This window comes from Bactrocera dorsalis, chromosome 2 (genome assembly GCF_023373825.1).
Source record: "Bactrocera dorsalis isolate Fly_Bdor chromosome 2, ASM2337382v1, whole genome shotgun sequence".
NCBI classification, from domain to species: Eukaryota; Metazoa; Arthropoda; class Insecta; order Diptera; family Tephritidae; genus Bactrocera; species Bactrocera dorsalis.
In genome coordinates, this window is record NC_064304.1 from 7,736,864 (window position 1) to 7,805,500 (window position 68,637).

Consider the following 68,637-nt stretch of genomic DNA (forward strand, 5'->3'; position numbering starts at 1 on the left):
TCAAAATATTCTTCATTAAGATCTATACACTTTTTCATGTGTTTGAATCAGTTGTCAAAGCTCGTTTGCCACTCTGATTGACATATCTCCAAAACATGCCTTTTGAACGCATCAATCTCCTCTTCAGGAACGGGAAGAAAAAGAAGTAATTTAGCGCCAGGTTTTTGTTGTTGTTGTAGCGGCAGAAATCTGCCAAGTCGACAGTTCTTGGCCATAATACCGAGTCCGTTCCGGTTACGTAGACCCAACTGTCGTGAGATTGGTGTCACGTCAGGACTATACGGTGGATGACTCATTAAATCGTTGTTTTAAGTGCTAAAAATGCAGTTGTTTCAGTTGATGTGTGAGAGCTCGTGTTGTCGTGGTTAAGAGTGATCCGTCTTCAGGCGATGGTTTTCCTCATTCCTTGAAAGACAGCTGACGAACAAATCCACTCAGAATTCACTGTTCTACGTCTATATTCTAGTGGTAGGGAGTAGTTCTAAAACAAACAGGCAACAATTTGCTTTGAAGTGCCTCATGCGCGAAGAGCTTTTGGTGGATTCGGTTTATTTTGAAATATCCATACAGTCGACTGCTCTATACTTTCGGGCTCATACGCGTAAGTTCACGTTTCATCATATTTCGTGATTTCACAGACGTATTTAAAAGCACAGTTATCGTATTTTGTCTCTTTATCTATCGACAAGAGCCTTTTAAGCAGTTTCCACAACAGTCGGTTCTACGCTACCGGAATTGACCCGGATTTTATTCGGAAATCTAACCTCGTTTGGATGAGTTAATTTTAGAATAAGCTTTTTTGAAAAATTGCTTCTTCAGTCAAATGTTTATACAATATCGAATGTTACTGTTACTGTACTGTTACTAATGCCTGCAGTTGTCTCTATCTCACGATAGATTACATGATGATTTTACGATATTAGTTTGCGCACAGGATCAATAGTTTATGGAACAACAACTGATTTTGAACGATCTCCACGAAATTCATTTTGGAGCGATTTTCGACCTCGTTCATCATACCTGCGATATATACTGGTCCTTGTAGGAGTTTCATCGTTAAAAATTTAATTAAATTGAACGATGAATTGTTGGTTAGATTATCCAAGTCGAAAGCTGTAAAAAATAATTGCCTGAAAATGTTCGCGATTTAATACAATTTTTTGGGTAGATGAATATTTCGACTTACTATAAATAGTGCAAATAGTGGTCATATGTCAAAGCGTTCTGAGTATGTATGACTTCAAAAATGTCAAACTTTATGAAAAACCTTTTTTTCCCAGTTTGCAAGACTATGGTTGCTAAATCCTGAAATACTATACTATAAAAGGCAAACTACGAAGTGGCAATCTTATGAATTTCAAGTGGAAACTTCTAACCTCTACACCATGGCGGTGAACAATAAAAATCCCCGTATGTAAATTTCTAAGATGTATTGAATACCACACATGAATCCAATGGAAAAATAGAAGAGTTATATAATTGTAAAAGCACATACAGACATAATATTATATGCACATATTAATTTACTGAATGATTCTGCAAATTGCCTGGCGGCCAACTCAACGCCTTTTCAGCGCAAATGAAACTGTGAGACTCAACACTTGCAAATTGAACTCGTGATGGTCATACGAGATGAGAGGAGCGCGAGTCAATTAAAAAAACATTTATTAGCACAACGCCAAGTTGTTAACAAACGCATTTGACCATTTTCGACCGTTAAAAGCAAACAAAACGAGCAAACAATAAAACAAACAAACACAACGCAGCAAACATAAACATATTAATATTAATACATATAATATACATACATATAACAGTTCAGCAACTTGCCCCACAACCCAGGCAGCCGGAGGGATCACTTCTGCAAGGCTAAATGCAATCGCAAGCGGCAAAGTGCTAGGCTTTCAATACTGGGAGCGATGTAATTGATGATCCTGCGTTGTGAATTGTTTGATTTGGATCAAGGCAGGACACACACATTGGTCGACAAACTCAATAACAACAACAGAAAAGGAAACAGTCTGACGCTAGTTCGCGTGGTCGGCATTGACCGAACCGCTCGCTGGCGGTCGCATGTCGCAGTGTATTGAGCAAAATGGCTGGGAAGCGGCAATGGATTTGTGTGGGACGTCAATACTGTCATAGCTGTTGAAGCGTTCGGCTATATATAACTTGAATGCTGGTATGCGCTTAAGCTAGCGGACATCCCGATAGTGTGCTGCAGGACCGCAGCACAACTAAAACTGCGACAATACAACAAAACAACAGATACTAAGCAACAAGCTGATGCTGAGGCTGGAGCGTACCCAATTCGAATTGAATTTTGGCAGTGCAATCATTAATCATTTTTTCAATCATGAAATAAACGTACAAACCCACCAGCACCACCAAGAGTGCTATTATTTTTTTCACCATTTTCTACATTCGTTTCTTTTGTTTTGTGTTATTGTTGTTGTTGGTTGTTTGTTGTTTTGTTGTTCAAGGCAAAGCTTATGAGTTCTAACATCAGTGCAGCCGTAAAACAACGTCTGAGATCTGCCCGCCCATTCAGCGATGACGAACTCTTACGAGTTGTGTAGCGCGATGCAACGCCAAGCCGAAAGATGCGCGCACTGTGAGAGTCTGCAGCCTAGAGTGAGTAGCCCTAAAGATTGATAATCTTTCCAATATCTTTAAATTTAATTAGCTACAATCGTAACGCGCTGCGAGCGTTGAATGCCGTAAGGAAAAATTACATTACATGCCTATCCAAATAAGCGAAGTGTATGCATGCGCTCGTGTGTGCTTCGGCAGTAGCACCTATTTACCTACATACCACATATAAATATAACTGTGTGAGTGTGTGGCAATAGCCGCGGCGAATTTGTGTGCGTATACAAATCTACACTTTCATTGATACACGTATCGAATGCTTGTGCAACAGATGCGGTGGCTTTTGCTTTCGCTCTTAGCCATATTCTTTCCAAGTCGAATAGTCATCAGCTAGATAGCCGCGGGGCGCTGCTGGACGCGGCACACCAACTGTGTACTGTGGCTTTTATGGCTTTCGGCTTTAGTTGCTGATTACAATATTTTACAATGTAAACTTATTAAAAATTTGTAAGCCCATTTTTTTTTAATTTCAGTCTACCATCTTTGTTTTTGGCCTGAGCTTCAGTTACGCATGTGAATGGGAAATTTCGACGTTCCTCAAGCGCGCTACATTCATATTACATGTTTGTATGTTTGTTCATGTATGTGTGTGTGTTTTCATTATGTATGTTATTATTTTACATGTTTCCGAAAGTGTCGGCTTTCGTGTTTTTAATGAAAAATTGCCGTTGTTACTAATTATGATTGACACCGACGTTATTGGAAATTTGAGGTTCAATATGGTTCCGGTAAGCAAATTAAAGGCAAGAGTTAAGAATTTCCAATGGTAAAATGAAATTTTACCTTTTATTTTTAGTAGTGTGTGAACTAATAGGTCATACTAAACCCTTAAATATATATATTATGATAAATATATGTTAGTCTTTAGAAAATTTAAAGGTCTATTTTTAGCAAACGACAAAAATCGAACTGACAAAATTTTAAGGTATTTTAATCCCAATCTCTAGTACAGCTTTCAAAATAGGATCATTTTGAGCCAATATAAGCACGACAACGCTTAAGCTGATTTTACATAAACTTTTTATAAGCCTTGGCTGAGTTGGTCTTCAGTGCAAGGCTTTTAATACACTCATGGCACATTTCTCGAGGCGGATTTTCCAGTTGCGGAAACATAAAAAGGAAACATGGAGCCAAATCTTGCGAAAACCGTGGCCGAGAGTTGACTCTCGTTTCATCTTCTTCTTCTTTATTGGCGTAGACACCGCTTATAGCCGAGTTTACAACAGTAGACTTTTTTTTTTTTTTGATTAGTTGTGTTTTTTACGTGGCGGGTTCCAAAAATAAGCGTACAATTCTGGTGAGGGGATGATTCGCTTTCTCACTTTAGCTCGCCTTCAAACGAATGTTTTTTGGCTACCCAGAAGATAAGTGAGCTGCTTGAGCCATATGTAAAAGAACCGTTTCTGGTCACTTCCAAGTGAATGACGCTCAGAGCTTTCCTCACTTGCGTGAACTTCCATTCTCATTTCATGTTTAGCCAAAAAATTAATCTCAATCATGTAAGTATGTGACAGAGCTTTGTTCTGTTGAAATAACAACGAATTTTCCACAATCTTCTGCCCTCAAATCCGGTCGAACGCTTAGCATCGCTTTCATTTTGAACCGACTTCGATGAAGTTCTTAGGTTGCGGGACATATTTAGAACGCCATCCTGTAGATTGTTGGACAGTTTTGGCGTCATATTCATAAACCTATGTCTCATCACCAGTAATAATGCTTTTTTTGAATGTAGGATGCTCATGTATTTCACACTAACATAAAAAAAACTGTACGAATTTAGGGAAACTAACGGGTGATTTTTTTGAGGTTAGGATTTTCATGCATTAGTATTTGACAGATCACGTGGGATTTCAGACATGGTGTCAAAGAGAAAGATGCTCAGTATGCTTTGACATTTCATCATGAATAGACTTACTAACGAGCAACGCTTGCAAATCATTGAATTTTATTACCAAAATCAGTGTTCGGTTCGAAATGTGTTTTATCGACAAATTTTGTTCAGCGATGAGGCTCATTTCTGGTTGAATGGCTACGTAAATAAGCAAAATTGCCGCATTTGGGGTGAAGAGCAACCAGAAGCCGTTCAAGAACTGCCCATGCATCCCGAAAAATGCACTGTTTGGTGTGGTTTGTACGCTGGTGGAATCATTGGACCGTATTTTTTCAAAGATGCTGTTGGACGCAACGTTACGGTGAATGGCGATCGCTATCGTTCGATGCTAACAAACTTTTTGTTGCCAAAAATGGAAGAACTGAACTTGGTTGACATGTGGTTTCAACAAGATGGCGCTACATGCCACACAGCTCGCGATTCTATGGCCATTTTGAGGGAAAACTTCGGACAACAATTCATCTCAAGAAATGGACCCGTAAGTTGGCCACCAAGATCATGCGATTTAACGCCTTTAGACTATTTTTTGTGGGGCTACGTCAAGTCTAAAGTCTACAGAAATAAGCTAGCAACTATTCCAGCTTTGGAAGACAACATTTCCGAAGAAATTCGGGCTATTCCGGCCGAAATGCTCGAAAAAGTTGCCCAAAATTGGACTTTCCGAATGGACCACTTAAGACGCAGCCGCGGTCAACATTTAAATGAAATTATCTTCAAACAGTAAATGTCATGAACCAATCTAACGTTTCAAATAAAGAACCGATGAGATTTTGCAAATTTTATGCGTTTTTTTTAAAAAAAAAAAGTTATCAAGCTCTTAAAAAATCACCCTTTATTTTAATTGATTCGGTTTGCGCGCATAATGTAGAAGGACCAGTCCGGGTCAAATTTGATCAGATGATATATTACATAGAAAAACTAGCAATACCGCAGCTGTCTCCCTTTAAGGGAGCTTACGGGTTTCAAAAAATCGAATTGTTTTATTGTATTATTACAACATCTCTATGAATATTGATCCGAGTAATAGTTTCGGAGATACAGCCTTGAGAACTTGTGCGCTCGAGGCTAGCTAGGCTAAGTGCGCCGTCTTTAAACGCGTTTTTCTCGAAACTGTGTTTTTGAAGTCGGTTGGCAAGATTTCTCGAGAACTACTCAACCGATCTTCATGAAATTTTACACAGGTCTTTGAGATACAATTCTTAAAGACTTGGACGAAGGATTTTTTTCGATTACAACTATTTGAAAAAAATGTCGCGAAATTTTCACTGAAATTTTCATTTTTTTGTAAAAATGTCTGCCAAAAATCCAATTTTCAGTTTTTTCCTTCGTCCAAGTTCTAAGTTAAGGTTTTAACTAAAACACATATTTTTTCACTTTAGATGATCCTATAAGGATTTCTCCTACCAACAAATCTTTTTTCCACGGAAATGGCGTCGCAATGGCCGAGTTTAATTTATTTTTTTCCAAAAATTTCAGAATTTTTTTGTTAATAGTGTATATTTGTAACAATAAAAAATTATAATAAAATATTTCATTTATTATATGAAAAAAAAAAAAATCAGAAAAAGGGCTGTCTTTTACCCGAGGAAAGCAAAAACCCTTAAAAGGATCAGTCCGGGTCAAATTTGATCAGATCGTATACTACACTAGCAATAGTTTTTGTAAGTTTTTAAGTAACTAAAGCAACCACATATTAATTTTAAATTAAAAAAAAATTATAAAATTTCATTATTAACATAATTTGTAAAAATTAATCGACAAAATAATTAAATTGCATTTTCGCCAAAAAATTTCGACTAGCAAATGCAATCCGCATTGTTTTTTGAGAATGACGATTTTCCACAAACTTTTACTTTTGAATTGTAGTGCATTTTATGTCTTTTTTTTTGCATCATAAACAACAACAAAATACATTTGAATACATTCCGTCCGTCCGCGTGTCTGTCTCGACATGACTTTGAGAATTCTTTCGGATAATTAATGATGTTTGTTGCTCCACATACCCGCATTGTATGGCACTCTTCCCGATTACCAACACATAACAATTCACTAAATGAGCGTTGGTGTAGGTCTGCCTGTAGCTGCCATTGTAGGCTCCTTTATCTCCTTCTGCCATACATTCTAGATTTTAATTTCTTATTTTCCTTAAATGTCACTTTTGTATTGCCGTGACATGTCACGGGTATGGTATGTGAGAGCAGGCTGAAATTAAGACTTTTGGGAACAAGAGGCACTTAAATTTGCATTACCAACAACGCAGCGCACACACATGCATACATACATGCATGTATCACATACATACATCATATACATATGTACGTAAGTACTTCGAAGCAGCATTACTTAATAATTTAGCGTTATTCGTTGGCTGCTTCTTCATTTTTGCATGGCAGCGCACTCCATTTGCAAACTTTTAGAAAAATTTACACTGCGGTCGCAGTGCTTTCTTCATATTAATGCCATTTTATGGCACGCAATTTTTCTTAACGCTCGATGCCAGCCCCATGTCAACGCGGGACTGTCACTCCAGCCACTCAACAACCGACACCCATCAGTTTCAGTCACTCATCTTATCAACGCTTCTGTGAAGTGTTCGTTCGTATATACATATGTATGTATGTAAATAGGCAAATGTCCCTCATCAAATAATATCGCCATTTTATACATTTTTATATTGTTTCTTCTGCCGATTTTCTCCCTTCAGTATCTATTTTTTTCATCTGAAATCGTAGCTTTATCCCTGCCGCGTTGTGAAATCTTTTAGGTAATTTTCTTCCCTCCGTTGCTTTTTCAACGCCGTTCTTCAAACTCTGCATGTAGACATTTCTTCTTTGTAATGCCTTCAACTTTTCTTTTTTACTCTGGCAGCGTATTGAAAGTGTAAGGAGAGTGTATGTTTGCTTTTTTGTCATTCTTTAACATAAAAGGACACGCACCGCGCCGCATCATGAAAGGATTGATTAATGATTCGTTGATTTTCGCCCTTATTCTCTTTAGTTACACTTGGCCAGGCCAACTAATCCCCGATTGTCTTGCAGCTCTGCCATCTAATGCGGAACATAGTGAAAAATATATATTTTTGCGTAAAATGGGTTCTAATAAATAGTCAACATGCTTTACTAAAACCAACAGTTGTTAAATTATAGTAATCAAAATTTTAGAAAAATTTTTGAAACGAAGCTCATCGTATTTGATACCCGAAAATGAAGTTAGGATCTCGGGGTCATTTGGTTTCAACAAGACGGATAATTTCACGTTTTGGGCCGATTGGCCACCATGAACATGTGATATCACACCATTAGACTTTTTCCTGTGGCGATATGTAAAGTCTAAAGTCTATGCGGACAGTCTTGCTTCGTTTCAAGACTAGAACAAAACATTCACCAGTTACCCGTCGAAATGTTATAATAATAATAAAAAATTCCCATTAAATGGGGATCAAATATCACTTAAATAATAGCAACAAAATAGAACCGATGTATGGTTGACATTTTTTCGTGTCATCGTCTTCATCTGAATCCGAATATTGATTAACCGTTGCTATAATTAATTAGTTTTCTTTTTGAAGACTACTTAGGAAGCTCGGTAATTGAAAATAAATATTTTACTTTTACTCCTAATTTTTTTACGACATTCTCAACCAATCTTAAACATTAACAGTAAACATAGTTTTTAAAGTTCAATGTTCTTCAGAATCGCGTTTGCCAAGAAAATGTTCGATTTAATATTTTTAATGATAAAATTTAAAAGAATATGCAGGAATATTGCACATAATAGCCCCAATGAAACAACATTTAAATCTAACTCGAAATCAAATGATTTCTTTCAAATTTTATATTTAGTAAATAAACCAAATCTGAAACACGTTTAATTAGGTAACACAATTTAACCAATAGAAATATTGCTTGTGCAATAGGCCTTTATACGTGTTGGGACTTTCTGTTGATTTCCTTACAAGAACGTTTATACTGGGAAATATAGTTATGCCCATCCATGAGCAGAGAACGTATAAAACGTGCAGAGAACGTACATGATGTACAGAGAACGTACAGAGAATATGATAAACGTTCTCTGAATATGATATACGTTCTCTGTCCAAGACATACGTTCTCTGATAAAAATAAACAAAAAAATTTCACCACTTTAATAAACAAACATTTTTGTTTAATATGGCAACGCTATTTGCATCCCTCAGAAAATATGTCAAATTCAACTGTCAAATGTGTATATTATAACCTTAAAAGCTTTAAATAACATCATTAGTACTCGTAGATTTGCGACTACCCCTCGTGGGGAAAGAATTTTTGTAACAAAATTACATAAATTGCTAGACGTGTAATCTCGACTTGTTTCTTTAATTACATTAATAAAAATATTAAATTTGAAATTGCTTTAAATGTAAGTGCTGACAATACGTGAAATATAGTTAGAAATTGTTTTAATTATGCAACAACATTGACCCACTACATAGGGATGTAAAATCATATGACCCAGTTTAATAATAAACATTAATTAATTATAGATTGATAATGGGTAATACAATCACAAGCGTCCGTATGGAGGCAGCACCACAAATGCCTAAAGATCACATTCACATGGCTGCCACGGGCGCTGCACCACCCCCAGAGTGTCCAATGCATCAGAAAGGCGGTGCTGTTCCTACGAATCCACCACAAAAAGAAAAAATTACAACTACTGCCACTGCACCAGCATCCGAGTGTCCGGTTCAACATGGTCAAAGTGATATTAACCCACTCAATATGATGCCACCTGCCAATCAACAACCAGCACCGGATCAACCCTTTTCTCTATCAACAGACCGTCAAACATCGAGCATACCAAAAGTGACAGAAGACGGTAGTCAGCAATTCTGGCAATATCCAAGCCAGCAAATGTTTTGGAATGCAATGCTAAGGAAAGGTTGGCGTTGGAAGAATGACGATATTTCACAGAAAGATATGGGCGACATTATTTTCATTCATAATGCCAACAATGAACAAGCTTGGAAAGAGGTACTTAAGTGGGAAGCATTACATGCTAGGGAGTGTGGAAATCCACGACTAAAGAGTTTTGGTGGTAAAGCTGCCGATTATAGTCCACGTGCACGCATACGCAGCTGGCTAGGGTATGTTTATTTCTTTTCTTACGACATTATTAGATAAAAAAATATATATTTATATTTAATAGCTATGAATTGCCGTTCGATCGTCATGACTGGATTGTTGATCGTTGTGGTAAAGATGTTCGTTACGTTATTGATTACTACGATGGCGGCGTGGTGGACAAGGATTATAAGTTTGCAATACTCGACGTTCGTCCTGCAATGGACTCGGTCGGAAATGTTTGGGATCGTATGAGAGTCGCTTATATGCGTTGGAAGTTTGCAGCATTGGACTCCCTTGCAGGCAATCGAACAGAAACTGACAGCGGCAAAGTTGACCAATAAACTGAATTGACATGTTCTCATAGCTCGTTTTTAAATGCAGGCGATAGTTTAATTTATTTCAAAACTACTGGACTACACTTACTAATTATGTATATATTTAACTGATAGGATATTCAAATAAAATATTTACGAATACAAAAAACGTTAATATAGTTTTGTTTAATTTTTGTATAAGTATTTTTCAGTACAGTAATTGTGATTATTATACTCTGTTCAGGGTATATAAAGGTTGCCAGGAAGGAACGGCCGAGTCCTATAATATATATATACAAGTGATCAGCAATATGAGCTCAGTTCATTTAGACATGTCCGTCCGTCGATCTGTACATACGTGAGTCTCTCAATTTTTGAGATATCGCTCTAAAGTTATGCACACTTTCCTTTCTCCACGAGAAGCTGGTGCTGGAAGCGACATCGACATACAAACTGAACGATCAAATACAAGTCCTTGTGCGAAAGCTTTTTTAGTTGGACGAAATATCTCCACGAAATTTGACACGGATTATTCTCCTTGGATTGCTCCAAAGGAGGAATCTCGTTAGAAATTGTTCAAATCGCATCACTACAGCATATAATTGAGATCAGAGATATATTTATAGATTTTTATGTTATAAGAAATGTTCCTGTGAAGTCTTTTGGTGCAACGGTAGCTAACAGCTGTTTTTTGTTTGATATTTAAGATTATTAGTGGAACATGAGTAGAACATTTAAAGAATGAAAATAATTCACAAAACTAATTAAATAAAAATAAAAATCACCAACTTTTTCAACCTTGTTACTATTGCGTATGTGTTTCTTCCTTTATTTCTTTATCAACATTACAACAACTTGATCAATTCTTTACATTCGGAATGCGCAACTAAATCAACAATTATAAATTAGTGGTAATTTCAAAACAAAAAAAAACTATGAAAAATTAATTTTAAATAATTATTTAAAGCGTTGATTTAATTTGCCGGATAAGTGTAATGTAAATACAGTAACTGATTGATACCAATGACTTCCGCATGCAATCGATTTTTCTTCATCTTTTATGGTTTAAGTCAATTCAATATTTTAATTTACAAATATAACAGGCCACTTGCAGCAGCATGGGCCATTAACGTATTGGCAGCTTGTTTGGTTTCCAGCGTTAGACGCGTTTCATTTAACCAATCACATGCAACACGACGTGCACCACCTTGCAACAGATTCATGTACTTCAAGGCCTGCAGCAGATCTCCACGGTCAACGAAATACCTGAAGCAAGAATCAATTATATCAGTGCATATTTAAGGTATAACCGCAATTCTACTTGCCTAGCTCTGTTCAAAATATCATAGGTGTCCAATTTACTGTAATCAAATGGTTTGTTTTGCAATTCATCCTGAGAAATGGGATCGTCAGGCTTCAAAATGAACAATGATTGCAAGTATGACAGGAAATAGATGGGGAGGCTAGCTCCGCCTTCCGGTACCAGCGCTAGTTTGCGTGCAACGCGCTCTACATTAATGAAACGTTCACGCAAAGCATCTTCTGTGAACACGCCACGCTCGCTGGCGGCAGTTGGTAGGTTTTGTATGACAACAGAAACCAGCTCGTCGCCCTCTAAAACAAAATTAAATAGATATTTAGAAACGGTCACAATTGATAAATCGTTTTATATAATTACCAGCCACTTTGGAAATCGCCTTGATTTCACTCTTCAGCGGACGCAATTTGTTGCGCCAGTGTACGCCCGGTTCGCCAGTGCTTACTGTAGCCCACAAAGCCTGGCAGGCAGCCCAAAGTGCTTGCGCTTGATGGGCAGAACGCTCCGACTCAGCTCGCGCTGTAAATATAAGCAATTTATTATTTATTCATACTTCGTGAAATTCAATATCAATAATATAATAAAATTGAAAGGATTAATTGGGTAAACTCTGTACCTTTCAGCTCATCATCAATTTCTTATTAGTAGCGTTTATAAAGAGACTCGTTATAAATTTGCACATTATAAACAATGAACCAAGTGTGCTTACCTTGTAGAGCAGCATCCATACCGCGCATTTTGCCAACCATAGCCGCTAGTTGTAATTTATAATTAGCCTTTTCGGTGGCCAGTTTGTCTTCCAATTCACGTGTGAAGTTACGCTTCATTTCGCTTTCCTTCATGGCTATCGCATCGTTCAAATGATCACTGTGTGCTTCAGCTTGCTTTTTCAATTGTTGGCGCAATTGCTTTTCGGAATCAGCTCGGATTTGGAAAATTTTCTTCTGTTGTTCGAGTGCCAGTTTTCGCTTTTCAGCTTCCAAGTGGTAATCCAATTGGGCTTTAACTGCATCCGATTCGTTATCACCGCGGAAAGAATCTATGACACGTTTTAGTCTTAGTTCACCATCAGTTTGCAAACGTTGCAGTTCCTTTTGGTAAGCCAGTACATGGGAGTAAGCATGCATGATAAACAAATCCAAATCTTCCTTTGAGAGATTTAGTTTTTGATCCGCCAAATTTAAGCCGGGGAATATGGACTCAATTTCCTCAACGAAGTAGTTGCGTGCTTTTTCCACCTATAACCAATATTATAATCGTTTACTCAACAGTGATAGCTTTTGCTTTGTATATTATACTTACGTTTCTCCAATATTTTTCGGACACGGTGGCAAGATCCTTATGCTGATATAATTCATCTTTGACGTGGTTAATGTGATCCACCAACGTTTTAATTTTTTTGCGTATGGTAGTGATCTGCTCATGATTATCAGCGGTCGCAGCTTTGCTTAGTGCAATCTCACACTTTTCTAAATACATAAAATTGTGAGTTTGAATAATATATCGAAATATTTAACAATTTCAAGTGCTGTGTTTGATTACCAATTTTGTCAATAGCTTCACGTGCTGAGTTTTCTGCAGTAGCAACGGAAGTATCGCGAGCACTCGTCTTGTTCCTTAAGGAAGTCCATCTCGAGGTGTCAACGTTATCTATGGCATCATCAACCACTTTGCGTACATCATTGTTAAAGCTGAAATGGGAGTTAAAACTTATATTACATGGCAAATTGAAGAAAATCATTGACAAATACCTCTTGAGAATAGCAATGGCTTTGTTGTATTCTTTTACAGCTAGAGCAGCTGCAACTTCTACTGCATTTTCCAAGTCGGTCACATCCTTCGGCAAAGGTTCAGGTTGTTTACTTATTTTGACAGGTTCGCTAGGTTTGGCAGTAGCAGGCTTTGCGGCAGGCGACGCTTCTTTAGCAGCACTTGCTGTAATCTAAATTGATAAAATATTGTGTTGAAATGGAACTTGTTTATGAATATATACTTATGTCTATAACTCACTGGTTTTGCTGGCGGGGAGGTTTTCGTTGGGGCAACTTCTGATTCTGTGCAATTTTATAATTTATTATTATTTACCAATAATTATCCCATTTAGAATTTAACAAACTTACGCTTAGCAGCGGGTTTTTCGGAGCTTCCAAACCAACCAGTGACAGTTGATGTGGCGCTGTCAATCGTTTTCGTAACATTGTTGAATTGTTTCTTGACACCATCAAACTGCTTATTTATATCTTCAAGAGGATCTTTTGACTCTAAAGCAACTTTTAAAACGTAGTCGGCACCAGGAACATTTTGTTCGACTTGTTTTCGAAATTTCGGGTCGTATCTGAAAATTTATATTATTTATATATGTAAATAAATGGTACTTAAGTGTGGTATTAACTGACTTCGCATATCCAATTACTCCACCGACAGCGACAAGGGGCGATAGAAATACCAGCACTTTGCCAAAACCGGCTTCTCGTACATTAGGTGGCAGGCCATTGCTATAGTTTTTTCGGCTATATTGGCTCAATGTGATCTGAAATACGAATTAAATTAAATAAAGAAGTGATCTCAATACGCAAACGTTAGGTGATGGGTATCTAGTATTAAATTTATAATAACAACCAATTGTCATTACTGTGGTGTAGCTATTTGCAGAAAGTTTACGCACCACATGCTACAAAAAACGAATATGTATTGCAATTTAAGATTCATATCCATTTCCATTTTCTTTTGGAATTTGGATTATATTTGGTCAAAACGTACTAATAGATGACATAACAATCAATTTGTCTACACGGGTGTTAAGGTGAGCAGAGCGCTCGCTGCCCCTTTGCTTTCCGTTTTGTTGAGTGATAGTGGTTGTAGTACCTCATGCATAGATGTGATGACGGCACATAAGCATTTTTATATCTTTTACAACACAATTCTTTAAAATAGTTACACTAACCTGTATGGCGTCTCGGCATGGTCGCTTCAGTGCTAGACGATACATTTTGGTATAAATTTTGGAATAATTAATATCGTGGGTACAATTCCAATTCCTTTGCGAGCCGGTGCTTAACGTCCTCCCGCGATCTAGACAAAAACGAAAACTTTTTTCTGCTTTGCTCCAAATTGAGCCACTATTTTGCACAGAGAGTGGAAATGTTACGATGACAATTGAGGAAAGATAATTGGAAATACAATAATAAAAACTGACATCTACATGTGTTGGCAAAGTAGTGCGTCAACGTCATGGGTAAATGTCAATATCATATGTGTTTTTTGGTTATATTCTACGGGGTTATGGAATCAATCTGAATTATACATATAATATTAGACCACACAAATAACACAAAATATGCTTCGGACATTATTTTCTGGAGGTAAATTTGTAAATATTTGGGAATAAATCAATATGTCAAAGTAATCTTTTAATTTTTCAGCCGTCCGTACGGTCACTCAGCTAGCCAATCAAAACACCGCAATCGCCCCCATCAAGCGTGGATTTTCTTACCAAATCTGTAACCAGTGGGCTAATACAAATTCCACACTTCTTTCTAAACTACCATGCATAGTTTCAACAGATTTGTTAAAAGCTATAGTGCCAGCATACAGTGCAACTCAACAACAAACGCGATCGTTAACGAAATTCTCGCTTAATAAGGGAAAACGAAAATCCGTAAAGGCTGTTCTTAAACGTTTTAAACGTCTCGATTGGGGAATCTGGGTACGCACTCATACAGGTCGAAATAAAAAATTGTTTAAGAAATCCCCCGAGCTGCGCAGAAGACTACGTCAACACATTTTCACAAATTCAACGCAGAGTTACATGCTGGACAAAATGGTTACTAGTTTCTGGCGTCGTCCAAAATATTACATAGATGACCCATACACCCCATACCATAAAAGAGATGAATTCTTTGCAACAAAAAGTAAAACATTTAAAGTTTAAAATACTTTTGTGTAGAAATCTACGTTATCATTAGCTATGTTAAATGTTATTATAAAACACAAAATAAACATTTGAAACGAAAATCTGAATTCAACTGAATGTAAATGAAATTTGAAACGGCGGGCACCAAAACATATTTTTCTTTAAAAGCAAAACTACATATAGCATAAGTTTGTATTAAAAAATAATACATTCGTTACAATTTATAAATGCTTTCCTTTATTTTTAGTTACAGTTTCAATAATTTCCAAAATATAACAAAAATTTAACAAATCACAAAAATAAATTTTTAAATGCAGGACCATTTTACACTTATTTGCGAAACACTGTTTGCAAATTATCACTTCAAGAGTCTGCGACTACTTTGTTAACCATCTTACCCAAACATTGTATTTCAGTTTCAATAACATCACCAGGTTTCAAATACTCTGGCGGGTTTCGGTACATGCCAACACCCTTTGGTGTACCAGTTAGAATAAGATCACCTGGTTTCAGAGTGATACTCTGCGTTAATCTATGTATGACGTCATCAATTTTGAAAATCATATCTCCAGTGAAGTGGTTTTGCTTTTCGACACCATTAACAACTGTGCGGATATTTAGATCATATACGTCTTTGATAAGGCTTTTGTGGACAATTGCTGGTCCTAAAGGAAGAAATGTGTCCATTGTTTTTCCTATTAGGAATTGTCCTCCATTACGTGACTTTTGCCAATCTCTAGCAGAAATGTCCTGAGCTATTGTGTATCCAAATACATAGTCCATGGCATTTTCCTTTGGCACCTTTCTGGCTTCCTTTCCAATGACCACAGCTAATTCAACTTCCCAATCAATTTTCTAAAAAATTATAAATTAATTAATTTATATATATTTATTTTAGGTTAAGTTTATTTAGTTGGTAAAAGACATATTCATTTTAATAATTTCAATATCAGTTGACGACTTATCAGAATAATTTATATCACAACACGAGATCAGTTACATATACATACATATGCAGATATGTAGATACTTCAAATTTTCCGTTGGGGACTTACCGTAGTGATTTTATGTGCGATAATGTCTCCAGTTGGACCTGTCAAAGCTGTATTAAACTTGCTGAAAAATATTGGCTCGCTGGGAGCAGGTTTATTTTGCTCTTCACAATGATCTTTATAATTCAATCCTATGCAAATGATCTTTTGTGGATTCACTACAGGTGGTAAAAGAATGTGCGCATCGGACATGTCTTCACTTGGGAGACCCTCTACCTTGCGTTGAACCTCTTCCATTGAAATACCTTGAGAGATAAATGAAACCATGTCGTTGGAAATGCAAGCTCCACCGGATAATTCTACGAGTTTTGTTCCATCCTCAGACACTACTCCAAGCCGTCTACGGTTATCATTCTTACGCAAAAATTGTACGAAACGCATTTTCGGAATATTAGATCCACTAAGAATTAAAAAATAAAACTAAATTAAGCACCTCTCTCGTTGAACGAAAAATATGGTATAAAAGATAACTACGCAGATTAGACACACATCAGCTTTCTAAAAATTTTCTGCGGCTCACCTTGAACACTTCAATCGAATGAATTGCAATGGAGAATTGCCACCGGCTACAAGTTTAGAGCAATTTTTATGCAGACGTAGAGCGACTCTTAAAGCCATCCGAAAGTATGATTTAGCACTTTAGTTAAGAATTTAGAACATCAAATTTTGCAATAATTACACCATGAATTTACTGATAATTTTATAGTTTTTTTTTAATTTATCTTAATTAATTTTTTTTATTTTTATAAAAAGTTAAATCAAAAGTCAGTTATGTCATTTGGTGCAGAATGATAACAGCTGATAGAAAATAAATATAAAGAGAGAGAGAAATTTAAAATATTCACACTAGTGGCTAAAAAATATAAGCAGGACCATCGCAATCGCACTGCATTGACGATTTTAATGCAATTTAATAGAATAAATATTGCGATATGTTGTTTTGTTTGGTAGCGAAAAATTCGCACATAAAATTTGGCTGAGATTCTTCTCTGCAAGAAATAAATTTGTAAAGATTCGAAAACTGGTTCTCTGCTTTCGGATTTATATACATTTATAAATAACTTTGTTAGCCGACGGGAATCAAAAAGACAATTATTAGAAAATTTTATTATGTGGGTTTCGGATTTTTCTTGCTTCGTATTCAAATAATAGCAAATGGCAATCACAATCCTTCCCAAACATCTGTTCGATTGCCGATTTGACAGCTTTTCTTTGGTGTTGAATAGTGGAATGCTTCCACTGGAAGATCTTAAATCGATTTACTGATTGTTGGGTTCGCCAACTTTATTTTTGAACGGAGCGGAATTTCATATTTAACTGGGGTTTTTGTAACTGTTGACACTAAATAATATAAACATGGCATTGTTAGCAAGAACCTTCGGTCGCACGCTGATGCAGGTGAGTAGATTTTGGTGTATTTTGCAGCTGCCATGATTTATTACTACTTGACAGTTCTTACATAAACAGAATCGTCGTAGCGCGAATTTAGTGCAAAATTTGAGGTTACAAGCCTTAAATAAAATTCAACAAACTTTTATTCTCGACTTATCGTATTTTCATATTATTTATATTTTTTAGGCGACAGCGGTCCGCTCCATTCATACCACCTCAGCGGTTAACCAAGTAAGAAATTATTATATGTAAAATTTTTTTTATGATAGTTTTCATTGTACATCTAACAGGACTCTGGTGCTCTTGGCGGCAGCCGTGTGACATGCACATTGATTCCAGGCGATGGTGTCGGTCCGGAATTGGTTTATGCATTGCAGGAAGTCTTCAAGGTAATTATAAACATTACAAGAAATGTATACATTATTTTTCAAAATATAACTACTTTTTAAGGCAACCAATGCACCAGTGGACTTCGAAAACTATTTCTTATCCGAGGTTAATCCGATTTTGAGTGCCAAATTGGAAGATGTAGTGGCTTCAATTCAAAAGAATAAAGTTTGTATTAAGGTAAGAAGGTAATTGAATGCATATTAACAATTCATCACTAGCATGTATATTTCATTGCAGGGAATTTTGGCCACTCCAGATTACAGCGTTGCTGGTGAACTTGAAACTTTGAATATGAAATTGCGTAGACAATTGGATCTGTACGCCAATGTCGTGCACGTGCGCAGTTTACCCAATGTAAAAACCCGCCATCAGAGCATTGATACCGTTATTATCCGTGAACAAACTGAAGGTGAATATTCCGCGCTTGAGCATGAATCTGTTCCCGGTATTGTTGAGTGCTTGAAAATCATCACCTCAAAGAAGTCTATGCGCATTGCCAAGTTCGCCTTCGACTATGCTACTAAGAATAACCGCAAGAAGGTTACTGCTGTGCACAAAGCTAACATTATGAAGTTGGGAGATGGTCTCTTCCTTAAATCTTGCGAGCAAATGGCCAAGCTGTACCCACGTATTCAATTTGAAAAAATGATTGTTGACAACACAACTATGCAAATGGTTCAACGACCAAACCAAGTGAGTGCAATATTCTTCAATACAATATATATATATTTATCACCGTTATCTTAATTTTCAAGTTTGACGTTATGGTTACACCCAATCTATATGGTAACATTCTTGACAATATCGGTTCCGGTCTTGTTGGCGGTGCCGGTGTCGTTGCTGGTGCCTCATATTCGGCAGAAACGGTCGTCTTCGAACCGGTAAATTGCACATATGTCATATATGTAATCACCTCTTTTACTTAACGTCATTGTTATCACAGGGTGCAAGACACACTTTCGCCGAAGCTGTGGGCAAAAATGTTGCCAATCCAACTGCCATGCTTCTCTGTGGCGCGAAAATGTTGCGTCACGTCAATTTGCCAACATACAGCGAAATGATAACTAACGCTGTTAACAAAGTTCTGAAAGATGGCAAGGTACGGACCAAGGATTTGGGCGGCCAGTCGACAACACAAGACTATACACGTGCTGTCATAGCCAACATTCATTAAACAAGCAACAGCTGTGAGCGACCAAACCAATCTAATAACAAAGCAAATTGAGTAAATTATTTTGGCTTAATACCAGACATAATAAAATTAAAAGACGATCAGCCAACAAAAGTGTCCAACGAGGGCTTCAAAACATCGTCAGATCATATTGTTGAGATTTTTCAAAACAAAATTTTTAGCGTCCAATACTGTTTTATCTTTATTTGAAGTATTAATCTGGCGAATATGTACTTTAAAAATATTTGTGTTATAACCGTTGTATTATGTACTCGACGATTTACATTTATTCTAACATACATATACTAGTTAAATTTTTGACCTCACTAGACAAACATATATAGATATCTAATATCGGCTAACAACTTGATTAATATATTTATTTGTTTTGTCTTTATAATGCATTATTTACATTTTTATTTCTACAAAATTGCATGTAACGGAATATATCTTATTTAACTAAATCCCTAGCACAGTAAACTTTATTATGTACAATCATGCCATACAGATATGTCGCAAATGTTGCTTCTGTCCTGTCCTGACAATCTTACAAAATGTTGAGACAGAATAAAATCAATGATATTAATACAGAAATTTGAAAAGTGTATTATTTCACAAAAAAACTCGAAAACAGCAGAGGGTTAAAAAACAGAATACTTCGATTTCGATTTGATTCATTTCTTTACGATATCAAGGACGAGCAGATAAATTTGTCATTGTGCGATAATGAATTGTATTTCAAAATTTCAGTATATAATAGTTGAACGAGAAAATTTTGGTTGAAAGTAAAAATATAAAAAAATAACCGATAAGTTTTGCGTAAACAAAGGGCTCAGCTTAATGTTAAGCGCCAACGCCGAAGCTAAGCAAGCTTGTACTATCCGCTGGTGCATCGGGTACATTTAAAGTTTGAACGGAATCAGTCGTTTCTTCAAGATATCGTGTTAAATTGGAAATGCTAATGAAAAAACTGCCAGCATACAGACCGCAATGCTGTATTACTCCGTTGGCAGTGGCCGCGGAGCACATGTGTTTCTTTCCGGAGCTACGCTCACAATATTCCAAGCTGCTTGAACGGTACCAATGTATGGTAACCAAAAATAAGCGCATTTGGGCTCTTGCTGAGCCAAGACGTCAAACGGGCAAATATTTGACACCTTGCTTTTGCCCAGAGATAGGTAATCGTAAGGTGGAGATTGTGCGGGATGATATTCCTGCCCGTACGCGGACTGAACAGTTAGCTTTTCCACCTGTGATGTAAGTTTTTGCATCGCACATTTATTTCTACAATTTGTTAAACCATGGTGTCATTATACAGCCGACTTATGCAACTGAAAGAACGTGATTCCTTTAAGAGTTTCAGCAACCAACGTAAGTCCACTGTGAATCGCATGTTACGTAAGAGTATGTTATCCTTGTACAGCCGCTTGTCGAACAAGCAACCTCCCACTAAAAAGTAAGTTGGAGAAAATTATTTATTGAGTTTATAGGCGCTGTTTTGATTGGAACTTTTATTTTTTCGCAGAGAAAAACCGAAGAAGCTCACTGACGCTGAAGAGACGCTCAGGCAGGAGCGATTGAAGAAGCTTGCCAAACCACGAGTTGATATTAACAAAGAGGAAGAGAAGAAGGAAAAGGCAGCTAAGCTGGAAAAGCTAGAAAAAGCGAAGCAACAAAAGATACCGAAGGTACCAATTTAAGTTGCATTTGTTATTGGGATATATTTTCGAAATGGTGCACCTATTTTAATATGTGTCGATTTTCATAGGGTTACGGATTCATGGTTAAACCCAAGGGCGCAGGCTCGGCACTGCGACGTTTCAAAAATTTATCGAAACCAAGACAATATGAAAGCGATGAACCCAAAGAATGGGTATTAACCAATAATATGAAATATTACACGCCCTCCGATAGAATTTTAAAAATATCTAAACCGCGTATTTACGAAGTATTTGATCCAGAGGAGGTATACCGTGTAAAGGAGACGGCGCTCAACTACAGAGGTTTGTTTACATGATAAAAAAAATAAATTAATATGACATACAACATACAAAATATGCAAAATTTGAACAATTTTTTACAAAAAATAAGAAAAATCGTAAACTTCGGTGGATGTTATCTTGATCAGGGTATAATAAATCAGGCCATATAATTATACCTGAGATAAAGTTTAATCAAAAATAATCACAGCAACATATAACGTTTGTTGAGAGATTTTAAATAAATTCGAATTAATTTCTTACAGCTACGCAACGCATTAGGGAATTGGCTTCACCGCCTGTTTATCAGCACAAGCCGGAAGTCAAAGAAGCGCCGTTCAAAACAAGTCCAAATGCATTAAAAGCAAAGACATCGCAAAGGATAGTGGAGCTGGCGACACCAAAAGATTACTTTGACAAGCATACCCGCCCCAATCCATATAAAGTATCACCAAATGCGCTACGTGCTAGAATTACACCGCGTCTGAGGGAGTTGGCCAAGCCGAAGACGTACATGCTTTAGTGTTCGGCCTTATCGGCATTATTTATTTTACTTGAAAGTGCAAATTATGTATGTGTTTTATTTAAATTTTAAGTTTATGTGTTTATTAAATAAATATGTAGTTGTAGGTTAAATGCGAGTTCTCATTCCAAATGATGCTGCTTGGTAGTGGGTTATTGTATTTTGCATCGGTCGTGATTGATTTGAAATACAGTGTCCAACCGCCAAATATTACTTTGGAATTTGATCTTCGCATTAGGCAATCCATCGTTAAAGCATATTTGCAAACTCTGATTTGAGTATAAGAATTTGACTTTCATTTCACTTGAGTCAGTTTTCCACCTGCTTATTGATAATTTTTGGCTTTTCTAAATCTAGAAATTCGGAATTATTTTTTCAAAATACAACCATATGAAACTGTTTTGATAAATATTAAAGTTCGAAAGAAAATTTGTTGTGTAGAAAAAAAAAATTAAAAAAAGGAAAAAATGCATAAAGTTTCAAGGAGTTCCAAATGTTGTCCAACATTTGACCATCTGCCCGAAAATATCAGTTGTTTTCTACCGGACATATATAAGAGTTGGCATCGGTTAGAGGAACGCCACAAGCATATGTTTACGAAACGTAAACGTTTACTCAAAATCGCTCAGCATAATCGTCCCATCAAAGGTCGTTTCATACCACAATGTCCTTGTAAATATAAAAAGCCCATAGAGTTTGTGCGGGATGTGCGCATACGGACACGCACAGAACAATTGGCTTTACCGGCAGTGCGGTAAGTCAATAAATCACAATCTGAGCACATCGAAAAATTTGTTGATTATATTCTTTTGTTTCAACAGAAGACTACTTTTATTTAAAGAAACGGTTAAGGACTTGTTTGAACCTCTCCGAATATTGGGCATAAATCGCTTAATTCGTCTGAGCTTACTGTCTGTATATAGTCGCCTGACTAACATACAACCGCCACAGAAAAAGTAAAATATTTTTTTCTTATGAAAAAAAAAGTTGAAAAGTTTGTATGTATGTATATTAACATATTTACAGAGTTCCAATACATAAATGGGATGAGGCTGAATGGAAAAAACACACAAAATATCTGAAAAAATTGGCGAAACCGAAAAAAGAACCAAAGCAACCAAAATTGGTAATTATAAATTAAAATTACAAAATAATAAATTCAAAAATATTAAATTATAAAAATAAAATCTAAAATAATAACTAAAAAAAAAATAGAAAAAATAAATATAAATTATAAATTAAAAAAAAAAATAGAAAAATTAAATAAAAATTATAAATTAAAAAAAGAAATTAAAAAAATAATAAATGAAAAAAATAATAAATGAAAAAAAAAATTAAAAAAGAAAATAATAAATTAAAAATAAAAAATTTAATTAATTAAAAGAACAATTAATTAAAAAAAAAAAATATTTAATTAAAAAAATGAATGAAATTAACCTAAACCCTCTATTTATTTCATAGCCTGTCCAAAGGATGAAACTCGATAAGATGACCCGATTCAAGGCACTTGCTTTACCCAAGACACATGAAGAACCGACTAAAGAGCCTTGGGCATTAACACCAGCCATGAAGACTTATGAGCCATCGGAAAATATAAAGAAAATGGCACTACCAACCGCGCATGATGACTCCGCTATGATACAAAGCTTGCCAATACCTATTAACCCTACTGCCTTAACTTACAAAGGTAATTCAACAATTTTGGTTTCACATCTTACATACATGAATAATATAAGTATATTCAATATTTGTATAACTTTTAGCCACAAAACGCACAAAGGAGTTAGCTACAGCACGCGAGAAAGGAGTGGGAGAATCGGACCTAAAGGAGAATCCATTCTCTATATCACCGAATGCACTTAAGGCACGCCCCACCGCACGCATCAAAGAGTTGGCTGAGCCAAAGGAGTACGAAAATACACATATACGTGAAAATCCCTTCGCAATTTCTCCTGCCGCGCTTAAAGCCAAAGCATCGCCACGGATTATTGAACTGGCAAAACCCAAGGGCAGTTAATATTATGTTTCTTTGTTATTTAAAATTTCCCGTTAAATGTAAATTAGTTGTGATTGTATTTACACTTTTTTATAAAAATGCATGATAAAAAATCCTAATATCCATACTTGTCATTCAATTCTGTATAACCATCGCCACTTTGATTAGCTGGCGGCACCCATTTGGCATATTTTTCGTTGGATTCGTGCTCCTCGAGATCCTCCATATCAATTTCCTGTCGCTTTTGACGTTGTCTTTGACGCTGTCTTCGCTTTTTTCTAGTATTTTCCGCTTCTGTACCATCGTCTGTATGGGTGCATTCTGTTGAAGGTGACTTTGTATCAACTGGTTTCGCAGGCATATCAGCTGGCACATCATCTTCTCTATCGCCTTTGGTTATAGGGATGACTGCGGGGCCATATAACTTTTTAGTACATTCTGATGATTGCGATGCTTCAGAAATTTCTGTTTCCCCAACTACTGGTTTAATTTCCTCTCCTTCTTCAGAAGCAGCTGTTTTTATCGAAGAAGGTTTATCTACGTCATTATTTTTTGGTAAACTGATTTCATTATCCTCCTCTACTTCTTCTTCATCGGAAGCCAAATTTGTGTGATTTGCTTTTTCGCTTTTATTAGTTGTAACCATCTTGGCAATCTTAAATTTACTAAACTGATTGCGTTTTCCAATCATGGGCAGCTGTCTCTTCGTACTTGAGTCAGCCGTCGGTTTTTCACTGGGCTTATTTAAATGAAAATCTATTGGTTTAGCTAATTTTATTAATCTTTGCACCTTTTGCTTTTCGACATTAAGCCGTTGTTGTTCCAACTGCAAATAAAGAAATGAAATTTATTATTTTTCTCCTAATGAAAATGTTAAGTAGACGATTTTACTCGTAATTTTCGTATTTCTGTCTTGTCCAGGTTAGAAGCGTCATCGGTTAAGTTTTCCATAAAGTGATCGAGATCGTCGCTGTTATTCGATTGAGAAGCCTTAAGTCGTCGTTGTGTTTCTTGATAGCGCACTATATCATCGGCAACTCGTTGAAGTTCCACTACTAACTCAGAATCCTTCCTTAGCTGAAATTAAAATATATATATAAACATATTTAGTCCTTCTTTCGTGTTACAAACAAAATGTATATTTCTTACCAAATCTTCGTATGTTAAGGCGACATTTGTTGTAGGATTGGATTTTCGCAACTTTTTTCGTTCAATATCACCCGTTCTGTCAAGAAAATCGTCTTCGTCAAAATCTTCTGTAGATTTCACTTTTCTTTTCAAAGGTTCTAAATGAAGAAAAGAAAATGGCGTTAATAGTTTATATTACCATGATAGATTTCTTCAACACTCTTACCTTGATTTGATTGACGTAGAACACCGTGTCGATCAAGAATTCGGCAAGCTTCCAAAGCACATTGCACAACACACTCCTTCTTGCGACCTTTATGCACAACCTCAGCTATGATGGGACGGCCGTATGCATCATCCAGTGGTAGTTCTACGCGACAAACAAACGATCCGACAGACATTTCATCGCATTTATATTCCAATTGCAGCCCTTCACGTTCGAAATAGCCCCTGAGAGTTTTCTTAGGATCATCGAGAAATAATTCTTCATTGTTTGTGCTTGCAAATGGATTATGTGATAAGTCAGTTTCCTCATCTGCATCTTCCCCCATACCCCAATTGATTCCCTCATTACGTTCCTGCTCTTCTGTCTCTGCCTTTTTCCGAATCGCATCAGCTTCTGCAGCAGCTTGTTTTTGCTTTTGTTGCTCACGTAGCTCCGTTACAGTTAAATCTGACTCTGGTTCCGCATCTTCTTCTGGTCCTTGTAAAATATAAGATCTTGTGCTGGCACCCAAACGTAACATATGACCAACACGCATGCGTATGAAAACCTGAGGTGGTATACGTTGTTTATTTAAGAATGTTCCATGCGTACTCTTTAGATCGTAAATATACCAACCCTCTGGTGGATCTGCATTAGTACTATCTTTCTCCGCATCAGATGGTAAATGTTGCTTTTTGGGGCGATACTGAAGAATTGCATGAAAACGTGAAATTGTGGGATGCGCTAATTCGAGATCATTTGCTGGTGGTGGTAGTCGTCCAAACTTCCAAACTGCTTGCTTTTGTAAATTATCAATTTCACTTATTATTTGACCAGATTTTAAAACTTCAAATTTATAGTTGGTAGTTTCGGGTGGCGGCTCAGACCATGGTGGCACTTTGTAAGGGCAAACTTGATTTGGTGCATTGCCACTAGCCGCTTTTGGAATTTCTTTTACTTTATCATTGCTCACATCTTTAACATCGCTTGTTTGCGCTTCTGGGGGTTTTTCCACTTTGCCGGCTGTGTTTGGTGGCATAAGTGGAACCTTGAATTCGTCCATAATTTGTACCGTGTTATAGGATTTACTATAAGATTGAAGCACAAGGATTTGCTGGACTTATATTGCAATATATGTATGTTGTATTATTGAACTGATTTATTATTTCTGTAATTGTAAGCGCGCGAAATGCAATAAACATTTAATGTGGAATCAAAAACTTAAACCAGGAATATCTCTGCTTAAACGTTTAGATGCCAAAAAACAGCTGTTTATGCGGAAAAATTTTGACGTAAACAATGATGCCGGTTAGATTATTCTTGAAAAGTTTCTTTTAGTTATAAATTTTTTTGTTATAAACATAAAAAAAACAATTAATTGAACAAATGAAATTAATGTAATAAGATATAATAATAATCTAAGGAAAATATAGTGGAAATATAATAAAAAATATTTTAATTATATAAAAAATGAATTTATTAAAAAAAAAAGAAAATAGAACGATACCAAAAACATAGTGAAGATTTTTTATATAAAAATGTTGAACTAAAACTAAGCTAATACAAAAATGTAAATATACTTTTCTGTGATATTTTTATTATTTTTTCACACGAAGGAAGAATGTTGAGTTGCAAGTAGATTAGGCTTAGCGGCCTAAAGTTGCGCACTTCGGCTTTCGATGCTTCCCCCTACTATAAAAAATATATTATTTAATATTCCAAAAACACTTTACATTGTATTAACTATACTATACCGTAATAACTGTATTCTCACCACATTACCCCTCTGTGGTTTCAAAACAATTTTGCACTTCCATTACGACTCCTCCATCAATGTGCTGCCCCTAGCTTTCCAACGCTCAAATTTCCCGACTACTTCCAGCAATGAATCAAGCACTCTACCACAAATACACACTAAAATCGCACGGCACGATTAAATACCTTCACAGGAAGTCTTCCAGGCTTTGGCAATCAGTTACCGAATTGCCACCGAAACGTTAGCACCGACTTAGGCGCCGGTTTGTGATGACTGCAGCAAAATAAAATAATTACAATAATAATACAACAACTAAAAATCAAAAAATTATAATTTTATTAATAAAAAAAGCGTCGCATGAATTTTAATCAATATCTACCGGAAAAGACTTGCTCTCAACGTCATTGAAAGTCACCTGAAGTATACGTTCAGGCGCACTTTTCTTTTCGCGCACACCTATACGCCAATCAATTAGTGTGTCCAGTCAAGGTGGACGCTGAAAAGAAAGTTATATATTTTAAGGCGCTCTACCGTGTGTTCAGTTCACATAGTAGTAGTGGTGCGTGTGGATTGTGTATGCCACCAACGGGTTTCGTTTGCGATCATTGCTTCGGCTGAGCATGCATACACTTTACGTGCAACATCTAAGATCTTAAACTGTAACCGAATGTTACATAACCTGTGAGAATAACGGAAAATAACTTGTATTTGTTTTCAATCAAACGAAATAGCAAGTACCATCTTTGATGCGAGCGTTTTGTGAATCGACAAACGTTCGAGCACATGTGCGGGTTACATTTTAAAACGAGAAATAGTCCGTCTCAAAAGACGTCCCTGCGCTGGGGCGATAGTTGCAATTTTCATTAATAAAAAAATACAAAAATATTTGTGCTCGCAGTTTATTGAAATAAATATAATATAAATAAAATATAAATTGGTAATTAAATGCATGCTTAAAGCATATAAAAAAGTACATAAGTATTTAAGTCACTAAAAGGAAATAGAAAAAATAAAATATTCTAAATCAATTGGAAACAGTATCTAAACTAAAACTGATTCTGTAAGGTGTGTACACTTTTTTGAAATATATTTTATTTATTTTACCAACGGAAATTTCCATTTATTGCATAATTTTGTGATTACAACGCAAATTCCGTCGAAGCAGTTGTTATCTACAGGCGCAATGTAAATCATTAATCAAAGTCAAACAATACGAAAGCACTTCTTTCCCTTATTCCAACCACATAATTTTGTCCTTTTTATTGTTGTTGTTATTTCCAATGCTATAGAAAGAAAGAGCGCTTGCTCTGACTTTGCGGCCGCTCACAATCAACTCAACAATTCAGCGTTGTCACTTTCCAATCAAATAACATTGCCTAAAAGTATGCTTCGAGAAATGTAATTGTGCGTAACTTAGCTGCGTGTGTGTGGCCAAGTGGCTCCAAGTTCCAGTCAAAACATTTGTGAATGAATTTATTTGTTTAATCTGACCTGCGTATACCGTTACTCAATAACTTTATGTGTTGTGTTATTACAACGGTAAATTTCCATATAAAGTTGGTAGGCGATCCTTCGGCTGCTCTGTTATGGGCAATGCAAGTAACTTTTCATGCATATTTTTGAACTCTGCGATAATCAGGAAATGGCAAGGCTTTGATGATTAAATTTACACTTTGAACTTATATCAGCAATTTTCAAAGTATAATGAATATTTTCTGTTCATGCCAATTTTCGAATTTTCGAACATGATCTCTTAAGCCAGTTAGCTGCTAGGAAATTCTACATTTCGATTTATTTCATCAAATATATATATAATATATAAAAATACTAAATAAATTATAATTAATTTTTAACAATATTTTTTGAATTTAATTATGTTTTTATATCAAAAAAATACAATAAAATGTTTAAAATATTTTTAAAATTATTTTTTTTTTATTATTAACTCTAAATTATTTTCATAGCTTATCTATTTTGTAATAATAATTATAATAAATCTACGAGTATTTACTACTTATTTACATGCTTCTCACTTAACTAGTGTTCCTTTGGCCCGACTATGTCCATGAAAACTAAATAATAGAAAATTGAAACTAAGCTTGGACAAGGTCATCACTCGAATCACACGAAAATTAAAAACACATTTTTGATTGAAACAATAATCTGGAGATAATACACGTCGCAACATGATTAATATCGCTGGTGTGGTGAGCATCGTGCTCTTCTATCTGCTAATTCTGGTCGTGGGCATATGGGCGGGACGTAAGAAGGCGGCAGGCAATGATTCCGAGGAGGAGGTGATGCTGGCGGGACGCTCAATTGGTCTTTTCGTAGGCATATTCACAATGACCGGTGAGTAAGCGTGTGTGTACGTTGTGTGCATGTGTTGGAGGTCAATTGCTGCGGTGACGTCTAATCACTCAGAAAATTTTAAATACCGCAATGACATTGAAATAATGCACTCGCTTTCTTTTTCTTTGCCGCGCAGCAACTTGGGTGGGTGGCGGCTACATAAACGGCACGGCAGAGGCCATCTACACATCTGGACTGGTGTGGTGTCAGGCGCCATTTGGTTATGCCTTAAGCTTGGTTTTCGGTAAGTGTGAGCGTGTCAAGTGCTAAGCTCCTCGAGTGTAGATTTATAAGTTTTTCTCATTGCTCTTGTAATGTCTAATTTTAGGTGGCATTTTCTTTGCAAATCCCATGCGTAAACAAGGTTACATAACCATGTTGGATCCGCTGCAGGACTCTTTTGGTGAACGCATGGGTGGTTTGCTCTTTCTGCCGGCGCTCTGTGGCGAGGTATTCTGGGCTGCTGGCATTTTAGCCGCTTTGGGTGTGTTTTTATTTTATGCTTTATGTGTCAATAACTTAAACCTTTCTAATTGTACGGTGTATTTCTCATAGGCGCAACGCTGTCTGTAATCATTGACATGGACCACCGCACTTCGGTGATACTCTCCTCGTGTATTGCCATTTTCTATACGCTTTTCGGCGGCTTATATTCGGTCGCTTACACCGATGTTATACAACTATTTTGCATATTTATCGGCTTGTGGATGTGTATACCGTTCGCTTGGGCCAATGATCATGTGAAGAGTTTGTCCTCAATGGAGGTGGACTGGATCGGGCATGTCGAACCGGTGAAACAATGGTTCTACATAGACTATGGACTGCTTTTGATCTTCGGTGGCATCCCGTGGCAGGTGTACTTCCAGCGCGTGTTATCAAGTAAGACAGCTGGTCGCGCTCAATTGTTGTCGTATGTTGCGGCAGCTGGTTGCATCCTTATGGCGATCCCGCCGGTACTCATTGGCGCTATTGCCAAAGCAACAGGTAAAGTCAAGTTTTTGTTTAATAATTTTAATAAGATACTAATTTCCCAACGATATCTCTTCAAGCTTGGAATGAAACCGAATACACCGGCCCCTATCCACTAACTGTCGAGCAGACGAGCATGATATTGCCCATGGTACTACAATACCTTACACCCGACTTTGTTTCATTCTTTGGTCTTGGCGCCGTTTCGGCAGCTGTCATGTCCTCGGCGGATTCGTCGGTGCTCTCGGCTGCTTCCATGTTTGCGCGTAATGTTTACAAATTAATTTTCCGTCAAAAAGCTTCCGAGATGGAGATAATTTGGGTGATGCGTGTGGCCATCATAATCGTGGGTATACTTTCAACTATAATGGCACTTACGATTCCCTCCATCTATGGTCTTTGGTAAGCGCCACAACAGATTTGAAATATTTCAACAATTTTTTTATATTTTACTCGAATTGCAGGTCCATGTGCTCGGATTTGGTGTATGTCATTTTGTTCCCACAACTTTTGATGGTCGTGCACTTTAAAAAGCACTGTAATACTTACGGTAGCTTAGCTGCCTACATTGTGGCGCTCTTTATTCGTCTGTCGGGTGGTGAGGCATTGGTTGGTCTGGCGCCGCTCATACATTTTCCCGGCTATGACGAGGAGACACAAACCCAGTTATTCCCCTTCCGCACCACGGCCATGTTAATGAGTCTGATCACGCTGATAGGTGTTTCTTGGTGGACAAAGTATGTATCAAACGTTTAGGTGGCTAAGAGAAATTATGTTAATTTAATATTTAATCTTAACTTTTAGAATGATGTTTGAATCGGGTAAACTTCCACCGAATTACGACTATTTTCGTTGTGTAGTGAATATTCCTGAAGATGTACAAAGAGTGGGAGAGCCTTCAGAAGCTGGAGAGCAGGTAAATTTTGAAAATATTTTGAAAAGTTCAAGAAAAAGGATGACCTAGAAGAACTATTTATATCGCTTCGAATTGGTTCATGGCACTTTCTTTTTATGACAAAAATGCCACGCGAACAAATATAATATTTTTAGAAACGCCAGTCGTTCTTCCTTTTCGCTGTTTGGCGCCAATTGGAGGTTCATGTAGCCAGGTTCTTCTCCAGTTGGCCTTTCTAACGGAGTGTAGGTTTTTCTCATCCTCTACTTCTCCCGGCAGGTACTGCGTCGAATACTCTCAGAGCTGGGGTGTTTTCATCCATTCGGACGACATGACCTAGTCATCGACTGCGGTATTCACCTTTGCCAATGCGCAAAGGACCATAAATCTTCCACAGAATCTTTCTCTCGTAAACTCGTTACGCCGACTCATCAACTGTTGTTAATGGCCATGCCTCTGCACCATATAGCATGACTTGTAAAGTTTGGTCCTCGTTCGTAGAGAGAGGACTTTACTTATCGATTGTCTACTCAGTCCGAAGTAGCATTTATTCTGCGATGGATTTGGACGCTGACGTTCTTGTTGGATTATTATATTATATTACGTCTCAAATAGTCCATCCGTTGAGTTCAATTTGAATTGCTGAAGCAAAGTGGGATTGTCCACATAGACTTTAGTTTTTACATATCCCCAGAGGAAAAAGTCCAACGGTGTGATTTCACACAATCTTGGTGGTCAATCGATCACGATCAGACATCAAATAGTCGGTTATCATGGCGCGATAACAGTCGTCATTGACGGTTACGTTCTCACCGGCATCATTTTTAAAGAAATATGAACCGATAATTTCACCAGCCCACAAATCACACGAAACCGTTGGTTTTTTCTCGATGAAATGACAGCTTTTGAACCTCGTGAGGTTGCTCTTCGTTCCAAATGCGGCAATTTTGCTTGTTTACATACCCATTGAGCTGTCGGATCTTCTTGGAACCTCTACTTGGATCACTCGTTATAATAAAGACCCATAATTTATTATTTGAAAAACAATTACGAAAAGTTTTAATTTCTGTACATTATTCTGACTCACATTATATGATTTGCAGCTTTCTGTTATGGCTGGTCCATTGGCACGTTCCTATGGTGCAGCTACGATGGCTGGCAAAGATGAGCGCAACGGACGTATTAATCCGGCGCTCGAGTCCGACGACGATTTACCCGTGGCCGAGGCGAAACGTATGAATCAGCAGACAGCGCAGGCGCAGGTGCAGAAAATGTTGAGCAAGGCGACGGGTAAAGGTGGCGGCAGCGCCAGTGACTGCGGAGGCGGAGTCGGAGTCGGCTGTGATGTGGGCATGGGTCTCAATTTAAGCGGACAAGGTATGGCTGTGCCAACTGCTGAGCATGATAATACTGCCTTCTAAGCACATGTTCAAATACACACATAAACACACACATGCAGATACATATAAAGTGCATATATAATTATAAAATTGAATTTAATTATTTAAAAAGTAAAAATAGAAAATTGAAATAATGGAATTCGCTATCATCTTAAATGATTAAAAACAAAAACACAAAATTAATATGCAGAATTTAAGCAAAAGTGCTCATGAAACACACACATACAAACATAACTTTAAATGCAAATATATTTGGTAATGACTTAGAGGAAAGCTTGCCAAGCAGTTGGATAATGCAATTTGAAGGCAATTAATAACTAAGCTTATGAAACAAACATATCAACGCAGCAAAATGCGTAAGGAAGAAGCAGAAAACTAAACTAATTATACAAAAATAATATACATATAGTTATATACATATATTAACTGCTGTTATAAACTATTTTTGTGTAGTGTTGCCAGTGTTAACAGCTTGTGCTTTTTGTTTTTTGTTCAATGTGTTTTTCGGCTAATAAGTACTTAAAGAATAATGCGTATTGTAAAAACTTTAAAAGTAATGCAATGTTAAACATTCTATTTGAAATTAGCATTAGGCAGTATGGTCTTAAAAATTAACTATAATTATCTATATAGGTTTGTTTGTTCTATGTATGTATTTGTGCTTGCTTGCAACGGATTCTAATCTCTAGCAGTTCATAAGGAAGAACTTTGCACAGAAAATGCAGTAGTGACATTTCTTGTTGTTGGCTTAAATATTGATTACCACACACTAGTTATATGTAATGTTAGTTTTTCTGCGTCATTAAGTGTTGAAATTTGCATTTTAGTAACTAAAACTGTTAAATCTTAAGAGAATACAAAGTGCTCAGGTGCCGTGAATAAGTGTGTCTATGAATTAATAGTTTTAAAATAAGTTAAAATAATATTTTAAATTAAATTAATTTAATATTTTTACTTGTTTTTTAATAATTTAATACTATAAATTAACTATTTATTTTAAAAAATATATATACATAGTTTATTAATTGCTTTACTGTTCAGTTTGGTAAATTTTTGTTTGGAATGCCTTCAATATTCATGGCTAAACTTCTTTGTTAGAAGTACTTCAATATGCCGTACATAATTATAGAACAGGTTAGATGAGAAAGCTTCAGACCTGTCTGAATACTCCACTCCGAACATCTGCATAGTGAGCTCCATGTTAAGGAGCATAATGAACTCCTCTCCAGGCAGTTCCTGTTGGGATGCTTTCGCAGAAATCTGCTTGGAGCGGAATCGCCTCCTAGTAGCATCAAGTGGTCATTCCCCAACTACGTCGTTGACTAGACTTCGGACGCAACAAACTTTCGACAAGCACTGATCGCCATTCACAGTGGAGCCATCATCTTCTGACTCCACCCATTGCAGACGAAGAGCTCGAGTTGCCGCGAGAAACGAGCGTGACCCTTCCTCATCTTCGTTGTGGATGTTGTAGCAGCTTAAACTCCTATTTATCCAGAATAGACTCGGACATATCCAATACATGTTCTGTGAGCAATAAATCTCCGCATGACACTGGCCACTTTTTGCATGCCCCACTCATCTGACACCCCTCTCTCTTTGGTCCGACCCCGTCGAAACAGCACGTTTTTTGGGCTTTCCGTTGGATGACATCGACGACAACTTAGCTAATCCTTACCATCCTTAACGAGAAAAGGAAGAGGAAGGAGTGGCTGATTTTTTAAGGATTAAAAATAGTCGTATAGTAAAAAGTTGTTGCAATGTTGAAGGTATTGAAAAGATCTATAACTTTTGTGCAAAGACTTTTTTGACATAACCTCAAAATGTATGCGAAAAATTAAATTTTTTTTGGATTTCTTATTTTTATCCTGTGCAAAAAAATTTTTTCTATCACGAAATTTGATGGTAACTTGTTTTCTTATGTCGCAATTTTTAATTTATTTTTCTCTTATATTGACTTAACATCAAAAAAACTTTTTAATTTTTTTTTCAATTAAAAATCTCAAGTCAAGATACATTCTACATTCAAAAAAAACTTAACTTATTAATTAATGTTAATATTTTTAAGTTTTTTTAAAAACCAAAAAATAGATTTTACACTAATTTTTTAATTCAAAATATTTATTTTCTCTCTTTATATTGACTTTCGTGTTAACAAAAGTCGAAAAAACCTTTTCATCAATCAACGAATTGTTCTGAAGAACGTCAGACCCTTTGCCAGTGAGTTGTAATAAGGGCTGCAATATAATTCATTAAAAACAGAAATTTGGTGGAAAATTGAATTAATTTTTTCCCCCAAAAATACCTTATTAAAAAATTAAAAACACATTTTTATTCCCAAATACCGGATTGAAAAATTATTAAACTCACGTTTATATTTAAGAATTAAAAAAAAGAAATTGTTTTAAAACTTATCTTTTGCGGAGGAAAGCTTATATTTTCTAAAATCTTATTTCTTCATTTAATTGCTTGGTTATAGACTTTAAGTTAGAAACATATATATGTTTTTTTATTACAGCTTTTAACTTGAGAAATAATTTTTTTATTTATTACTCGACGTTTTAAATAAAAAAATATTTTCTTAATATTTATACCAAGAAATTTGGGATTAAAAACTTAATTTTTTATTTTCAATTTTTACCATTAAGCTAAGAAATATTATTAAATATAAAAATTTAATCTCAAAATCGGAGTTGTTAAGTTAAAAAATTTGCTGTCCTGGTTGTCATTGAAGACATTTTTCTTTATTTGAAGGCCGCTTTAAAGAATTATCATATTAGACATCGAAACTTTAGGTACAAAATGTTTATGCTATAATTTCGACCGCTTTATGCGATTAATGCTTTATTTTACAATTTTCTATGTTTTAATTAAACCCATGAATAAGTTGAAATTAATAGCTAAATAAGCTCATATTATTCGGTAAAATGAAATTAATAATTATTGTATTGAAATTAAAACATGAAAAATGCGAAGGTTACTTTAAATAAAATAAATTGAAGAAAATCTAACTCAGTGACTCATTCAGTTTGATGTAACTAAACCAAGATAAACCGTTATTTCGCAACATTCTAGTATTCTCAATTTACAAGTATGTGCACAATTTACATTTTTAATTTTTAATTTTCCAAGACAAAGAAGATGTATGAAGCAGCTATTTTTGAGCGCCAGATGCAAATTGTTAAGCAATACATTATTTGTAACTGTATACATATCAGCAAAAGCATAAAAATATATTTATTAGTGTACTTGTAGTGTGTATGTTCGTTATTGTTGCACTGCAAGTGAGATGCAAAACTCTGTCATGTGACCTTCCATTATTCGAAACGCTCTTCTACATACATACAAATATAGATATATAAATGTATGGGAAACGCTTTTAGATAGCAAACGTTGGTTTGCTGTTAAAAATTGAAGAAAAATTAAGGAAATTAAACATAATTAGGAATAATTGAAAAAAAAATTAAAGTACAGTATACTCTCGAAAAGTAAATCGATTGGTATTTTGGGTAATTTACTTTTTCGAATAATTTACTTTTCCAAATATATACATAAATTATCTGTTTTTATAATATTAAATGCATTTTTAAACTTAAAAAATTCATTCATTTATTTGCTTCAATAAAACATATGGATTTACATGAAAAACATATGTATTTATTATGAAGAGAAAAAATTTTGAATATTCTTTTGTTTTTTTCTTTTGCAATATATTTTCTGACCATTTACATATGTACATATCTCAAAGTTTATTTACTAAACAGACGCGATAAACAAGAGAGTAAGTGTTTTTGCAACATCGTAAAAAACGCTGCTTGCTTCGTTTCGAATTTTTTTATCACATTCTCTGAAAAGTTAATTAAAAAATTTACTTTTTCGAGGTGCATGTGTAATCTTAAAGGTGATTTACTTTTCCGCGATTATTTACTTTTTGAGAATTTACTTTTCGAGAGTATACTGTATTAACATCTGAGTGTTAATGTTGTTTAGGGTGTGTTAGCTTAAGAAATATATATACATATATTAAACGAATGCATTGGATAAAGCTGAATATTTGAGTTGGAGTAATCTGTTGAAACAGTTAGTTGAGGTAAAGTACTTGAAAATTATCTACAAATTGGAAACGCATACATATCATTTTAATGTAAGTTGTGAGATGAAATATATATATATATACATAGTATATAATAATATACATGCAAATAAATATATTAGAAATTATAATATTAATATTGTTAAGACGCATCCGTTCATAAATGTTGACATGTATTCACTTTCCCAACAACATACCTTTAATGATTGCCTACTCTGAAGATTAAGATTTATCTTAACTATAGATGTGAATTGTTGTAGTATTGTGTTTGAGGCTTGATAAAATAGGCTGTGGCTGAGAAAGGCTTTTCTAACTATTAAACCATTTTTGAATTTAAGAAAATAGAGCTCATACGCAATCAATTCAATAGTCGAGTTCATATGGTGTGACCATACCCTCCAAGTAGCATGCGTTATACTCAACAGGACGCTATATATTTCAGGTAACTTTTTAGAAATACAGTTAGGATGCCGTTAAAGAAACACACTGCTTTAGAGTAGGCTAGATGACACAAACTTCGGCACAAAACATGAAAAATGTGTAGGCTGCTTCACTCCAAATTCCAGGTAAAGGTGACATTCTGCTTTAGACATTTTAAAGGGTTTCACAGCATACTTTTCGTGGAAAATATTTTATTGATTTGTTGAATAATATATTTTTGAGTTTAGTGAAATATATAAATCTAGTTATATAAAAATATATACCACACATATCCATAGTATGCCTGCAGTTATCACAAAGTAAAGACTATAAAATTATTTGGACGGCCATAGCTTCATAATATTATATACATATAAAACTAATTAGTGAAATTATAAATATATAGTTGAAATATAGAGAAAAAAATATATTAAAATATTTTAACTGATAGCGTATACCCCTCCATTGTCTGCCCCATATAATCACATATGTACTAGAAACGCATACATATCAATTATTGAAGAAAAGAAACAAAAAACTATTGAACGTTATTTACTGTTATCGGTTTACTTGTACAAAACCTAAAATTACTTACAAGGAAGTATACAAAAGAGCATATAAGTGGGTGAGTTGTGCGCCCCACATACGTCTATATGTAATTATAAGTATTAACAAATGAGAAATCAAACTACTAGCTAACTACATATGATTCTAGGTAAGAACAAGCATTATTACTCGCACATATGTAAGAAAAAAAAAAAAAATAAAATAAAAATAAAAATAAAAATATTTATTATAACCTAAGAGTGTTTGTATATACACACACACATATATAAGGCAGCAAGGATTTCATAGTTCTAATATATAATAAATATACACACAAGTACATACATACATATACATGAAATGTAAAAACACACTACATAAGTTGTAAACGACCGCAAGAGATGTTGACTGCTTTTTTGAAATGTAAACATAAGAAATACAAAAATGTATGTAGCGACCTTAAAGTTAAAAAAATACAAAGAAACACAAAACGAACTATGATAAAATATTTATCCTTTATATATAATATATGTATATGTATGTCCCACGTTTAATGCGAGTTGCTCGGTATTTTATTCTAAAATTTACGAAAACAAAAGTTATACTTTCGTCGAGTTTGTTGGCATTTTATCCCATTTTAACCCATTTTAATAAAAACAAATTATTTCATAACAACTATTATAAACTAAAACAGTTTACAAGTTAATATTGCAAATCTGAATGTGTTTTTTAATATTCAAATCCTACGTCAATCATCCGTTATAATGTTGAAAATAAAAGATTTTAAGCATTTAAAGTTCTTAGTGCGCAGTGTGATTGTTTGCTGCAAGTATGGGGAACAGTTAGTATGAGCATCTGCTGTTGTGAGTGATGTAAATGAATCAATCCTTTAGTATTTTAGGTTATATTAGAAGTTCGTTACTTATTTTACTTGTTTATTATTAACTACTTAAAAGTTATAATAAATGTTTTGTAGTTATTACAAAAGTCAAAGAAAGTCAATGCCGTCAATGGAAAATAATGTTTGTTTTAAGGACGAATATAAAGTGTCTGCCTTGGAGGAATACTAGTTATGTACATATGTATATCTATGTGACTCCTTCTTCTTTATTGGCGTTGACACCGCTTATGTGGTTATAGCCGCCTTTTTTTACGTGACAGGTCCAAATTCAGCGCACAACCCTGAGGAGGGATGGTTCGCCTTTAAAAGGATGTTTTTTGACTACCCAGAGGATACAGGGTCTAAGAACGGAAGTCGTGAGCTGCTTGAGCCATACGTAAAATAATCGTTTCTGACCACTCTCAAGTAAATGGCGCTCAGAGAACTTTCCACGCTTGTGTGAACTTCTATGCATGGCTCCATCCTCCACAGCCACTTAACTACTACTACTACACTACTGAAATACTTTCTTTCTCTACAAAATTTATAACCCTCGGCAATGTAATTATAAATATTCTACCATTAATTTCTCTATTTTTTGATAGACTTATAAAAAAGATCTTTCAGGTGAGGTCTCCTAAGTTAGTAATAAGTAATTTTTCTGGGTTGGGTCTATTAATTGACACACAAATATTAAAGCTATCATGTTTTGAAACATATTCTAAAGGTTACAAGTGTAATTTACATACAAAATTCAGTACTTTTTACTAAAATTTCGAAGAATATATATAGAAGAAGTATTTTCTGTTCCGACTGCAGTGAAATTTTTGACCGTTTGTGGTCACAAAGGTTTAGCCGGGAATTAACTGGCTGATGAGCATACCGCTCTGCAGCATCCACCAACATGGTAAGACCGGAACATTTCATAGTGGTTGGTCGCCACATCATAAAGGAGCTGCTCTGTAATGATGAAGCAGTGGTTAGAGAGAGGCATTGGCAACAACTCACAGGCATGCGCCATGCAAAGTTGCTAATGGAGGGTTACAACCTCGAAAGGTTTAAATATCTAATCAATCTCCTAAGGGAAAAAACTCAGGCTACTTGTCGCCTACTACACTGGCCATTGCAAGTTCAAGAAGCACTTATTTAACATGGGCCTAGCTTCTTGTGCAAATTGCCATTTTGGCGACTTGAAGTCTGAATCACCAGAACACCTGCTAATGGACGGCACAGTAGTCTGCAGGCGCAGGATTACGGCCCTTGGATCCATGTTTCCAAATAGGGGCTAGTTGAGACGTTGTAAGTTAGGAGAGGTCACAATAGACCCTAGGACGCAGTGAAATCCTCATTTAATTATCTAATCTAATCTTGTGGTAATTTTGGAAATTGTTTTGCAATGTCTTTGCACTACTTATTTTTAGAGTTAAAGGAATTATAATAGTTATAGAAATTTGTTCAACATTGCCCAGACAATTGACTATCAGCACCCAAATCGATTAAGGTAAATAAATTCGAATAGAAGTCCATGTTAAACCTTAAGGCATTAATTTTCTCCGAACTTGAATAGGGCACAGCTAGTTTACTACTTCAAAGGTATGACATGGATTTAAAATACTGTCAAAGTGTGCGCTGTAATGTTCCGTTGAATAGTAAATTGTTATTTTTTTTCACTTATTTTGTTTTCAATGTTTTAATAAACTTCTATACTCAATAATTTTAAAACACCAAATACGAGTATCTCTTTACATATTTTCTTGCCATTAAAACATTAAAATTTATATTTTCGAGTAAGCTGAAAACCCATATAACTATAAATATGTTGATTTTGAGAATGCAACAACGTTTTATGATAATCATTTGTATATAAGTATTAGCCAGTTACCTATACTCTGCGTATGAATTTTTGTAAAGTAACACTCAGTTTTGAGTTGAATGATGAGAAAGCGCATGAATGCAAACTAAAAACCACCAATAGTTACTTAAAGTTTATATTAAATTTCTATAAGTTGTTATTCTAAATATAACCGCATATTAGTTCCTAAAACAGGTAATAAACTTTTTTATTGAAGTTGCAGATTTTGGCGATTTTTGACCATTTGCTTACAAAATTAGTTTCAATTTAACCAAAAATAGACAAAGTTGAGAGCTACTTTAATAATACAAAAAAGTTAGAAAATTCAATTAGTATATTTGTGTTACACGATAAGGAGTAAAAATAAATACATATCAATGTTTAAATATATAGAGAATACACGAAAACACGAGATAATATGGTTTAATTATTATACACTTACATATGTATATCAAAATACAGCAGAGTGTACTAAATAAACGATAAAAACTTTAAAATCGTCGATGGTTTTCTTTTAACGAATGACGATTGACAAATGAAGGTTTGTTTATATAGATATGGGCACTTATGATCACCTAATAATATGCAGAATATGTTGACCTCACTCATCAATGCTATTGAATTATGTGTAAATAGTAGTATGTATTTTAACGGGTGATGATAGAGGTTCTTTATTGCCTTTTTTAACAGATGACATGTGAGTAGTGTCAAGCTGTCATGTTATTTTTGTTCAGTATTGTTTGGCATTTCAACATTGGAAAGAAGCGACCATGTTCAGCACGCATTGAACAGAAGATCCATCATTTTCGAGCCAAATTTTGTTCAGCGACGGGGTCAATTTCTGGCTTAATGGGTATGTAAAGAAGCAAAATTGCCACATTTGGGACGAAAAGCAACCTGAAGAGATTCAAGAGCTGCCATTTTATATAGAAAAACAACGTTTTGGTTTTTATTTGAGGCCTGAAATTAAAGCTCGTGATCGCAACGACTTTTGGTTTTAACAAGATTCCCACAAATTACATCAATCAATGGATTTATTGAGAGAACCCTTCGGTGAGCAAATAATTTCACGTTTTGGGCCAGTTGATTGAAATTAGGGCTCCTGGTATTCGACTAGTCGACTAACCGGATTAACCAGATGGGACATTATTCTAATAAAAATATTCGATTTGCAGTATCCGGAGAGTCGTATGTCGTCGACTATGCGATTAACCCCTTATTTTCGACTACCCGATTAACCGTTATTTGTCGAGTATTCGAATAAAAAGGGTTCAACTTCTACAAATTTTTTCTACTTTGCAGTATATGAACGGCTTTTGATAAATTTAAAACAAGAAAAAATCAATGCCTGCTTGGATTTCAAACAATTTTATTTATTTACTCGCTCCTGTGCTCTACATTCTTTAACGTTAGATCCTCCAGTGATCAACTCTGACTCCACAATGACGGCAATCTACGCTGATGATACTGCACTCCTAACTTCAGATGCAACTGAAGGCTTTAGAACCGTTTCTCACCAAATGGAAGATTGATATCAATACTAAAAAGTCTGTGCAAATAGTATATACCCTCAAGCATAAAAACTGTCTTCAAGTGGCTTTACGAGTATATGGTCCGTTGTTACCAATAAACATATGCGTGTCTGGACGTATAGCAGTCAAATCTGGGGTAGTGCCGCGAATTAAAATTTAAAAATAATTCAAACTGTTCAAAATAAAGCTCTGCGCACCATTGTGGAGGCCCCTTTCTATGTGAGAAATGATGTCCTTCACCGGGATCTGAAGTTGTTTACTGTAAAGGTAACAATCGAAGTATTTAGCAGACGTTACCTCTTCCGTTTGGAGCATCACGAAAATATACATATTTGCGATTCAACTGCTGTACATTAGTTTACAACGTTGAAGATTGAGAAGATGCCACTCGCTAGGCCTCCTCTTTCGATTCAATTAATGTTTAATTATTTATTTTATTTGTTTGTTTCTGTTTTTTTTTTTATTAACTTAATGTCATACTGCCATAGTTCCTTTTCATTTGGTTTTCATGAAATTTAGCTATTGTTTTTTTAAACAGGATTGAAATTACTAAAAAAAAATATATATATATATTCAAATACTCGCAGCAGAAAAACTATTCGAGTAGTCGCACAGCTCCTAATGTACTTATTGTTAGTTTGATGCCGAATAATATGAGAGGGTGACATGTGATGCGTATGTTAGTTAGTTAATTTGGTTTGTCATCTAGATCATCTGAATAGTCGACAAACAAACACTTAGATAAACGGTAAAGTGATCAAATAAGTGTAATTTATATATCAAGCTAGTCCCTGGATTTATTCTATAAATTACTCGATAGTATTAATAACCCTCTCTTCGAATTATGCTCGTAATAATGCAGCTTTTTTCAATATGCAGATCAAAAATTTTATCCTTTCTTGACAGTGTCTTTGTGGATATAAACATTAGTCGTTTTTTATTTTATTATATTACTAAGCGACTTTTAAAAAGTTCTACATAACATAAATAGGTGATTGTTCATACCTAACCTCGTATAGAATATTCCAAGTTATACATTAAAGATTTGACATAGAATTATTTTTCTCTTGAATACTAGTACAACTTTAATATTTTTTTGCTTTGGAAATTTTTTTGGTGTACATCACAATTAAAATTTATATTGCTATAAAGATCATAGATATGTGTATACAGACATACATACATATATGTATGTGCAGCTAAAAGCTGTGTTATGCGTAATGGCGACGCGTCTCCGATTTTATTAATGGGTATGTAATGTGAACTTGACCGCCTCTGGCATATTTATCATTACCAGCAATTACCATAAGGGCGTAATACAGTTTGCTTAAGAGCTAAATGAAAGAGTAATAAATAAAGCTGTAACCAACTAACCGCTCCACAGTGTGAGATTTAGTCAATCTAGCATCTCGAAATTCAAAAAAAAAATGTTTTCGTAACTCGCTCATATTTTTTTTTACGTGAGAAGAGTCCTCAATTGTTACGCAAACAAACACAAAAGAGAATAAAAAAATGTTATTGCTGTGATAACAGCTATCAAACACGTGCAATTGCATAGCTTGCTACAATTGATTTGCAAGCTTGCATTGATCACAAAAGTTTGAGTGATCAGGTCGAAGTTGTGAGTGTTTTTTTTGGCCTAAAATATTTTTTGTATTGAAGGTTATCACTTAAACTTAAAGTTTTTGTTTTATACAAAATTATTTTTGCACTCAAGTATTTTGAAAAAATTGTTTTATAACCACCTGAAAGGTAAGACTAATTTCAAAGTTTTCAAATATTTGATAGACTAGAACTTCCAAGTCCCACGGAGTTCCGCGATGGGAATGCCAGCAGAACCTTTGTTAATGTACCCAAAACAAATTTAAAAAATAAAATCCTGCCCATTTTTTGCCTTTTTTTAGTATGAGTGAAATATCACGAGAGGAGCTATTTTGGATTTGGTTGAGCAAGGTGAAAAGCAAAAAAACAGAAGCGGTCGAAAAGCGCGTTATATCAATTTTTGGACCAGATGTTGACGATACCAAAGTTAAAGATCGTATAAAAAAGCTTTGCTTCTAATTTCAATCGCGATGGAGCAAATCTCACCGTCATAAAGCAAGATTTATGCATGACAATGCTATTTGGCTAAGTTCAAAAATTTCTGCTGTTGATTTTGCTCTTGATCACGCACCATCAGCTTCAAACAAATACCTCAACGCGGAACTATGAATGAGATGAATGCCTTATCACAGCGCGAAATCGATGAAAATATGCTTGCTGTTGGTCTTTCACCTCTACATGTCTACATAAGGTTTATGGAGTGCTTGTTGCACATTTCTTACCGATTGGAAATAGAAAAATGGTACGTATCAGGCGATGAAAATAAGGAGAGCGTTGCAAGAAGGAAGAAAAAAATACAAGACAGGTTTATGGACGAAATGGGTCTTCTTGTGGATATGCCGAAACAGAAAACAGGAAACACAAATGATGGCAATACGGCCAGAAGATTTTTCAAAGAAGCAGAAAAAACATCGGATATTACAGGCATAAATCAAGCGGTATCGAGTAATACTTATTTGCATAAACAGCGGCTATTTTATTAATATAGATGCGTTCCAAAATTTTACGTCAGAAACAAGAGAGCTTTATTTGAGTTTATATCCTTGATACTATATGCCAGTAACTCTCCACAAAATATTGTTTCATGGAGGAGCTATCATTTCTTCATGCATTCTTCCCATAGGAAACTTTTCTGAAGAAGCGCAAAAAGCACGCAATAAAGAGTCGAGATAGTATCGCGAACTGTTCACAAGAAAAACGTCCCGAGTTGACACCAACATAGATTTATTGCAAAGGTTGCTTATCACGTCAGACCCTTTGATTGCAAGTTTACGTTTGCACCCAAAAACCAAGCGTTCTACTTTACCTTCTGAGGTCATTGCACTTCTGTCTGACACCCAACTAAATGATGAATTTGATTATGATTATGATTTAGCATAAAAAACTTTGCTTGCAGCTCTCTGGAATTTTTATTTTTATACAAATTCCTTATTTTTTTTATTTCTACTTTTCGCTTTTTACTTTTGTATAATTTGTATATAAATTCTTTATTTTGGTTTTTGATTAATATCTTATTTTGAATATTTTCCATTCTTTTAAGAAATTTCGTTGAATGTTTTAGTTTTTTTTATTTTTCTCATTTGCAAAGAATCATCGAAAACTAAAGTTCGAAACTTGAAGAATTTTATAGAAATGGTTGTATGTGGGTGCTTATATCAATATATCGACAAGTTTTAGTTAGAAGAGAAAAAAAGAAGAAATTTTGAATATAAATGTGTAAAAAAAATTGTCCCCAACTAGTGTTTTTGAGGATAGTTCGGAACTAGTCCCCTTTGACACTAGTTGGAACTAGTTGTCTAACACCATATTGAAGCTTATAATCTCCTTAACGATCGTGCCAAATTTCAAGTTCATATCTCTACAACTTCATATAAAAATTAATTTTGAGATGCTAGATTGACTAAATCTCACACTGTGCGCTCCTAAGTCATATACATATGTAGCTACTTATCTATGGGTTTTATTTAGTGAAAGATCATGGCTGAGTTGGTATTTGCGTAGTACAATATTTTATACCAAGATGTAAAATATTATATTTTAGCCACATAACGGTTTTAATGTTCATAATGGAAAATGGCACAATTTGTTGCAAGATGAATGACGAAAGTGTTGGTTGCAAACTTAAGTTATTACTATATATACCTATACATATGTACATATATAAAAAATTTTGCAATAGTTTTTCTTAATTATTTACAAGTATAAGAGCCAACTAAATGGAAAGAGAGGTTACTTGCAATTGTATATAATGCTGCACACAAGCATTCATGTACTTGTGGGTATTTTTAAGCTACAATAAAAGTATTTTCCTAGTAACCTAATGACATGACGTACAAACAACCACACTTGCAGCCGCCATAAATTCCCATGCCCTGCGTGTGATTAACTTTGTACAGCGCCATGATTTCGTTAGCGTATCTTCCCGACATCTGATTTTGGTGATGGGAATTTTGCGTTAAAGATACCGGCATACAAACCATTGTCTCAAAATTGTCAACTTGCACGAATTTACGTAGGCTTCAATGTTTGGTATGCATGCGCGTAAAAAAAATATAATACATACATAATTGTAGACTGATTTTCGCGTCAGATTTGGCAAATCAGTTTAGGTTGTTTACAAACAATATATTTATTACTTAATATTTGTAGGGAGATATGTTGCAAGTGATATGGTAATTGTGGTGTAATGAGTGTGAAAAAAAGTCATCAGCCTTTCGGAGGTGCGTTAAAACTTGCAGGGCCTTCTCCATTTGGTACAACATCGGTTCATGCATTTCGAATAGGAAGATATGCTCAGGCAGATGTTTGCCAGAGCTGTGAATTACGATTATGAATGATACTTAAGGAGACTGCAACAAAAGGAATTTTTAATGTGCCGGCTTTCAGAAACCTGGCTCAAATATACTTAAACCAATCTTGTTGACTTGATCGGAAATAGTAACAAAAAATTATTCGACTATTTTCGCGAAGGTTTTCAATTTTTCGAAATCAAAAGTAAGTTTTTTAAGGTTAAACTTATTACAAAACAAAATCTGAGACTTAAACTGTTCCTAAATATTGATATAGTTTCTATCTAAGACTTTCTATGAGTATCAATAAACGAACTGGATAGTTGTGTGCAATAATGAATCATGAAAATATATTGAACAAAAAGATTGAGTGGTTAATTTTTCCAACATTAACGACATAGCGTCACCTAAAAGCCAAAATACTGAAGGAAAAACGATAGAATAGAAACCACTCATATTGAACAAAATTTGAGTTTTGGTTATAAATTGATTATATTGGTAGTCGAAAAAGTCTTTTCGCATTTCTAATCAAACTTCAACTTGTTTTTTTTTTATATTTATAAGAATAAACAAATATATACCATTATGTTGACCACTTTTTGCCCTTTTTCCGCTAAAGACATTATCTCATCAGTGTAAATCGAAATTTCCAGAACAGAAGCGAGCGAACCATTGTTGTGATATACGAAGTGATACAGGATCGTCTTCGTAAACTTCACAAAATGGTGGTTTGCGTGGCATTCTTCCCCTTTTTTAAAAAAGTTTCAAAATATAGCAAATTTCTTTATTATTTTCACTCACTTTTGAACAACTTTAACTTACTTTCAACTTCCCCGAATTTTTTTGGTTGATAAAACTTGAAATTTCACATTTCCAACACAATACAGTATGAACCAATGTGATTGGTAGCAGTAGAGAAATACGAATGCAACGACATCTATTGATAAAATACGAAGACACTTTTTCGACTACCCAATATATTGGTTACATATGACCACGGAAGCTGAAAATATTACGTTACATATACATACATACATATGTAATAAGATGTAGCGAATCGTAAGCAATAAAAAACTCAATTTCGATTTTTTTTAGGTGACAATATTCTTTTATATCGATATATATTCTATGCGTATTTAACTATTACTTCCTATAAGCGATTTATTATCCGTATCTTTAATCTAACCAATTCGAAATTTTGGTTATTCTTTTGGCACCAATATCAAAAAATATTTCTTTCTATGGTTCCTTGAGCCCTTGTGAAGTGAAAAGTCATAGAACATATACATTTTTGTTTAACAATTTATTTTAAAAATATTCAAAACTTAAATGAAGATATGTTTTTGACATTTTTTATGAAAGTAATACACAAATATTCTACAAAAAATGCAAAGATGGAAAATGAAGGAAAGTATTAATACTTATGCATATGTAAGAATACATATGTATGAAACTTAGAGTATAGTTTACAAACAAATCGAACATCGAATTACATGAGCTTGTAATGAGAAATGAGAGATGTATGTATGTATGTTTAACTTCATTACAGGCGAAGAAATGGCAACGCTGAGTTTTTGGAAGGAACCCATATAAACCTAAATAATTTTCAAATGTGATTTTAGTCGAGGCAGAGATGGCGCCGATCACTTAGAAAGTGACAACAGAAACATTTGGATTACGCCAAAATTTATGTGCCTCTCTTAACAGGGTCTCTTTGCAAGGTGATAATGGTCTATTTGCGATACTTGTAACCACCATCGGCAGAGTAACTTTGTGGTATGGTCTCTGGCACTGATATTGGGCCACTGTAGCTACCGCCGGATAGACTTGATTCTGGTGGCGCGTTGTATGAAGAAGAAGGGCCAGAAGGAACAAATCCACCACCATTACCACCTGCACTTGGAGCACCATAGCTAGAAGAGGGTGCTGATGGTGGTGCAGGTGCTCCGTAGCTTTGTGATGGGGCTGGAGCTGGACCCGGAGCGGGGGCATCATAACTGCTGGAAGGCGCACCGTAGCTAGACGATGGGACTGGAGCAGGCGCTGGTGCTGGTGCACTATATCCGGTTGGAACACCATACGATGTAGAGGGTGGAGCAGGTCTTGATGGAGCAAAAGGTTTTGAACTTGAAGGGGATGGTGGTAAATATGAGTTAGATGGTGGAGCAGGGGCTGATGGTGCCCCATAACTAGATGAAGGCACTGATGGTGGCGCGCCATAACTGGATGAAGGTGGTGAGCTCTTTGGTGGTCCGTAGCTAGATGCTGGTGGGGATGGTGGTGCACCGTAACTGGATGATGGCGGTGAAGGCCGAGATGGTGGGCCATAGCTTGAAGCCGGAGGTGCTGGAGGAGCACCATAGCTGGAAGATGGTGGAGACGGCCGTGAAGGAGGACCATAACTAGAAGCTGGAGGTGCAGGTGGAGCGCCATAGCTGGAAGATGGTGGAGAAGGGCGAGAAGGAGGACCATAACTAGAAGCTGGTGGTGAAGGAGGCGCTCCATAGCTGGAAGATGGTGGAGCTGGCCGAGAAGGAGGCCCATAGCTAGAAGCTGGTGGTGAGGGTGGTGCACCATAGCTAGAAGATGGTGGAGAAGGCCGTGAAGGAGGTCCATAACTAGAAGCTGGTGGTGATGGAGGTGCGCCGTAACTTGATGATGGTGGAGAAGGCCGTGAAGGAGGACCGTAACTGGAAGCTGGTGGCGATGGGGGTGCTCCGTAGCTCGATGATGGTGGAGCCGGTCGAGAAGGAGGACCATAACTAGAAGCTGGAGGTGCAGGTGGAGCGCCATAGCTGGATGATGGCGGTGAACTCTTTGGAGGACCATAACTGGATGCGGGTGGTGAAGGTCGGGATGGAGGACCATAACTAGATGCTGGTGGTGAAGGAGGCGCACCATAACTTGAAGATGGCGGAGCAGGCCGAGAAGGAGGACCGTAACTAGATGCTGGTGGTGATGGGGGTGCTCCATAACTGGTGGCTGGTGGTGAAGGTCGCGATGGAGGACCATAACTAGATGCTGGTGGTGAAGGAGGCGCACCGTAACTGGAAGATGGCGGAGCAGGCCGAGAAGGAGGACCATAACTGGAAGCGGGTGGTGACGGAGGAGCGCCATAGCTAGGTGAGGGAGGTGCACTCTTTGGAGGACCATAACTAGATGCTGGAGGTGCTGGAGGAGCTGGAGGAGCTCCATAGCTGGTTGCCGGGGGTGACGGAGGTGCGCCATAACTGGGTGAAGGTGCAGATGGAGGGGCACCGTAGCTGGATGATGGTGGAGATGGAGGAGCTCCATAGCTTGAAGCTGGTGGTGATGGTTGTGCGGGTGGAGAAGGTTTTGGAGGTCCATAAAAGGCTACAGGTGACTGTGGGGCAGAGTAAGTTGAAGCTGGCACTTTAGCGGGACGTCGAGGTTTCTGTGGAGCTCCATAACTAGAGCTTGGTGGACTGGGTGGAGCGCCATAGCTAGGCGACGGTGGTGCGCTATAGCTTGGGGCGGGTTTGCTAGGCGGACCGTATGAGGTAGATGGGCGCTGGGGTGGTGGTGGTGCTGGTCCCGGGGGTGCGCCATAGCTTGAACTTGGTGGACCTTGTGCACTGGCATATGGGCCACCGGTGGGCGCACTTGGGGCATAACTACTTTGCGGTGGGGCGCTGTATGACGTAGCCGGTCCCGACGCTGGCGGCAAATAAGAGCTCACTGGAGGCTCTGCGTTGACAAAAGAGAGTGCAACGCATATCAGCTGAAAATAGAAAGAAGGGAATTTATTGTTTATCCTTGGAAAGCGTTAATTTATAAGTATTTTAGTAAACATATGTATCTATGTAATGTACAGTGATAAACGTACCGTTGCAGCTTTTGCTGTGGAATGAAAAAGCTTCATATTGGCAACGGCTAATAAGGGAAATGCTGAAACTTTTACTTTATATAATCTGCAAATAAAATAGAAAGGGTTAATTCACATTCTGAAAGGATTTGAAATATGAAATGGTTTAAAAGAATTTATAATTTTTATATTACATAAGTGATATTGTTGTCCAGTAAGCTCTCACTACTATAATACTATAGTTATGTATTAAGTGTATATAATGTGCCCATTTGCATTGGAGATTATGTTTAGCGCTTATTTGGAGTGCGTTTTCTATTATCTATAAAACCATGTCGAATTTTATGTTAAACAACGAAGACTGTAACTGTAACCAACTACTGCTTCGTGCATGACTTGTTGCGTATGTGAATTAGGAGTTTATATAGATACGAACTTATATGTTCATTTATTTGTATATATGTAGATATGTAGTAAATTTAGCGGTACGGATTTATTTCACACATTTATAGAAATCAAAGATTTTTTGAAGTATTTTGGAAATAAATATAAAGTACAAATAAAACACGCGATAATACCTTGCAAACTCCTATCGAACGAAGCCATTTCTAGGTTATCTAAATAATAAAAAATTATTCATTGCCTCAACGAACAGTAATCATCAGAAATACTCCGTTAGTAGCATCTATTAGGCAGTCGAAAAAGTCGTTTCGTATTTCTAATCAAACTTTTTTTTTATATTTACACTCAACATAATTTTTTTAAGGTGGCAACACCTTATATAACCCATGTAATTTTTTATATAAATGTTTACCTCTATATTTGCGTATATAAAGACATGAAGTAATACAAATTTGCACTACTTCTTTTATGGCGAAGTTCAAAGAAAACATTGCAAATTACAGACGAAGGAAGAATCAAGCGAAACAAAGAAACTTCAAATGGCAGCATTACGCAAATGAACGGTTTCGAGTCCACTGCGAATGCTGCGTTGGCCGTCATACGCACGGGCGCCAAATGCGATTTCGCAAACAATGAGCGCGTGTTCAGTCACAAGCGCATGCGCAATGAATGCAATTACAAACTTCAATTGCAAATTTGTTAATGTACGCATGTGTATGTAGACGCCGAATGCATGTACAAATGAATCTGTATATTTAGATACATTTTGCATATTTGGGGGCCTCATCGTGACGTTGATGCTTGAAAAATCAATTTGAAATCAATATGGAATTCTTTGGCGTTACGAAATCGCAAAAGAATGGAAACTAAAAAAAGCATGAAAAAACGTTTTGTTTGGTTGCACCGCAGCTGAAATACCCTTCACAGATGCATTTCTTTTAATAACTATATGTTCAGTTTGTATGGAAGCTATATGCTATAGCAATCCGATCTGAACAATTTTTTCGCAAATTATGTTATTACTTTAAGCAGTAATCCATTTCCATACAAGCTATTGGTTCCGATCGTTCGGTTTGTATGGCAGCTTTATGCTATAGTGAGCCGATCTGAACAATTTCTTCCGATATTACATTATTTCTATGAACGATTACTCATGCCAAATTATCGTCAAATGAGGAAGTTTCTCATGAAACATTTGATTCCGATCATTCAGTTTGTATGGCAGCTATATGCTATAGTTAACTAATCTGAACAATTTCTTCGGGGATTACATTGTTGTCTTAGAAAATAACCTGCGCCAACTTTTGTGAAGATACCTTGTCAAATGTGAATGTTTTCCATACAAGAACTAGATTCCGATCGTTCAGTTTGTATGGAAGCTATATGTTATAGTGGTCCGATAACGGCAGTTCCGACAAATGAGCAGCTTCTTGAGGAGAAAATGACGTTTGCAAAATTTCAAAACGATATCTTAAAAGCTGAGGGACCAGTGTGTATATACAGACAGCTCAACATACTGATCATTTATATATATACTTTATAGGGTCTCCAACGCTTCCTTCTGGGTGTTACAAACTTCGTGGCAAACCTAATATACCCTGTTCAAGGTATAAAAAGCATGAAAAGACGGCAAGTTTGGTTGCAACGTAGCTAGAATACCCTTCACAAATAAAAAAGTTTTCCGAACAGAAACTTGACTTTGATCTTTTAGTTTGTAGGGTAGATATATGCTAAAAAAATCCGATCTAAAAAAATTGTTCGAAATTTGTTTAATAGCTTTTGACAAAATGTCTTGTCAAATATTACGTTTATAAGGTGGATATATCCCATAGTAGTCTGATCTAAGCACAGCTGCTGGCGTACGCCGATGATATTGATTTCATTGACCACAACAGCCACGCTGTTAGTTCTGCTTTCTCCAGACTGGATAAGGGAGCGAAGCGTATGGGTCTGGTTGTGAACGAGGGCAAGAAGAAATATCTTCTGTCATCAAACAAACAGTCGCAGCACTCGCGACTTAGCTTCCACGTCACTGTTAGCAGTCAAAACTTCGAAAGAACCAGAATTTATAACTTCTCAAGGTTTAAGAAAATAATCAACCTCCCTTGTGACACAGGAAACTGCAAGCTCAGGAAGCACTTGCCCAACACGGACATAGTCTCTTGCGCAAATTGCCGGTTCGCGACAGGGAACAGGATACCCCAGTACACCTGATTCTGCATTGCCCAGCAATTTGCAGAAGCAGGCTTAAGGCCCTAGGTTCCATCTACGTGGACAGGAATCACATCACCTTAGTAGCGCCCATCTATCTATCTATCTAACTTCTTGGAACCAGCATTAGCATCATCTTGCCAACAGGTGCTACTTCGGACTGAGTAGGTAGTAGTAAAGTCCTCTATCGACGAACTAATTCCAAACACTATAAGTCACTCCCGTACCTGCTATATGGAGCTATACGGTGCAGAGGAACGGGCGATGTCAAAATCTGATGAATCGGCGTTACGAAAGATCGGGGGGAGAACTAATTGGAGCGAAAATAGCGAAAACGTATCTATAAATGAACATAGTGAAATCGACTCAGCCTGTCACTCAGTTCATTTATATTCCCTTTTGTGTGTTATAAACTTAGTATACCTTGTTCGGAGTATAAAAATAAATATGTATATATACAAACGCTTTATATTGAAGATGAAGTACCGCTATAATTGAATCCTAGTATTACGATGTAAATCTCGCGATATTGATTTATTACTTTTGCTGAAAATTGTACGCTAAGCGCGACTTAAGCCACGCGCCAACTACAATTTGCCGAACGAATTCGGCTTTAAGGGCATTTACATGCATAATGCAATATTAGTTTTCAAAGCCGTGCTGCACATGCGCACACAGTTATGCTAACTGTACATAAAGTTGAAAAATTAATTCCGCCTTCCCCCACACGCCGCAGTTTGCATTGAAATTCCATGCCATTTAACTTCGTGGTGACATTACAACGGATATACACAGTTTCTCCAGGCAACTTATGCCGCTAAGTGCGTCTTGCCGCTGGCGGCTGCATCAAATGCTGGTCGTTAATGTGGGCAAATCCATCAGTTCAAAAATTCTGTTAGCGCGCAAACGCCCCATTAGCCTCACACCCGCCTGCTGAGCCACATTATCTGCCACATGCACACTGAGGCATCGTAAACTTTGACTATGAAAAAAAAATAAAAAAAAATTATGCAAAGCAGGGCTTTAAGTGGCACAGATACTCATATCGCACGCCAAATAACGGGAGGTCACATGAACGGAGCGGTGGAGGCAATAGCATTAGTGTGTTTGGCGGCTGACAAAGTTCGTTGAATGCAATTTTGCGGCGCTTACTTCTTCATTGTGTGGCAATGTAATTTCGAATTTTTATTTTCTAACTCACATGTGTTGTTGGCGTTTGCCTTTTCATGCCTTGAATAACCGAAAACAACAGTGACATAAAAATGAGTTATGAGAGAGAAAAACGAGTCGGAAAAAACAGTTAAAATTTTAGTGTTTCTTCCTTGTGCTGGCATCAAATGTTGCAGCGACTGTCTCTTTTTCAATTTTCGTTGTCAACAACTGCGGTTGCAAGTGCATTTTGTGTTGTGTATAACTTTCGTTTTTTATGTGCTTGCTTTCGGGTTTCGCTTTTTTGTTATTGTCGTTTTCATTTTCAAACGAAATTCCCGTATTTTCAGTTTTCAATGTTATTCTTTAGACTCATTTAGCGCTCTCGCCGCTGTCATTGCTGTCAGCTCACAACTGATGCATGCAACACAACCGTTAGTCAACCACGTTCGGTTGCATAACTTGGCGTTAATTTTATGCTGTCATTGCATTACGAGTCCCTTTATTAATGTTTTAATTTTTATGAGCAAACTTTCCAATAAGTTAATTTTTGTGTGGATGAGTGTCGGAAAACATATATGTACATATGTACATATATGTGTGTGAATACATAAAGTTCGCTGTAAATTAGCAGCTATTTGTGTTGTGGCTTTAAATATCATTTTTAGAGATGTTTAATTTTAAAAGCTTATTTAGGATGTTACGAATGTTAACTGCCTCTTAAAATACAAGTACAAAATTTTGAAAATTCCATAACACTACTCAACAAATTAGAAGGATAAATTTGCGATTGATCTGCTAAGAGGACAGAGGTATTTAAGGTATTCTGATTACTACTATGAGTTTTAAAATTTTCCATTACTTATAGCTATTTTTGTCACTTAAGCAAATTGTGGTGATTTGACTCCTACAGACTAAAGTCTTTTGCAACAACGACGTCGAGTAGGTGTCGAAAGAGATATGCTTCCTAACTCAGTTGACCCCATATCCATCAAACACATAGTTATTGTTAACGGGATGTGTGATTACATTGAATACGACATCGAAACTGTGCTACAATCTAGCGAATGGCACAATGAAGCCGAAACCGTATAAACGAAAATCCGCTGAAGGCACTGATGGTCAACCCAATCAAGGCTTATAACAAGTATATGGAAAATTGTATCAAGCATTGTCCTGGTTGTATTAGCTAGGGAGTCAACTTTGGAGACGATAAGAAAACGGTTTATTAAATACACGAAAATGTAGTTTCTTGAGTTAGTTCGGATCAAATTTCATCAGTAGGTATGCATAACATTACTTATTCGTAATCAATAAAAAAGACAGTAACAGAATTTTGTGAATGATACGTTGTTTTGTACTCAAGCTGACGATATAAGTATATGTATGTATTCTGTAAAATTAATTTTTATTCCTAAAGTATAAACTATGGAAGCTATAAGATACCGAAATGAATGAGAAAATGTCCAAAGATTGAAAGGAAATAGTGAGGAGCAAAACTAAGCCTGAACCAGAAAACTCTTTTTATGATTTTATTTACTCAACAAATGTAACAAAATTATCAAAAAATGTTTCATCTAAACTAAGGCACAAAAAGGACTCGAAAATTATAATTAAATTCCCAGGCAAAAAGGTATTTCAAAGCAATATTTCTAAGTTAGTAGGGCTGTCGTTAATTATTGTGGCAAATATAAGCGCGATCTGTCAACCAGTTTGTTTACAGCAGCTGCTTAAGTCGGTAGAACTCAGTAGTGCGTTGCGATTTTTACAATGGATAAAAGTATCGAACAAAGAATTTGTTTCAAGTGTTGTATTTCTAACCAAATTACGTGTGCGGAATCGTTATGAATGTTGCAAAAGGCTTACGGTGATTCAGTTTTACAAAAACACTACCCTAAGTGTGGTACAAAACCTTCAAAGAGGGTCGATAGATCGTGGAAGGCATGCCTCGTTCTGGACGACCTTCGACATCTTCAACTGATGAAAATATTAAAAAAGTAAAGGATATGGGGCCTGAGAATCATCATGCAAGTGTTAGAGAAATGGCAAGAGAGCTCGACGTCTCTCGTGAGTGCGTTCGAATGATTTTGGTGGATATTTTGGGTAATAAACGCGTTCTTGTTCGAATCGTTCCCATAAAGCTGAATTTGTTTCAAAAAAGAGCACGATTGTGACCGAATTTGAAGCCAATTTTTTGTCACAATTTATGTAGATACAATTCGGCCAACTTTTTTAATTTTTTCTAATTTATTCTCGTTAAATAAGAAAATATCCTTTGTTTTCTTAATATTTTTTTTTAATTAATCTTACAAGGCTCGAATGTGTAGACAAGTATGTAAATATACATATGTAATTGCTCGTTATATGGGACCTGTAAGAATAAATGCCTTAATGTTTTAAAAAATCAAAAAGATATTTCGTTGCTGTTGGCTAATGAACCTGCCTTGGTTATTGGTTACTATGGTTTTATGAATTGACTTTCGAGTTCCAAAAAATAAAAAAACAGCACAACTTATTTTGGTTTGAACAGTGAAGACATCATTTGTAAAACGAAAACTTGCACTTGAAAATCAAAACTTATTTATGTATATATTTTTTAATAAGTGTGTTTTAAAATCATTTGATTTGAATTAAATTGTATACATATATCGTCACCTAAACCACCACTTTTCTTAAGTTTTCAGGCGAAGGAAAAACATTATAATAACGGGTGATTTTTTTGAGGTTAGGATTTTCATGCATTAGTATTTGACAGATCACGTGGGATTTCAGACATGGTGTCAAAGAGAAAGATGCTCAGTATGCTTTGACATTTCATCATGAATAGACTTACTAACGAGCAACGCTTGCAAATCATTGAATTTTATTACCAAAATCAGTGTTCGGTTCGAAATGTGTTTCGCGCGCGTGTTTTGTTCAGCGATGAGGCTCATTTCTGGTTGAATGGCTACGTAAATAAGCAAAATTGCCGCATTTGGGGTGAAGAGCAACCAGAAGCCGTTCAAGAACTGCCCATGCATCCCGAAAAATGCACTGTTTGGTGTGGTTTGTACGCTGGTGGAATCATTGGACCGTATTTTTTCAAAGATGCTGTTGGACGCAACGTTACGGTGAATGGCGATCGCTATCGTTCGATGCTAACAAACTTTTTGTTGCCAAAAATGGAAGAACTGAACTTGGTTGACATGTGGTTTCAACAAGATGGCGCTACATGCCACACAGCTCGCGATTCTATGGCCATTTTGAGGGAAAACTTCGGACAACAATTCATCTCAAGAAATGGACCCGTAAGTTGGCCACCAAGATCATGCGATTTAACGCCTTTAGACTATTTTTTGTGGGGCTACGTCAAGTCTAAAGTCTACAGAAATAAGCCAGCAACTATTCCAGCTTTGGAAGACAACATTTCCGAAGAAATTCGGGCTATTCCGGCCGAAATGCTCGAAAAAGTTGCCCAAAATTGGACTTTCCGAATGGACCACCTAAGACGCAGCCGCGGTCAACATTTAAATGAAATTATCTTCAAAAAGTAAATGTCATGAACCAATCTAACGTTTCAAATAAAGAACCGATGAGATTTTGCAAATTTTATGCGTTTTTTTTTTTTTTAAAGTTATCAAGCTCTTAAAAAATCACCCTTTAGAAACCACTCATATTGAAACAAAATTTGAGATTCGGTTATAAAATGGTTAAATATTGGTTATGTATTGGTTATATATTGGTTATATCTGACAGCGGAAGCTGAAAACTTTATGCTACATATATATAATAATATGTAGTGAATCGTAAGTAAAAAAAAGTCTACTTCGATTTGTTTGCTGATACGTTTTTCTGCTTTTTAGATGACGATATATTATACAATATCATACAAGCACTATAATAAAACTTCCAAAGTATAGTTTTTTTTATCAAAAGAAATCGGAGGATATTAATAACGAAGACACCGCAGTCGTTCGAGTTTCACACGTAATGGCTTATGTAACATATTAAATTAAAAATTTAAATATTTAAATTGTTTATATTGTAAATTATTTTTTAGCTTTTTTTAAACAAACATTGGATAGTTTTTTCTTTGCAACCACAACGCTGAACTAATAAATTTTTTCCATTGTTTTTGGAGACGTTATTTATCAACCTTAATTTCACTTGCTTTCACCGTATGAGTTTTAGCATTATCCTTTTTCGATTTTTCGAATATCCTTCTTTGTATATTTTCCTGTATAAAATTTTGTTTTTTGGCACTAACCAGCAATTCCGTTTCCGTTAATGCTTATATTTATATTTTTGACCAAATATGAAGAACTTTCCGCCTCGTTTGCTTATCACCACTAGTTGTAGCCGATTCCGATAGTTGAATGTAAACTGCGACTTTCAACGAGCGCATCTTGCATTTTTATACCGAAAAATAGTGTTTGCATTTTCTCAAGCTACGCTTTGATACACTTCTCAGTGCCACTTTGGTGCCGTAAGTATGTATGGCAATTGAGCGACGACCACTTCATACTAACAACTTGTATAATATTGTGAGTGTGTCGGTGTTTTCAAATATTTTTCAACTTCATTTTACATCCAAGTGTACTTACATACAACTTCAATTCACTTTTCAACCAAAATCTCGATTCCATAAAATCTACTACAATTTTATATTGTATAATTTTGTTGTTTGTGCTTCGATGCTGCAGTTTTGCCGGCGGCTATGTTTTGTGTTGTTGATAGATATGCCTACTCTTCAAATAAACAGAAATTAAGTACAACTTATGTATGTTGAATATTAAGTTAAAAAGATGTTCGCCGCGCATGCGCATCACACTCAATGGCGCTCCGAAAGCGCTGGCGCTCAACCAACCTCGCCTCACTCTCAAATGTTTTTGTTTTTCTATGAGCTTTGTATCTACGGTTGTTCATTGCAAGAATTGTATGTTTTCGTTTTTAATTTCTTCGGCGCTTTGGTGCTCTTTACCTGCGCTTATTAATCAGCTTAAAACTGTGCGCAGGCGCAAACGGTTTTGAGAAATTTTACTTGCGTGCTGCCAGGTGCTCACTTGTTTATTTTCCAAATTGTTGGCGTTTGCTAAGATGCGTAATTATTTTGATTGCGCATATTTTCTCATAGCTGTCGTAAATCAAAGCGGCGGATACGGATATTAACTGTGAATTTTTTACCTAAATTTGTCTCAAACTTAAGCGAATACATTTTACTTGTAGTTATGCTCACGCTTACCCACATTCGTTGGCGCAAATATATATAAAAATATTCAAACACTCTGTGCCGCAATATCTTTGCGCATTTTTTTTTAGAGTTTTGTAATAATTAGTGTATTAGTTTACATCAGACTATTAGTTGTGGCCTATTAGTTGCTGCTTTGGACTCAAATAAAACTAAGGCATAGTGAATGTGCAGTGATCAGATTGAACAGTAGCTGGTGTGGTGTGAAAATATTAATGTGTTTAATATTTACCTAAAAAGTACATACGTTTTACAATGAATGAAGCAAACGACTGGAAAATACTTGTATGTATATACATATGTATGTGTACAAAAACGTATTTGATAAATTCAGAGCAATTTCTGTATGAGCTATATTTTTATTGCTTTGAATTTAATGGGAGAAATGTTCGTACTATGAAATGGAACGGAAGAAATCGATACCTTTATAGTATTTGAAATACAATTCTGAGTGTATTGGTGCCAGGTTCGGACCATTTGGTCAACGCATAAGAACTTTCAAATTAAGCTCCTGGAACTTCTGGTGTGTCATTCGATGTTTGTAGGCTGGCGTTGTTCTGATAGAACAAAATTCTTTACTTATTGGCTAAAGTTGACCACTTCTCTGCCATTAATTCCTTCAGACGGTCCAATTGTAGGTCCAAATTAAGAGTTTGGCCGTAGGAGCACACATCATAGTATATGATTTTCTGCCAATCTCATCATACTCACCTTTCTGACAACCAACATTTCCTTGGTCCTCGTTTTTCACTGGCTCATGGCAATTCGACCACGATTATTTTCGCTAGACGTTGTAGTAAATACTTCAATTTTCACCCAGCACTAACCATCCATTTCAGTAATGGATCAATATTGTTGCGATTCATCAAAAATGATTTTATGTAATATCCTGCGCGGCATCCACACATCGAATTTCTTTTATATCCATCCTTTTTTTAAAATTATTAAAATTTTTTTGTGTAAAGTCTAGAGTCAGATGATGCAATATTAGTTATCAGCGATTATGCCCAATTGAATTTCAGGCATCCGAAAGAAAAACGCTGTGGGAGCTAAAGAAAACATCCGGAAGTAGCAAGAGTGCAATAGAACAAAAAAAGAAAGAAGCTTAATGGCAAAAAAGGTGAGAGAATGAGAGTCGCGGCAGATGGACGGCCTAATAAAAGATCTAAACTTATGAAAAAATCGTAAGTGTGGGGAAGTCGATTTTTACATAACTCCGGTTACGGATACTTCGAAAAGTACCACCACAGGATGGGAACAGTCGGAGAGCTGCCATGCCTATACAACGACGTGATAAAAGACCACGCCAAACACACTTTCTTTGAATGTATGAGATGGCAACGAGAACACACCGCTTGCTACTGAGTGAAGCAAAATGGGGGATTATCAAGAAATTCGCAGCAATAATGCTCGGCAGCAAAAAGCGGTACCTGGACGCACGTGCGCAGATATATGTATAGTAAATCTCTCAATGATAAAAATGTGCCAGGGTGGTCGACGGTTCATTAGGGGGGGGATTTTTATTGACCTGTAAGAGACACACACTGTTGCTGTAACGAAAATACTGATGATGCGAGGCATTTTCCACTCCCTCACCTGCAAAAAAAATAAGTATGGTCTATTGGAGCATTTCTATATCGTTCTTTTATAAAATCGAAAAACACCAAAAAATGGACATATTTGTCATAAGTCTATTGGGGCGGCCAAGTTCTCTTCTTTAAAATATTGTGCTCAAAACTGAATTGTTGATTACATGTTTGACAGCTACTTTTTTATTTAGTGAGTTTATTTGGAGGTTATGTTACATTATCTGCAATAAAGAGAAAATTTTGTTCTAAATTTAATAATTGAATTATCGCTTTCTATAGGTCTTTCATTTTCAGATTATAAAGATATGCAATATTAATATATGTATGTAATTGTGTATATATGTATATATATATATAATACAACTTCTTGCGCCTGTCTAAAATTTCCATGTCATATTTGATTGACCTTAAGTCATCTCCACCAATACAACAACTACTACAAATCAATTACAGCTCTGCTAATACACATCTGCGCAGGGCTCAATTAGTATTTGGTTACAGGTTTTTCGAAAAAGTTTCAAAAGGTATTAAATAACAATTCGAAGTAAAAATAATTTCGCAGCAATTAGTCTGTTGCGGGAAACATGACAAGTTTGGCAAGCCGTCGCCAGCCAAATTTTGTATAAAAGAAAATATGGATTTTTTATTAATTGCATTGACTTCACTCAATCGCTCTCACGGGTGACGGTAGTTAATGATCTACGAAACTAATTGATAGCGTAATCGAAAATGCAATGTGAAATCAAATACGAGCATTTTCGTGTGTTCGTTGCAGTGAGCGGGAAATTATCGGTCAACGATGACTTTTGTCTTCGGTGTAAAATTATTTTTCAAACATAAATACATGCATTTGTATATACATATGTATGGTATTCCAATGATTTTTTTTCTGCTCATCAACCTTTAACCACAGTTTCGTCAACCAATCAGTACTTCAACAACTTTTAGACGTTTTTCTTTGAACAATTGTGTAACATAAAATAAGGTATTCAACTTGGACCTGGTAAGTATATGTATGTATGTATATACATATTAATAATTGTGTTGTTAATTTTGATGTAAAAATAAATCGATTTTTATAGTCAAGATGTAAAGAGCCGCGATAAAAATATAGGATATAATGCAGTGCTTCCACACATACATATATACATAGTTCCTTTAGCATCAGGTCTCTTCGACAAGTAAATTTTTAAAAACTAATTTAAAGCGCACTTAACTCTCATACATTGTGTATACTCTCCTCATGTGATAAAACGTTCAAATTTGGCTTTTACATTTCCAAGTTTATTTTTTATAATTTCACAATACATTTATGCCAAGGTTGGTGGATTTTCAAGTGGCTTCCATTGATAGCTGGCCCATGGAATGCATTCTTTCAGCAAGTGCATGTAAGCCATACCTTCTGGACAGTCTTTCTCCACAGCAGGTTCACCAAGGGTTTCGCAATACCAATACTTGGCCGGATCGAAGTGATGTTGGTAGGTTTGACCAATTTCTACAAGATCCTGGCAAGCAGATTGACCGGCGTCAGCGGAGACGCTGACCACAAGCGCTACGGCTAGTGCAAAACAGAGAGCTGTACGGAAAAGTATTGAAAAAGCCAGGTAAATATAAGCTTTTAAAATTTCCATGCTGATTTTTAAGCAAAAATATTTAATAATATTTTATTAAATGAAATATTACTCATAATTACCAAATTTCATTTTCGAAACGTGGTTTTGATTCGTTTAAAATACAATACTTGACTAAGCATGCATTTGGTCTTTTATATAAGTGAAACTGCTTTTTATAATGAAAATAAAATAAAATGATAAAAACATTGTGTCATTTAAAAACATTAGACAGCACTAGATATCCATTTGTAGAACATTAAAAGACTTGTTGAATTATTATCAAGCATTTAGTACAATAAATTGATATCGTTGCTTGCGCGTGCAATGTCAACTGATTATGGGTCAATTATGAGCAAATTATTGCGGGTTGCAAGATGACTCCAAGCTATATGGTTTTTAATATGCTTTAAGTTTGGATGCTTGTTTTAATTTGATAATAAATTGTGGAAACTAAACTTGAAATCACCTTATATTTACATAATAATTTTGTTTTAACTCTTCGATCGACCGAAAACGAGATCCACAGGGCGGCAATTAGAGTTTGGAGAACAAAAAAAAATCACATAAAGCCAAATCTTGAGTTGATCGATGCGATTCATTGCGATTTTGACCTTAAATTCGGTCACAATCGTGACTCGTTGCGATTATCGTGTAAGATGCATGAATTGTTCTTCCACAATTCCGGCCGTTTTCGACGGATGTTCTTACTCAAATGCCTCAATTCGGCCAAATATAACTCCTTATTAACAGTCTGTTTATCCAAAACAAATTTATGATCCATCAAAACATGGATACCGAAAAGAAACAATGAGCATTACCTTGATCTTTGAGCGGCTTTGGCGTACTTTTTTGCTTTCGTCTTGTTTTTTTCCTCCATTCCGATGATTTTTTAATTGTTTGCATGTCAAATTCATAAACCCATGTCTCATCGGCAGTTGTAATGCTCTCCATGAATGTGGGATCGGAATACGCATTATCAGGCATGTCCAAAAATGTCCTGTTTACGGTATTCTTTTTGAAAAAAAATTAGCTTTATCATACACGTACCTGACTATTCACTTTTCATTCACTTTTTTAATATTTTCATCAGTTGAAGAAGTCGAAGGTCGTCCAGAACGAGGCATGTCTTCACCGATTTCTCGACTGTCTCTGAAAGCTTTGTACCAATCGTTAGCTTGAGTTTTTGATAAAATGAATCACCGTAAGCCTATTCCAGCATTTGCTATGATTCCGGATAAGAAATTTGCTTAGTAATACAAAATTTTAGAAATTTGTATTTAATATTTCACACTGAAAAAGATTATAATAAAAAATAATATTATTTAACAAACTACTTTCAAGGACGAAATACTAAAAAGGGGACTGAAGTAACATATAGTATATTATTCAGAGAATTTTTCCACTAACAAAAATTAAAGAAAACACTCTGGCCGATCCAGTAACTACTATCTTATTCGCAGAACTCCATTCTGGGCAAACTATATATTTTTCATAAATTATTGTAACTTTTGCAAGTTAACTGTGTCTTTGGCAACTGTTTGTTTACGACGCAAAAAGTTTCTCTGGCGATTTTTACCATGAAAAAAGAGTTTGAACAGTGAGTTTGCTTGAAATTTTGTGTTTTCAATGAATTCACGGCTACTGAGTCGTTGAAAACAAGAGAAAACAGATCATCTCAATATTTCTAATGGATGGTATGAAGCTAAACTGTAAGCTAAAAATATGAAAATTTTTGAAATAAGTCACAAAAAAGATCCTTGACAACATAGCTAAAGACCTACCTCTACCAAATCCAACATTACTGGTGACGAGACGTAGGTTTTTAAATATGACGTCGAAACTGTTTAACGATGTAGCGAATGGCGCTCCAAAAATAGGTCGAAACCGAAAACCCTAAATAGCTGAAGGCTATAATATACTTATAGGAAGTGTATGAGAAATTGGATTAAACGTTGTCATGCTTGTATCGGGAACTTTTTAGATTTGTTTTGTTGACGAAAATAAATATTTGTATTAAAATACGTAAAATTGTAGTTTTTTGTTCTCGGTCCGGATGCCAGATGGTATACTTTATCTGATTATCTTGAATAGAATAAGGTAGTAGCATGGTGATATTCCTATATTGATTATGTAATTTTCACGTATTGATATTTATGATTATCAAAATTTTTGCTTCGAAACAAAGATTTCGGAATTCGCAAATTTAATCAAGGTAAATAAATTAAGTTACGCAGTACCTGCCGCGGGAAGCAGAGGAAGAGGAAGACCTCCGCTCCGGTGGAAGGACCAACTGGAGAAGGACCTAGCCTCGCTTGGAATATCCAATTGGCGCCACGTAGCGAAGAGAAGAAACGACTGGCGCGCTGTTGTTGACTCGGCTATAATCGCGTATGCGGTGTCTACGCCAGTAAAGAAGAAGAAGAAATAAATTAAATTGAAGAAAATATTTGTCTATTTTTGTTATATGCCTTGGAGACAAATGTATTTTATGAATTAGCCAAAGTAAGTCAACTAAATTTATTTATTGCTTTTTCCCGACTTCCTTGGCAATTTCGATCTACATAACCATAGCATTTACAAGAGCATAATTTGCATAAATGTTATGTGTATTTGGCGAAACTGTAATTTTTTGTTTAATAGTTTTCTGCCACTTTTTCGCATCAACACGGCGCCTCAAGTGGCTCGAAATCGCCAGCCACTTGACCAAGCTACTAGCATTGCATGCTGATGGCCGCTAGTAAAGCAAACAATTAAACAAGCGTGAGAGGTTGAAGCAACGCTGGCAGCAGGCAATGGATGGGCTAATGTTAAGTAAAAACTGTTACAAAATATTTTTTAACAATTAAGTACAGCAAGGTATTACGAATATTTCCAACGCCTTTCAGCTAAGCAGCGCCACACGAGTTGCAGTTAATTGCATGGAGTGATTGGGCGAAGCTTTGGAAGTGTGAAGGTAGCAACCAACTAACCGCCAACGCTTCCATGGTCCATTAATGTTGAGCGTGAAAGTGAACTGATCGTACCTATGTATATATGTACATACAGTGACACATATACGTATAAACGCACTCTTAGTTTTAATTTTGCTAACTTCTCTCTTTCTTTGCATTGCACTAATTACAACAAAATATATCTCATATTGTTTGTTAAACTAACGGAAATTCGTATTGAGTGCAAACACCCACTTTTGTTGTTGTTGTTATATTTAAATCGCTGCATTTTAAATCAAATAGCAAAAACAGGCACATATTCGTTTAAACGCATCTGATTAGAGAAGCCAACAACGTGTTTGTGATTAAAAATAAAAAAAAGTTTTTTCAATTAAATTGAAGATTGGTAAGTTTTCGTTTATTAAAGTGCAAAAAAGTTGTTATAATATTTTTTTTAAGGTTTTATTAAAATGCCAAAAGGAAGTTACTTAAACGACAGTGAAAAGGTCCAAATCAACCTGTACCACAAAGAAGGTTACTCAAATCGAGAGATTGGGCGAAGAATCGGAAGATCAGAGGCAGTTGTGCGCTCCTTTTTAAAAAAAGGTGAGAAGTATGGCGTAAAAAAGCCCACGAAAGGCAATAAAAAACTAAATTCACGCCAAATAAACCAAATTAAAACGGAAGCCACAAAACATTTTTTGAACTCCACTCAAATAAAGGAGAAGTTGGATTTACCGGTGACAACAAGGCACATTGCACACATTTTACGCATGTCACCTAACGTAAAATGGAAAAAACCGGTGTGTAAGCCTGTATTGAAGCCGCACCACAAACAAGCTCGGTTAGACTTCGCTAAAGAGCACATGCAGTGGTCAATAGAGTGGGACAACGTTGTGTTTTCCGATGAAAAAAGTTCAACCTGGATGGTCCAGACTCGTACAGTTGTTACTGGCATGACTTGCGTAACAATGACGTCCGTATGTCAAAGCGAAACTTTGGTGGTGGCAGCGTTATGGTGTGGGCTGCTTTCTCATCGAGAGGAAAAGCAAAAATTTGCTTTGTGCCGCCCAAAATGAACTCAAAAATTTACACAGAATTGTTGGACGACGCTCTCATTTCATTTTTGGAAGATAAAATGGATGAAGATAGCATTTTTCAACAAGATAACGCTGCCATCCACGTCTCTAAGGAGTCTCTGAAATGGTTTGAAGAGCACAACATCTCTCTTATGAAATGGCCTGCATGCAGTCCCGATTTGAATCCAGTGGAGAACCTTTGGGGGCACATGTCGCGAAAAATCTACGCGCAAAAATCTCAAGGACACCTCTTTAAAACAACACTTGAGCTCAAATTGGCTATTAAGGAGGCTTGGGAAGATTTGGACCGGACGCTGCTGCATAATTTAGTGGACTCGATGCCAAACCGTATTTTTGAAGTTATAAATAAAAATGGAGGACCAATAAATTATTAAAAATTAAATAAATGTAGCCTTATTAAAAATTAAGTTGATGCGTTTAAACGAATATGTGCCTGTTTTTGCTATTTGATTTAAAATACAACGATTTAAATATAACAACAACAACAAAAGTGGGGGTTTGCACTCAATACGAATTTCCGTTAGTTTAACAAACAATATGAGAGAGATTTTGTTGTAATTAGCGCAATGCAAAGAAAGAGAGAAGTTAGCAAAATTAAAACTAAGAGTGCGTTTATACGTATATGTGTCACTGTATGTCATTACACAGTTAAAAGCATGAAGCACTTGTTATTACCAAACGTAGCCAATCAGTTGCCAATGATGATGACATTTGCAAAATTCGAGCTTTGTCAAGTTTTTTGCCTGCGAAATGTAATGTGAAGAAGGGAACTTAAGTAAGTGTAACAAATCGATCAGCACAATTTTTAGTTAAGTACATAATGACACACATTATTTTTATACGCCGTGGAATATTTTGGAATTAAAGACTCGTGGTTTTGTTGGTTTTATGACCAGTAGCGGCTACTTGAATCAATATCAATAACTTTTAAGCAATATTTTATAAGAAAATTTTTAAAATGACTTACATTTGTGAACTTATAAATGATGAACTTAGATAAGGTTTTAGTATGGCTTGAGAGTAGCGCGTTGTTCAATAGTTCACAGAGTTTACTTAAGATAATAAATAAAATTACATATAAAACAGGTGATCCAAGTAGAAGTACTTTTTTCAATAGCCTTTCTTCGACGGCACTTTCATTATGAAGAGAATTACACCTGAACAAAATTTAAACCAAACGTCGCCACTTCCCACACATCGCATCAATCACTGGATTTATTGAGAGAACATTTTGGTGAGCAGATATTTTCACGTTTTGTGCCGGTCGATTGGCCTCCATGATCATGTAATATCACACCGTTAGACTTTTTCCTATGTTAATATGTAAAATCTAAAGTCTATGCGAAAAATTCGTTTTCGATTTAGGCGTTCAGGCAAAACATCACGCGTGTTATTTGACAGTTGCCAGTCGAAACCATGTTCCTTTCTCTTATTTGGTCTTTTAAATCATGCATGTGTATCTTCATATTACAGAAAGCAAAGCGAAGGGCTTGGACTAAGACCAACAAAAGTTAAAATTATTGGCATAAACAGACAGTGCTTTCCTTTCAAAATAGGTGCCACAATGACTTTCTGCATTGGCTGATAAAAGATCCGTACACACTCTCATTCAATACAAAATGCATATTTCATGCGAATTCTAAAGAATTGAACGCACTTTTTGCCAGACACTCAGTTAAGTGCTTTCCCTTGTTTATCACACAAATTGCAGCAATTCAGAGAAGCAGATAAGTTTGTTAGCTATTTGGGGAGTGAGCAAACATATAAATAGAAAGCCGAAGCAAGGAAAAAGTTAAAAACAATTTTTGTTGAAATTTGCAAACAATTACAAAATCGCAGTAAAAATGTTTAAAGGTAAGAATATTAAGGAATGAAACTAATAATTTCTAATTAATTATATAAAATTATTTTTTTATTTTTTAGTGTCATTTGCTGTGCTCCTGTTGGCCGCTGCTGCCAGTGCTGTGCACATTCAACAACGTTATCATGGTCAAGACATCTACGCCGAACCCGATTGCTCCATCGTAACCGATCACTCGCGCATGTTCCGTGACATATCCGATCCGACACACTACTGGATCTGCCCTGAGGGTCAGGAGAAGGCCGATTACATACAATGCCCGGACAATTACGCATTCATGGAGAAGGAGCAAAAATGCGTCGTATGGGAGGAATGGAAGTGGGTTGAACCATACACTAAATAAATTTTATAACGAAAAGTTGACACTGACCAAATTGAATAAAATGCTTTGAAAATAAAGTTTTTGAGTTAGATTTTTTGTAATACTAGTCAATTGGAGTTTATAGCAGGAACTAAAATTTCAATGAACAATTCAATGTGGGTTCCAAAGTAAACAGGAAAAATCAGAACAAATGGTTCTTCGGCAAAATCAATGTGTTTTATTCAAAATAGTCTCTTTCTGCTTCAATACAGCTTGTTGCATGGTACAAAAGCATGTCGAACGAGCGTTTTGG

At 35.8% G+C, this 68,637-nt stretch overlaps 12 protein-coding genes across 15 annotated transcripts; 7 read left to right on the forward strand and 5 right to left on the reverse strand.

The window, feature by feature from the left end:
• Positions 1–8,782: 8,782 nt before the first annotated feature.
• Positions 8,783–10,137, forward strand: LOC105222075 (holocytochrome c-type synthase). The gene is made up of 3 exons (XM_011199260.4): positions 8,783–8,941; positions 9,066–9,668; positions 9,731–10,137. The coding sequence occupies exons 2-3, from the start codon at positions 9,073–9,075 to the stop codon at positions 9,987–9,989; spliced, it is 855 nt and encodes a 284-aa protein (XP_011197562.2). The 5' UTR covers positions 8,783–8,941; positions 9,066–9,072; the 3' UTR covers positions 9,990–10,137.
• Positions 10,138–10,751: 614 nt separating this feature from the next.
• On the reverse strand, positions 10,752–14,423 carry LOC105222076 (MICOS complex subunit Mic60). Of its 2 annotated transcripts, XM_029548634.2 has the most exons (12): positions 14,225–14,422; positions 13,677–13,810; positions 13,401–13,615; positions 13,291–13,334; positions 13,032–13,222; positions 12,823–12,971; positions 12,583–12,749; positions 11,990–12,518; positions 11,897–11,917; positions 11,641–11,799; positions 11,288–11,576; positions 10,752–11,228 (listed from the first exon to the last, which is right to left on the reverse strand). In XM_029548634.2, exons 1-12 carry the CDS (start codon positions 14,267–14,269, stop codon positions 11,051–11,053), a joined length of 2,121 nt encoding a protein of 706 aa, XP_029404494.2. In that variant the 5' UTR covers positions 14,270–14,422; the 3' UTR covers positions 10,752–11,050. The 2 variants fall into 2 exon arrangements, with proteins under 2 accessions (XP_029404494.2, XP_011197563.2); XM_011199261.4 differs by lacking the exon at positions 11,897–11,917 and having other exon boundaries at positions 14,225–14,423.
• An 8-nt stretch (positions 14,424–14,431) lies between these two features.
• LOC109579270 (39S ribosomal protein L35, mitochondrial) lies at positions 14,432–15,300 on the forward strand. The gene is made up of 2 exons (XM_019988924.3): positions 14,432–14,642; positions 14,703–15,300. The coding sequence occupies exons 1-2, from the start codon at positions 14,618–14,620 to the stop codon at positions 15,209–15,211; spliced, it is 534 nt and encodes a 177-aa protein (XP_019844483.2). The 5' UTR covers positions 14,432–14,617; the 3' UTR covers positions 15,212–15,300.
• Positions 15,301–15,407: 107 nt separating this feature from the next.
• Positions 15,408–17,043, reverse strand: LOC105222077 (fumarylacetoacetate hydrolase domain-containing protein 2). The gene is made up of 3 exons (XM_011199262.4): positions 16,766–17,043; positions 16,249–16,645; positions 15,408–16,048 (listed from the first exon to the last, which is right to left on the reverse strand). The coding sequence occupies exons 1-3, from the start codon at positions 16,861–16,863 to the stop codon at positions 15,557–15,559; spliced, it is 987 nt and encodes a 328-aa protein (XP_011197564.2). The 5' UTR covers positions 16,864–17,043; the 3' UTR covers positions 15,408–15,556.
• Positions 17,044–17,456: 413 nt separating this feature from the next.
• Positions 17,457–19,792, forward strand: LOC105222078 (isocitrate dehydrogenase [NAD] subunit beta, mitochondrial). Its single transcript, XM_011199263.4, has 7 exons — positions 17,457–17,643; positions 17,824–17,868; positions 17,928–18,026; positions 18,088–18,204; positions 18,265–18,720; positions 18,783–18,908; positions 18,971–19,792. Exons 1-7 carry the CDS (start codon positions 17,602–17,604, stop codon positions 19,199–19,201), a joined length of 1,116 nt encoding a protein of 371 aa, XP_011197565.1. The 5' UTR covers positions 17,457–17,601; the 3' UTR covers positions 19,202–19,792.
• Positions 19,793–20,004: 212 nt separating this feature from the next.
• Positions 20,005–21,966, forward strand: LOC105222079 (uncharacterized). Its single transcript, XM_011199264.4, has 5 exons — positions 20,005–20,455; positions 20,517–20,654; positions 20,724–20,886; positions 20,967–21,201; positions 21,444–21,966. The coding sequence occupies exons 1-5, from the start codon at positions 20,154–20,156 to the stop codon at positions 21,698–21,700; spliced, it is 1,095 nt and encodes a 364-aa protein (XP_011197566.1). The 5' UTR covers positions 20,005–20,153; the 3' UTR covers positions 21,701–21,966.
• Positions 21,967–22,014: 48 nt separating this feature from the next.
• Positions 22,015–23,815, forward strand: LOC105222082 (testicular haploid expressed gene protein). Its single transcript, XM_011199266.4, has 5 exons — positions 22,015–22,454; positions 22,522–22,656; positions 22,727–22,826; positions 23,162–23,387; positions 23,464–23,815. Exons 1-5 carry the CDS (start codon positions 22,168–22,170, stop codon positions 23,715–23,717), a joined length of 1,002 nt encoding a protein of 333 aa, XP_011197568.2. The 5' UTR covers positions 22,015–22,167; the 3' UTR covers positions 23,718–23,815.
• On the reverse strand, positions 23,714–26,294 carry LOC105222081 (kanadaptin). 2 transcript variants are annotated; one of them, XM_049449432.1, is made up of 5 exons: positions 25,666–25,798; positions 25,051–25,597; positions 24,846–24,982; positions 24,588–24,773; positions 23,714–24,522 (listed from the first exon to the last, which is right to left on the reverse strand). In XM_049449432.1, exons 1-5 carry the CDS (start codon positions 25,747–25,749, stop codon positions 23,812–23,814), a joined length of 1,665 nt encoding a protein of 554 aa, XP_049305389.1. In that variant the 5' UTR covers positions 25,750–25,798; the 3' UTR covers positions 23,714–23,811. The 2 variants fall into 2 exon arrangements, with proteins under 2 accessions (XP_049305389.1, XP_011197567.2); XM_011199265.4 differs by having other exon boundaries at positions 25,051–26,294.
• Positions 26,295–26,997: 703 nt separating this feature from the next.
• LOC105222083 (high-affinity choline transporter 1) lies at positions 26,998–33,341 on the forward strand. Of its 2 annotated transcripts, none has more exons than XM_011199267.4 (9): positions 26,998–27,850; positions 28,827–29,137; positions 29,274–29,381; positions 29,466–29,621; positions 29,693–30,121; positions 30,187–30,508; positions 30,571–30,843; positions 30,911–31,022; positions 32,105–33,341. In XM_011199267.4, exons 2-9 carry the CDS (start codon positions 28,972–28,974, stop codon positions 32,420–32,422), a joined length of 1,884 nt encoding a protein of 627 aa, XP_011197569.2. In that variant the 5' UTR covers positions 26,998–27,850; positions 28,827–28,971; the 3' UTR covers positions 32,423–33,341. The 2 variants fall into 2 exon arrangements, with proteins under 2 accessions (XP_011197569.2, XP_049305391.1); XM_049449434.1 differs by having other exon boundaries at positions 26,998–27,722.
• Positions 33,342–47,437: 14,096 nt separating this feature from the next.
• LOC105222085 (uncharacterized) lies at positions 47,438–58,060 on the reverse strand. The gene is made up of 3 exons (XM_011199269.4): positions 57,950–58,060; positions 49,963–50,047; positions 47,438–49,857 (listed from the first exon to the last, which is right to left on the reverse strand). The coding sequence occupies exons 2-3, from the start codon at positions 49,996–49,998 to the stop codon at positions 47,848–47,850; spliced, it is 2,046 nt and encodes a 681-aa protein (XP_011197571.2). The 5' UTR covers positions 49,999–50,047; positions 57,950–58,060; the 3' UTR covers positions 47,438–47,847.
• A 3,721-nt stretch (positions 58,061–61,781) lies between these two features.
• On the reverse strand, positions 61,782–62,298 carry LOC105222086 (uncharacterized). The gene is made up of 2 exons (XM_011199270.3): positions 62,213–62,298; positions 61,782–62,095 (listed from the first exon to the last, which is right to left on the reverse strand). Exons 1-2 carry the CDS (start codon positions 62,220–62,222, stop codon positions 61,830–61,832), a joined length of 276 nt encoding a protein of 91 aa, XP_011197572.2. The 5' UTR covers positions 62,223–62,298; the 3' UTR covers positions 61,782–61,829.
• A 5,569-nt stretch (positions 62,299–67,867) lies between these two features.
• Positions 67,868–68,422, forward strand: LOC105222087 (uncharacterized). Its single transcript, XM_019988922.3, has 2 exons — positions 67,868–68,016; positions 68,086–68,422. Exons 1-2 carry the CDS (start codon positions 68,007–68,009, stop codon positions 68,364–68,366), a joined length of 291 nt encoding a protein of 96 aa, XP_019844481.1. The 5' UTR covers positions 67,868–68,006; the 3' UTR covers positions 68,367–68,422.
• Positions 68,423–68,637: the final 215 nt, after the last annotated feature.

Coding starts and splice junctions, on each gene's coding strand:
- LOC105222075 (XM_011199260.4), top strand. CDS start 9,073: ATGGGTAATACAATCACAAGCGTCCGTATGGAGGCAGCACCACAAATG. Junction 9,669..9,730: donor CGCATACGCAGCTGGCTAGG/GTATGTTTATTT, acceptor TATATTTAATAG/CTATGAATTGCCGTTCGATC.
- LOC105222076 (XM_029548634.2), bottom strand. CDS start 14,269: ATGTATCGTCTAGCACTGAAGCGACCATGCCGAGACGCCATACAG. Junction 13,223..13,290: donor CCTCCCCGCCAGCAAAACCA/GTGAGTTATAGA, acceptor TTATCAATTTAG/ATTACAGCAAGTGCTGCTAA. Junction 11,229..11,287: donor GATATTTTGAACAGAGCTAG/GCAAGTAGAATT, acceptor TTCTTGCTTCAG/GTATTTCGTTGACCGTGGAG.
- LOC109579270 (XM_019988924.3), top strand. CDS start 14,618: ATGCTTCGGACATTATTTTCTGGAG. Junction 14,643..14,702: donor TCGGACATTATTTTCTGGAG/GTAAATTTGTAA, acceptor TTAATTTTTCAG/CCGTCCGTACGGTCACTCAG.
- LOC105222077 (XM_011199262.4), bottom strand. CDS start 16,863: ATGGCTTTAAGAGTCGCTCTACGTCTGCATAAAAATTGCTCTAAACTT. Junction 16,646..16,765: donor ATTCGATTGAAGTGTTCAAG/GTGAGCCGCAGA, acceptor TTTAATTCTTAG/TGGATCTAATATTCCGAAAA. Junction 16,049..16,248: donor TCGCACATAAAATCACTACG/GTAAGTCCCCAA, acceptor ATAATTTTTTAG/AAAATTGATTGGGAAGTTGA.
- LOC105222078 (XM_011199263.4), top strand. CDS start 17,602: ATGGCATTGTTAGCAAGAACCTTCGGTCGCACGCTGATGCAG. Junction 18,027..18,087: donor CATTGCAGGAAGTCTTCAAG/GTAATTATAAAC, acceptor CTACTTTTTAAG/GCAACCAATGCACCAGTGGA. Junction 18,909..18,970: donor AAACGGTCGTCTTCGAACCG/GTAAATTGCACA, acceptor TTGTTATCACAG/GGTGCAAGACACACTTTCGC.
- LOC105222079 (XM_011199264.4), top strand. CDS start 20,154: ATGCTAATGAAAAAACTGCCAGCATACAGACCGCAATGCTGTATTACT. Junction 20,887..20,966: donor AGCAACAAAAGATACCGAAG/GTACCAATTTAA, acceptor CGATTTTCATAG/GGTTACGGATTCATGGTTAA. Junction 21,202..21,443: donor GACGGCGCTCAACTACAGAG/GTTTGTTTACAT, acceptor AATTTCTTACAG/CTACGCAACGCATTAGGGAA.
- LOC105222082 (XM_011199266.4), top strand. CDS start 22,168: ATGCATAAAGTTTCAAGGAGTTCCAAATGTTGTCCAACATTTGACCAT. Junction 22,455..22,521: donor TTGGCTTTACCGGCAGTGCG/GTAAGTCAATAA, acceptor TTGTTTCAACAG/AAGACTACTTTTATTTAAAG. Junction 22,827..23,161: donor AACCAAAGCAACCAAAATTG/GTAATTATAAAT, acceptor TTTATTTCATAG/CCTGTCCAAAGGATGAAACT.
- LOC105222081 (XM_011199265.4), bottom strand. CDS start 26,092: ATGGACGAATTCAAGGTTCCACTTATGCCACCAAACACAGCCGGCAAA. Junction 24,774..24,845: donor CCTTAACATACGAAGATTTG/GTAAGAAATATA, acceptor TTTTAATTTCAG/CTAAGGAAGGATTCTGAGTT. Junction 24,523..24,587: donor CAGAAATACGAAAATTACGA/GTAAAATCGTCT, acceptor CTTTATTTGCAG/TTGGAACAACAACGGCTTAA.
- LOC105222083 (XM_011199267.4), top strand. CDS start 28,972: ATGATTAATATCGCTGGTGTGGTGAGCATCGTGCTCTTCTATCTGCTA. Junction 29,138..29,273: donor AGGCATATTCACAATGACCG/GTGAGTAAGCGT, acceptor TTTGCCGCGCAG/CAACTTGGGTGGGTGGCGGC. Junction 29,382..29,465: donor TGCCTTAAGCTTGGTTTTCG/GTAAGTGTGAGC, acceptor GTCTAATTTTAG/GTGGCATTTTCTTTGCAAAT.
- LOC105222085 (XM_011199269.4), bottom strand. CDS start 49,998: ATGAAGCTTTTTCATTCCACAGCAAAAGCTGCAACG. Junction 49,858..49,962: donor CCACAGCAAAAGCTGCAACG/GTACGTTTATCA, acceptor TTCTATTTTCAG/CTGATATGCGTTGCACTCTC.